Here is a 72,089-nt window from a genome sequence, read left to right on the forward strand (position 1 = left end):
CACAAAGCTGCCACGTTAACACACATCTCCACCTAAATCTTTTTTTTTTTAACTCCCCGATGCCCAGATTTTATCTCTACAATCAAATCAAACCGACTTGAATTTGGAATCTATCGTTTTTTTTGCCTCAAATGATTTTATTATGACAGTTAATTATTGACATCTGTGTGTTCGGTGCATATGCGCGCGTAGCAAAGGCCACAGCTGAAGAACAAAATACACGCCGTGTTCATTCTCAATCTACAAATTGTAGATTTAATAGAAACAAACCAGGGTCAGTTCCAGCTTTAATAAAGTTCTCTTGCATGCACCTGGCTTGTCTGCACAAAAGCAGCATAAAAAAGGGGTCATGTTTACCCAGTAAGTCTGAATAAAATCTAACTGCTGTATATAAAGCGTTGCAGAAGATTTAAACTGCGGATAATTAAAGAAGAAAAAAAAAACTGCTCTGCAAAGCGTAGCGCTCGTCCACGCTGTCCGAACAGGTGTGTGTGCGCGCTTCGGGTCACTTCTCCAACAGAAAACACGAGTCCCGCTTACGCAGCGACGCTTCCGCGGCGCGGAGATGACTTGAGCGACTGTGGCCACTGCTGCCGTGCGCGACACATGCCCGAGTGTGTGTGTGTGTGTGTGTATGTGTGAGTGTGTGTGTGTGAGTGTGTGTGAAAGCTACCACTAGTCGCCCCCAGTGCTCTTCAGTCTCCACTCTCCCTTCTCACCGCAGACTGAACGTCACGTCCGCACTTGAACTTGAGTTTTCTCCCACCGTAGAAGCCAGAGAGCCGCACAGAGCCACGCAGAGCCACGCGCGCGCGCCGGGGGGATGCGAGACTCCTCCGCGAGCACAAAGAGAAAAAGAGGGTGACAGACCGTCCTCGGACCAGTGCCGGGCTCTGACTGCAAGAGTTAAAGTCTGAGAGGCCGACGAGGAGTGCAGCACTGGAGGTGCCCACCACTTGGGGAGAAGAGAACTGGATTCCCGTTTTACCCGCGTCCACCGAAGTCCAGCCACCCGCGTCACTCCTCCACTCAGGACCGGATAGTGTCCAGTGTCCGGAGAGTGGACACAGACTCGGACAGAGCATCAGGAGGTGACCCCACCGCCTTTCCGCTCCGCTCTTTTTTTCCCCCCTCCACGCTCCTTTGAGGGGATGGTGTGATAGCGACAGAGGAAAAGAGCCCGGCTGTCCCCCCTCCCTCCACGCTCCAAGAAAGGAGGCGCGCAACCACTTTGGCACCGAGCTCTGAGCGAGCGCCCCGGCGCCCAGCGCTGCGCCACGGCCGGTGACCGCACAGCGCAGCAGCCGCTGCCCACCCAGGACAGATCCACAGCGCAGGGGCCAGTCCGCGGGCAGCACCTGGGGCTGGTGCGAAGCGGTCAGCTGGGGGTGACCAGTGAATTTTGGGGCCAGTTTGGCCGTGTGCAGGAGCGGCAGCCGCGGGGAGAGAAGGAGGAGGAGGAGGAGAGCCGACCTTTCCTGAGCAGCTCTCCGGGCGATGCCAGTGTAAATGCCAGGGCGATGTCCCGACGCAAGCAGGGGAACCCGCAGCACCTGTCCCAGAGAGAAATAACGCGTAAGTTACCCTGCATCACTTTTCACATTCTCACACTCCGAGGTTATATTTCTTTTTTATTTCTTTTTTTCTGGGGGCAAAGAGATTCTATATTTTCAGATTTTTATTGGCAGAAAGTTTTGTAAAGTGTTCCCCGATGGATTGTCCTCCCAGTTTTAATAGTTAATTGGTCAGAATCGGTCAAATTCCTTCAAGCGGTTATCTGATCCGCCAGGTGTGTGAATAACACGCTGTCACCGAGGCTACGAATTTACAGTCGGAGCTGAGAGAGAGCGAAGAAACGTGCGCAGCTGGAAGAGCCGCGCACCGAGGAGCCGTAGGTCCGTCCCGAGACGGAATCAGTGCTCCGCTCCTCGCTGGGTTTGAAGCTGCGCTCAAGTCACAAGAGAAACTTGCTATTTAGATAAAAAAGGCTGTTTAATATTCAATAGTCTTGTGTCTTTTTACACGTAAACGCGCTTTGGTATTTTTCATGTTTAACTCTTTGTTGGATGGGTTAAAGATTTAAAAATAATCTACTACCTTAACTTTATCAAAACAGCCTCTAAAAATAAAACTTAACTGAAGTGATTTAAACAAACACGCCGTTGCGTAAATTAGGATGTTGCCCATCTCTTCGTCTGTCCCGTTCAGGTTGTAAAGCTAATTTTCCACAATCTGTAGCCTGGACGCGACTTCTGTTAGTTGAGTAAATTAAAACTAAACTAACATGTGTGCCCTTATTGTGTGATAAAGAAAATCTAGAGTTCAAAAGTTAAGTTTTAAAAGAGAGAATAAAAAATATTTTTTTAAAGAAGCATCTTTTACATGTGGTCTGATGTGAAATTTGAATTCCTCAAATTTATCCTTTGTCCTAAACAACTTTCATTTCTGGGTTTTTTGATATGTTTTGTCACTTTTTTGCCCCTAGACTTCTCGGCAGCGAGATTTTTCTTGGCCTCGGATCAGTTTCCCGGCTGATGCGTCCTGACAGCAGCAGACAACACGCACTGAAGGATCTGAAGTGATTTAACGAACTTTCTGCACTCTTAATGAGGCGGTCAGGTGTTTTTTTTTTTTTTAACTCCGCAGCCTGATTGTGCACAGACTCCACTCTGCTGTAAGGCCAGACTGCATGCACGGACAAGCAGGCATTCTGGTGGATGTTTGATCTGAAACTAAGCTCTGTTTTCTGAGAGCTGTAACTTTGCGCGGCTGCTCTCCCAGAGGCCTGCGGAGAGTCGCTTGGCGCGCTCTGCAAGTTTCTCAGAGCTGAAAATGGGGATGTAGGAAGTCAGGTGGAACGAAAGATTACAGGTTAATAAATGAGCGTCCTGTTTTCACAGTTGTTCCGTGTGCAGGACGCGTCTGATTTACCCGCGTTCAGGGCTCCTGCACGGTGTCACGTTCTGTAATTTATGTAGAAGCTCCTGGATTCACTCTGCTCGACAACCGGCATGTGCATACACAGATGCATATATTTATGTGAGAGGGAAGACGTGCATGTAAATGTACACCTCCCCAAATAAAATCTACATAATTCCCTTTGAGCTGCCAGGCGCTGAAATCCATCAGATGTGGATCTGAATGCGTAGCTTTCTTACCCAAAATTTAGCAAAACACTCCAAAAAAAAAAATATTTTTTTTCAAACTTAATCCCGAATTAGTGGAGATTGTGTCTAGAGAAACTTTTTAAATAAGGTTTGGCCATAAAGTGCTCAGGTTTGTTCAGAGGCTGCTCTGCAGTGCTGATCGAGACTTTATTTCCACCTTTGAGTGTGACAGCCATTTCTTTTTTAAATCCAGTAATGAATTGGTCCTGGAACCAACTGGTGAATGAATCTGAGGAATAATTTGCATGTTTATCGTCTCCGGCAAATACAGCTCTGCACATTTTCACATCAAGCACTTAAAAGAAAATATCAAACCAGAGTGATAAATCTTCTGATCATACAGTTTGTCCCCAAGAGACAAAAAAAAAAAAAAAAAAAAAAAAAAAAAGAATGAGCTGAAATTCAGACAGTTTTGGTTTTGTCTGATTTGATCCACAGCGAATTAAAAAAAGAAAACCCGGCACTCCTCCAAGGAGGCTGATGGAGTGTGAAGAGGCGCAAACAGGACGAGTGCTTTCATTACGCACGCGCACGCGCGCGCACGTGCTCCGTGTAAATTGCAGTCGCCCACTTGAGATGCATGTTTCCCTTCGGCTTGTCAAATAGCCGTGCACCCCGCTGGGGCTGAAGTCTTTGTTAGAGGCGGAGAGGAGCCTTTAAAATGCCACAAATGAAAATGCACTCCTGCACGGCGGATTCTGATAAACGCACCGGTTCAGTTTAGGGTCACTAAAACAGCAGCTGAACGTGTGAGATGTGCGTGGCTATTAATTCAAACCAGAACATGAAGGGATATTTGTTTTTTTTTTCCCCCTCTTGATTTTTGTAAACTGGTGCAGTTTCCTATTGCTTTTGTGGTATTTAAATCCTGCATGAAAGTGCATGAATGCACTTCTGAGCTCATGGCTGCACACACGCTTTACACAGACACACTCCTGCATACCAAGGTGCTGGTGTGCTCAGCTGAGGTTTATCATCATCGGTTTGTACTTCGGCAAACCCCTCCTGTTGGTGTTCTCTCTGCTTGAGCTAGGGGGAGCTATCAGGCTGGGAACTTTGCAGCAGTGTGTGTGTGCACTGTGTGTTTATTCAGATGACATCAGTGCTGGAAGACCACATTCGCCTCTCTAACTGTCAGCAACTCGACACCTTGTACTTCTGGGTCTTATTTACAGTGAAAACGGCACACAGACTCCCTCACTGTGCATTTAGTTTGGAGATTTAAACATATTTTCTTTACTTTTTTTTTTAGTTTATAGCACCGGTCCTATACAGGTGTTACTAGAACTCGTCAATCGTTCATCTGCTGAATATAAGTCTAGTTAAATATGTTTTATTTTGCTTAGACAATACTTTAATCTGTTTTTTGTAGCCTCTCTTTTGCACCATATTCCTTCCAGGTGATGAAAAATGAAAAAAAAAAGAAAGAAAAAAAGATGTCCTCCACACATTTGTGGAGACAGCGATTAATTTGGGATAATTTTGCGCAAGGCAAAACTATTTTGCTATAGAAATGAGTCGGTTAATTGTGTCGAGGTTGTTTGGAAAGTTCCAGTTTTGAAGCTGCTAAAATGTTCTGCCATCCCGTTCCTGAGGCTTAATGTGCCTGTAGTGAGATGCCAGAGAAAGAACAGGGTTGACAAGATTTGTCTTCCTAACTGCTTATAGCGTTGAAGAGAATGGTGCTCCCCAACCTGTTGCTGTGGACTGCCACTCAGCTGGCTGAAAGAGGCTACTAGACTTTTTTTAAGCTTACGAAAACAACGCATTTTTCACTGTGCGAAAAAATATTTCCTGTCACAAAACTGAAGGCACTCATTTTGTGGGAACTAAAGCAGCGGCACCCACAGATAACGCTGTTTTTTCTTTCTTTTTGTTTTATTGTCTTCCCTTAAGTCTGTGTATCAAGTAAAGCCCCCCGCCCCATCTAAATGCCATATATTTTTGCATAATAAATAATTTAGCACATTTGGCGACGACAAAAAGAGGTAAAAGAGAAAAGAGATTAAAAAAATGTGGATTACAATTAGTTTTATTCAAAATCAGGGAAGACTTGTTCACAGGAGAGAAGACTAAAAATCATCTGATTCATGTTCTTATCCTGGAATTTCTTGTTGATTTTAAGTGTCAATACGAGTATTTTTTTTTGTGTGTGTGTGTATTTCTTGCTCTGGTTTTTGAAGGCTGACAGCAGACAGGAAACGACAGATGAGCGAGAAGATGATGGTTTGATCCTGAAACACCTGCGGACCAAAAACACACTTTTACGCCCTGCACAAACACCGTCCGACTCATCCGCAGTTGTTCTGTAAAACTAACAGGTTGCAAAGTAGAAATAGTTGTCGCACACTAAGAACAACTCGGTGTCTGCAGCGTTTCTGCATCCAGCTGCAGCCGCACGCGGCGGCTAAATGAGCTCGGAGGAAATGAACTTAAATCAGTTTTGATATCTCTGTACCATTCTGCATGAAACTATGTTTTCGTGTATGGGTGCAGCCTCACTAACATTTTATCTTGATTACAGAGCTTGCTGCACATACAAAAAAAAAAAAAAAAAACACACACACACACACATTGGCAAATTTCTTTTTCAGCTTTTCCAATTGCTCAGAATAAAAGGAAACATTTAAAGACATTTACTGATAAAAACGTCTGCAGATGGTCAACATTTGAAACTAAAATCACTGGTACGGTTGCCGGATTGGACCAAACTTGCAGACAGAAAAAAAAAAGAAATGCAACTCCCTGCATTTCATTTGAGCTCCGCAGATCTTATCTGCTATTTTTCTTTTTTCTTTTTTATTCTCCACCATTTCTATGTTTTCCTCCCTTCATCCTATTAGCACTCTCGGCTCCCTCACATAAACCTTATTAGGTAAATCATGCCACAGTGACGCTTCCTCCTTCGTGCCATCATTTGCATACAAACTGTCAGCCTTCCTGGTGTGCAAAAAAAAAAAGAAAAAAAAAGAAGAAAGAAGAAGAAAAGAAAATAAGAAACAAGTCAAAACCAAACCCATGGTTTTGTTTTCACGCCAAGTGTCTCCTCAGACAGCTACTGGCTGAATGTAACGATACACAGCGATTTATCAGGGCGACGAATAAACATCTGAGCAAATTTGATAAAACATTTTTTTTTTTGTGGTTTTAAAAGAATCGTATTCGGTTCCAGTTGATCAGCCGCAGGAAGGCAGCTGCCTATTTCACATCTGTCGGTGTTTATCACATTACTACAATAACTGACATGTCAGATGAAATCGAATCTGCGGCATGTGTGTGTGTGTGTGTGTGTGCGTGTGTGTGTGTGCGTGCGTGTTGGGTTTGTTCCAGGTCAGCTAACTGGCTTTATTCTCTCCGATGTTTATTAGGAAACACACTCCGTACTGTACACGGCTGATCATTTCAGAGGACAGATGGCTGCAGCCTGCAGGCCACAAACACAATGCATTTATGTGTGTGTGAGAGTGTGTGTGTGTGTGTGTGTGTGTGTGTGTGTGTGTGTGTGTGTGCAGCCGGCAAACATGTTATGATGCAGAACGAGCGGCGTTGTGGGCTGACGGAACTCTGATGCTATGCACCTGCTCACACACACTCACATACACACACACACACACACACACTTCCTGCAAAAACAGATAAGCGTGTGTGCATCAGTCTGCAGTCTGTCTGCTGACATTCTGAGGATCAAATCTGGAATATATTTCTAAGTGAAGGTTGATCATCTGGGTGTTTAAAAGCGGCAGGTATTCAGTGTGTAACATCCTGAATCTGCAACTGATCCTTTGTCCATCAGGGACTGAGGTGACGACAAGAAAGATAAAGATTATTATTTGTAGACTGCGTGGACACCAAGTCCATCGGCTTGTTGCTGCTTTGGTGAATCACCAATCATGTAGGTGAAATGCTTAAAAAAATCTGTTTCTCTTCTTTAGAAGGCTCTTTATGTCTTCTTCTAAATTTTTATTTTGGTTATATTTTTAAACCGTGCCCAGGTGATGATTAATCAAACATTAATTGGATTTTTGGAGAACCCAGGCTTATGTTTTGCATATATAAACATCAAATCTGCAGAGCGAACCAACCAATGGGCTGCATTTGAGAAAAAAAAAATGGGATCGGTTTCTTAGCAAACCTTTGTGATAAATACAGCCACTGATGCAGGATCAATGAAACCAGTTAGGAATCCTATTATTAGATTAGATTGTTTTTGAACTGGAAAAAAACGTTGGCTTTCAACACCAGCAATGGCCTCCTTCCCATCAGATTTCACACCCAGCTGCTGCAACTTGAGCCTTTCTGAATTCATAATAAAATCCTTCCACGTGAATTTCTCTGAACTGAGTTGGCTGAGTGCATGAATGAAGGCGATGTTGACAATTACGGAGTCGATCGTTCTCTCCACCGTTTTGATCTGTGTTGTTCGTCCAGTTCTTCCTGCTGCTGGCCATATCTGTCTCGCCATATTTCTGCCTCCATTCGGTTTAGCACAATGAAATAAGAGGTTCAAGCACCTGGTTTGCAGGTAACACTGAGATGGACTTCAGTATCAAACACATGAAGCTTCAACACCCATGACAAAAAAAGTGACTTATTTTCTAACTTTTTTTCACCAGCTCTTGGTGAGGTTAGACGGTTCTGATGTGACAGAATCCAGACTGATGTCGTCTCGCCTCGTCTGTTTTCTCCTCCTAACTCTAGCTGAGGTTGAGCATCCAGATGGCGCTCTGCTTTCCGACCCGTCACCCCCCCACCCGCTCGGCCTTCCGGGCCCTCCGCTGGACCCCGGCTTGGCCCACACGCTGCCGCCCGGCCTCCACGTCGATCACGACTTGCTGACCTGTGGCCAGTGCCAGCTCACCTTCCCGCTGGGTGACATCCTCCTCTTCATCGAGCACAAGAAGAAGCAGTGCCAAACACCGCTGCTGCCCAACGGTTGCTACGACAAGCTGAACGACCGAGGAGGAGGAGGAGGAGGAGGGGGTCTGCAAAGCCTTTATCACTACGCCCAGCGGGGGGAGCTGAGGAAGGTGGTCGAGCCGGTGGAGATCGGCATCCAGGTGACACCAGAGGAGGAGGAGGTGGTCGGAGGGAGAGGACGAGGAGAGGGAGTGGAGAGGGGCGAAAAGACGCCCACCAAAGGAATTTGCCCGAAGCAGGAGAGCACACCAGCAGGTAGGCAGCACAGATGCACTCTCTCACACTCAGGGAGCTTAGAATTTGTGCAACACGTGCGTGCACGAACCACACTTCACAAATAAAATCTGAAAAAGAAACTCCATTCGAAACTCAATTTTTATGACTTTCTGCTGAAATTGTTTCAGTTTGCTAGTGTATCTTTGCAGCATTACCACACTTCCCTCCCATCCCTCACCAAGATGAAGCTTTTCCAACTCTCAGGGTTCTGATGGCTAAATCAGTCCTTTTAAGTGAAAAGTTCCAGTTCAGTTTTTAGACCCCCTGAACAACTTCACATTTTGGCCCCCGGACGACCTCTCATTCGAATGAATGTGTTTGATTTGGATTCTATGTGATCGACCAAGCATGACGTTCAGAATGGGTCTACAGGGATTTTTACGTTTTTATTTAGAAATAAAAATTTGAAAAGTGCATCATGCGCATATATATTTAACCCCCTTTAACTTTGTTTGCTCCTAAATGAAATCCAATGCCTTAAAAAATTCACCTTGTTCACACATGTAGTTTAATCTTAGTACAAATCCAACTGTTCCGTGAAGTCCTCAGAGGTTTGTTAGAGAACAAACAGCATCACGGAGACCAAGAAACCGAGTGGATCAGGGCACAGCTTTAATTATATAAAGACATGATCATTCACCAATTCTTCAGCAAAGAAGCCAAAAGGCATACATATGCACACCCCAATTTTCAGATTTGTATGTGTTGGAATTTTTTTTAAAACCATGGATCATTTTGCTTCTACTTTACCGTTGTTATTGTGCTTTTCTGTGCAGAAGATTCTGCTGAGCGTGCAGAGAGCATGCAGTCGATTTTAGCCATCTCCGATTTGCTGCTTCTACACACACGCAGTAAAAGTAGTTTTTAAAAGCTACAGTTCTCTTAATTCACTTTGCATTTGGAAAAAGAGGCACATCAAAATCAGTTGCAGCTGAAAATGTGAATTTGTGCAAAAGAAGCTGATAACCAGAAACCAATAAAAAAAACGGGTTCAAATCATAAATCTAATATTACCACATGCTAATTACTTAATGCAATAGATCTTAATCGCAAGATCATTGAGGGTTTAACTGATCTCGAACACAGCATTTCCAGGTTCTCACCTCCAACTTGAGGGTCTGTCTGCTGCAAAGAGCATGTTTGGGTTTGTATATGTTTTAGCACACATGTTTTCAGTTTTTGCAGATCAGCTCCGTAGTGTTGCTGCTGCAGTTAGAGAGAGAGAGAGAGAGAGAGAGAGAGAGAGAGAGAGAGAGAGAGAGAGAGACAGAGAGAGAGACAGAGAGACGTTCATTTCATTAGAGAGGGAGGACAACAGAGAGAAGACAGACGCCTTCCACGCTCGGAGCTCTAAACCCCCTCAAGGACTCGGCTCGTTGAAACAAACTGTGCAAAAACATGACAGAGAGGCTCACCCCAACTCGCGTGGAGAAATCCAGCCTAAGCCATCTGCTTAAAAAGGTGAAAAGCTCATTAAAATTCAAATAAGCAAAGCCAGGAAAAGAAAGAAAGAAAGAAAGAAAAAAAAACACACAGCGGAAGGAGAAGACAGAGAGGGGGATTAGAAAGAGGCAAGTTTCTTCCATTTTCAGTTATCTCTCAAACCAGTCAATATAATTACTGCACAGAAAAAAAAAAAGGATAAATAGTCCCAGAGAAGTTTGGAGGTCAGAAATCTGCAGGAATTCACCAAAAACCTGCCTTAACAAAAAATCGCCAACAAGTCGGCGGTTTAAAAGCGAGTCGGTGCTCAGCGGATGTGTTCACCTATACCTCAGAGGTAACGTTAATCAGCTGCACCGGTGGTTTTACACAGCAGCATACTTCTTATAAGAAAAAACGTGAAAGCAACGTTTTCTAAATGTGGCTGATACACCAATGTGGTAAGATATTTTATTAAGCTCAAGAATAGTGCACTAAAGTCATGCTGTTCCGTTGGTTGAACGTTTATAGACCGATCATTGTTGCTCTCTGTTTTAACGGACAGTAAAATCAGATTTTTCCCAAGTTGAACTGATCAACAGAAATGTCTGATTCTGAACTCTGGCCAACTATTGGTGGTAAAACTACAGACTCTGTGCAGTTTGAGGTAATATGTGGTCGACATGAAACATGACCTTGTACAGATGTTGCTCTTCTAGATCAGTAGAACACGTTTCCTGTTCCGATTTTTGCTCTGGTTCAGTGAGCCGTCGCTGCTTAATCATACAATTTAGATTTTATTTTGTTCCCCTATGTCTGTCAAGCAAAATTCTAATGCAATGAGAATTAAATGGAAGCCAGAAGCTGAATCACTATTAAGAAAATACAAGACAGTTGCATTGAAGATTCATGACTTTTCACCACCCTTGGTTTGTTTGTTCCCCACAATATTAACTTGAATTAGGGGAGTTATTTAGAAGGTTTTCAATGAACAGAAAATCCACACCAGCCATGGAAAGAGTATCAAACAAAATGTCAGAAATAAGTTCACAAACTAGTGATGGAAGTAATTTTATAAACAGTAATCAATAATGGTAGAGCATTTCTGTTCGTCCACCAAAGCTGACATATTTTCTTTTTTCTAGTACAATTTGCTCCACTTGTAAAGTCTGCACGGTTAGAAATAAATCTGGTTGAAAGCCACCTGCAGGTAACACCTTTGACTATGTGGTACAGATCTCCTGCGAGCACGTCAGTCTGCGGTCCGACCTCGACTGGAAACGCTGTTTGGACCTGAACTTCATTAATATTTCACCGGGCTCGAACATCTCTGCAAGGCAGAATGTCACCGCTGTGGACACAACATAAAAAAAACAAAAAAAGAACCTCTCTAACTCCGTGCTAATTGACTTCATGTCATTAGGTTTTCATATTTATGCGCAGAAATATATTTTCCCTTTGCTTCAAATGCTCGCAATATATCCGACTGCAATCCTCCAGTGGCGTCAGCCCCACATGCTGGAAACCGTAATTGCACAATATTTCTTTATAACAGAAAGCGCAATAATAATTTTCATATTAAAAGCAAAAACATTAGCGGCTCAATTGGACGTGCACTGCGGCGGCAGCTGTAAACTATATTGCTCCAATAAGATTTTATGTTTGAAAATTACCCTCGGTATTTCACAGTTTCCACATGATGCATACGTCCAAGCTGCACCTTATTAACACGAGCACAGGACAGAGCGCTTTGGTAATCAACACAGGCTTTAATTTGCAGAAAACACATGACTCGTAGTCACTGGGGGAGGGAGGGGAGGGGGGGAGGGGACAACAAGCTGCAGAAGAAGTTTTCTTACTGACTCAGATGGAGTTTTCCTTTCACACCTTTTATTACCTGGTGTTGTAGGTGGGGACAGAGATGGAGCTGAGGGAAAACTGATCAGGTTTGTGTAATTGGCGCCCTGCAGGTCGATAGAGCAAAAGCAATTTTCTGTTATATTTCAAACTTTTAAATCAGACGAGGCCTTCCTTGCTCTGTAGCTGATACCTTGTCTTCGACCATGTATGTAAGAGTCAGACATGAGAGTCAGAAACACGGAGCATGGAGGGCAGATTGTGTGGTACAATAATGCAACAATGCATTATGGGTGAAGCTGACACCGGCTCAGAATGCACTTGATTACACACAGACACAATGAGACACGATCTTTCCACTTTTTAAAAATATAAATATGGTTACGACTGATCTTATAAAAAAGTTAAATGTCAATGAAAGACATGGAGACTTGTTGTTTTGAACAGATAAATATTTTATACAGTTAACATCCGCATCCAGTAAAAATTTAAGCTGTTGTTTTAAGAAAGATTGACACATTTTCAAAAGGTGTAATGTCACTACTTGGGGAACAATACTTCAGGATTGATTTTAAAACATAATTTAGTTTCACCTCCACAATATAGTATGTTCATGGTTTATTCACAATATGTGGAGCCTTCTTGATCTTCATTTCCTGACATCAACATATAATCAAGCATATGTTGGGGCGAATCACAGGAAATGGTTAACGAAAACTAAATTAGCTCTGTTCCTGTCATGGTGTTTAGGCAGACATCTTCCATCCCCGAGGGCAGAGATTTACATTGCTTCAAACAGCAAAGAGATACATGCAATTCAGAGGAAGAAAATATATACAAATTCTGTATACATTTTTGAAAATAGCTATACAATGAATATTAAAATATGATAAACATGTGGAAACAAACAAATAGCAGCAATATATAATGCAGGCTGTTACTTAAGGGACACATCGCTATTAGTTTATATAAAAAGTTTAGTTATTTCATATTTAAAAAATCTAACCATAGCAAGGAAAGGTAAAACATTGCCGGTGTTAAAGATTTTATTTTTGTATTGTATGGCATTTAGTGATTGTAATGATTTAAGGAATTCTTTACTTTTACATAGACTTTTGAGGTGGGAAAAAGGTCAAAAGTGTTCAGGTTTCATAATTCTAAAGGAACATTTGAAATTCTAATATATTGGTGCACAAAACTCAAAGTAAGTAACCCAAAAATAGCCTGTAAGTACTATGTTTTTCCTATAAATTCTCTCACAGGTTCCCTGTAATCAAGTACCCACCATAGGTATCCAGTATCCATATATGCCCAAAGCAACCTTTAGATTTCCCAGAAGTATACTGTTATAACCCACTAGGTGTCCTATAAGTGCCCCCTAGCTACCTTGTAAGAACCCCCTAAGTTCCTGGGAAGGTTCCCTGGTAGGCCTGCTGTAATTACTCCAGCTACCATAGCGGGTACCATGCATGTCTGTCGGTTTCCACTCTAAGTGTACCACTCATTTACCCCAAAGTTACTCTGAATCTATTTATATGTATATCACATAAAAAACACATTATGGTGTTTCACAATTACGCCAACAATCATAAAACAACATATATAATAAATTCTAAACATTGTAATAAATCTAAATAAAATATAGAATGATTAAGTATTCTAAGAACTATTTAGAATATTAAGCTTAGTCAAAGGCCAAAGAAAAGAGAGTTTTAGCAGACATTTAAATGACTCTATGCAGGGGCGGTTCTAGACAGGGTCCAACAGGGGCCAGAGCACGATTGGCTCTTTGGCTCACTTAATTTATAAGGTTTCACCCCCATCCCCGCTAAATTTGGTGTAGAACCGCCACTGACTCTATGGACACAACAAATACTGCAATGCTTCCTGGTTTAGCTTTGATGTCGGCAAATCGAGGAGAAAGTGGTCTTGAAGGCGTCTGGATGTTGAGGAGATCACATGGATGGGATGGGCCAGGACCATTTAAAACTTTAAAAATGAGCAGTAAAATTATAAAATCAACCGTAAGTAAACCCAAGTAGCCGATCTTTATGCACACCCTAGCAGTACTCCATAACAATACTGTAACAAGTCACTTTCATGCCTGTAGGTACCCTCCTGGGCATCTTGTAAGTAATCTGCAAGTACTTTCTAGTACATTGCAAGGCCCGTCCTCATGTTACAGGCTGGTCTCCATTGGTGACCTGTAAGCATCTTGTAAAGAGCACTACAAGTCCCCTTCGTAGATACCAGGAAGAACACTAAGAGAAGGATAACAGGTCACTGTTTTTTTTAGATCCCAGTCCCTATAGGCACCCTGTGTAGGTAAAAACCCTATAAGTACCTTTGTTTTTTGTTTTATTAGTTGTTGCCACCATGCTATTCTGAATATAAAAATATGTAAATATTTAAAAATGAGATTTAAAAACATAGTTGTGGTTTGTTGTGAGCAGCTTTTGTTACATGGGGGAATAAATGAGAATCAATAGCAGGGTGTAAAATACATCAATATATGAGTAAAGGAGTCTGGATGGGAATTTAACGAGGACACTTTAGTGCTTAAATGTCAAGGTTTTGTTGGTCAGGAAGCCTCCGGATCAGTTGAAACTGTAAAACAGATGCTGACTTTATTTCTTATCACCTAGACCAAACGTGAAATTCAGCACACGGTGGAGGCTGTTTGACGAAATGTAAGCAGCCAATATGCAGAAGTTTTACTGGCAACAGTCAGGCCAAACGCCTCCACAGACTCAGGTGAGCGTTAGCCCAGTTAGGAGTCAGCTCACAGTGACAGCAGATTAAAATAAAGAAACATGTCAGTTTGCCTTTAAGGCTTGCGCACAGTGTGAGCGCTTCTCACCGAGGAGTGTTTAACAACACCTGACACGATGCTGCGCGGCCCTTAAAGCCCCGTCAGCCAGGCTTTAATTCAGACGTTTAACCAAGTCCACTCACACACACACACACACACACACACACACACACACACACCGTAGAGGGGGGGAAGTTCTGACAAACTCTGATACGACGACACCTTTTTTTAATCTGACGGGTTGAGTGTACGATGCCTTCGCAGTCTCTTTCGCTTCTGTTTGCTGCACTTCATTTTTTACTCTTACACCACCAGCTGTAATTCAACTATTAAAACACAGCGATGACGAAAATGATTCATACGGTCGCACGCGTTTTTCGTGAATAGTGACAGAGTCCGGTGGCGGGCCGTGAAAATTTTCACCATATGCTTATTTGTCTTCCAAATAAAACTGCACAAGGAGCTTCAACCTAGACTGTGTGTGATATAACAGTCTGTACTTTAGAGGCATTATGGAGCCCCGCTGCTCTTGTTTTTTTTGTGTGTGTGTGTGCGTTGTTTCAATAAAGCTGGGAGGCCTCTCGGATGGAGCGATGGCCTGTTTGAAGTGGTAATTACTCTGGTTTGTATCGCTTTCTCTCTCTCTCTCTCTCTCTGCCAGTGCTGGTTCGCCTCTCTCGCCCTAGCCCGGCTGTTTGTGTCTTTGGATGGTAGGCTACAGTCGTGATGCATTTAAAAGGGTCTGAAAAGTGCATGCGCAGACTCACTTTAGGACAAGGAGTAACCACACAGTTGGCTTAAGAAATAATTCCTGTCTACTTACATAAGAGCTACCAGGAATGCCAGCCGATTCTTGCGTACAAATACATTTCTTTATTTTGTTACCCTGAAACTGTTTAGGTGTCAATACAGAGCGGCAAACCCCCGTTAACCGGAGGATTACCGATCGTAGACGCATGGAATTTCACATGCAGCTTCACGCGTCACCGCTGCCGCCATATTGATGGGGTTGTCCGAACTGTCGTATGATTACGAAAGAGAAGGAGCATTCCAGCTTTGCGTGCAGGAGCTGCTCAAGCCTTATGTTTAAAGGCTATTAAAACAAGGCTGTTTTACTTCATTTAATTAAATAATTTTTGTCTTTAATCAATACAAAAAGAATGTCAGAGCACAACTATGAATGTGTTTGTTCTTCAAGTCATAGTGATTCAAAAATGTGAATCACTATGACAATAAATCTATTTTATAATGCTCATAAATAGTTTAATGAAAAAAAACTAATCTATGCTACTCACACTTACTTTCATTTAAGCCCAGTTGTGAAAAAGACTAATATATTTGGTATCTATGGTTTAACAATCCGATTCAGAGTCACTTGAAATTACAATGCAATAATAAATCTCGAATTGTTAAAAAGAAGTGATTTATAAAATGAAAAGCAAACCTCGTTCAACTCAGACATCGCCCCTACCAACATGGCGGCCACGTTGCAGCGGACTGAGATATTGTAATGTTGCATCCAGCTGTTCTTCTGTCTCTGTGGCGGTTCTTGCATAATTGACGCCCTGTGTGAGTTCCCCCACTCTCACCCCCCATTCTGTTTCCACAACCTGAAAGTTTAACTGATTTTAATATTCCTTTAAATAAACCTTTATTCAGTGTAACAGCATTTGGTACAGATTTGACTAGTCTATATGTATGCAAGAAAAAAAAAGCTTTCTTGAAAGTTTCAAAAACCTATTATAAATATTCTCAATGTAAAAGATAAAATAAAAGTTTTGACAAATCTAAAGAGTTTAAACTTTTATAAATACAATGCAGAAGAGTCCTTAAAAACCTTTATCAATGAAAATAGTTATCAAAGCAGAGCCAATCTTCGGCATTAGGCATTAAACCACTTTTTTCTTCCGTCTGAACCCTTAAGCCGCCTCCTGAAACAGTGGCACCCAGGGCAAGGAGTCATACTGCCGGCATCAAGCACTGCTTCCGTTTGTTAAGCTGACATTTATAAAATCTTGAGTTTCCTTCTAATCAGGACCCAACGACATCATAAATGAACAAACAGCAAAGTGTTTCCCACCAGTTTTCAACTTAAATCATCCTCATAAGCACTAAAACCCAGTCCAAGTGTTTGAGATGGACAGAAGAAGCAGGAAGACATGTTGTATTAGTCTGGTGTTAAAACTTAAACATCTCCACTATAATCTGGTCTAAAATTGCTTGTTTCTAATGTAGCAAAGAAGAAAAAAATGGACTGAACGTAAAGCGCTTAAAATGCAAAGTGGAATTTAACAAAATAACTTGCAGTTTGTGGAAAATGTGCAGCATCACCACACAGCGTGCGGTAAAAATTGTCAACTTTCACAACTGAGTGTGTGTATTTATATAATAAGCTGCTTCATAGTGCCAAGAACACCGGTCTTAAAGTTTTTTTTAAAGGCTAAAACATGCCCAGAACTGAAAAAATAACTATTGTTTCCTAACTCAGTTTCTAACCTGCTTTTAGGCATTAATCTGCTGCCAACGATGCTGCCGATGTTGGACTCTCCCCATTTGGCCTGAAAAGCCTGATAGGAAAAGGACAGGGATGGTAGATAATCAGTTTAACTCTTACACGTCGGTGTTTGCTGCGTTCTCCACAGCTAAAAGAGTCATCTTGAAATTAGTAACCCAAAACCGTAAATATGTTTAATTGTTTCCATGTTCCAAGCCCTCGGTAAACCATTTTTCGTCTCATCGTTGCATCAGGTTCCTCCTAACAGGGATTGTTTTTAGCCGCTCACCAGAGAGACGCCGTTTAACCGTCGGCTCTTTCCGTATATTCCTCGTCAAGCCTTCACAGCTCTGTTAGAAACACATCACAGGATGAGATGTTGCGTGTTTGCGTGAGCATACCCCCCCCCCTCCCCTTCCCCCTTCTTGTCTTCCCTCCATCCTCCTCTTCCATCTTTCTTCTGGAAAATCCAACATCCTGGACACAAACCAGGCACCCAGAGCGAAATGAGACACGTGACGGCAGAGAAAGACGGTGACTGATTGAGACAGAGAGGAAACACAGAGGCTGGAGGTGGGTGTGGGTGGGGGGTGGGGGGGGGGAGAGAGAGACTTCACCATCAATGCAACATCTCATGTGCTTCTTTGCATTTTCCAAATCCCTTTTTGCCATTTTTGCCCTGTCCTCTCCCTCTCTGTCTCTGCAGCAGTAATCACTTTGCATGCACTCATTTAAATATTAAAATTTTCTTTAATCATCAAAGCCAGCGAGCATCATGCATATTCATATCATCTCACCCCCCAAATGCCTCCATCCCCTGCATCTCAGGTTCATTACTCTGCCACACAGCCATTAGCCACTTTCCTAATCACACAGTTTACACGCACAGACTGGCCATGTGCGCACGGACACGCACGCACGCACACACACGCACGCACACACAGCTAGCCAGCAGCAATAGCCGGTGCTAATCCACTAACTAGACTAAAACACACAGGCATCCCTCCAGTCCGAAGTGAGTGAGCAGACTTTTCATCCATCTCGATGGCTGGAGCTGCGAGTATTTGTCAAGAGGCTCGGCGAAGCCCTGATTTGCATAATGACTTTGTAGTTCTGCATTAATAAAATTTGCATATGAAGCCGTGTTAATTACTCCTGATCAGCCTTTTTTGCATTCATGCATGGTAATTTTCGGCGACTTGCAAAATTGATGTCCTGGCGTCAGTGATGAGATTGGTGGAGGAGGCAAGCGGTGTGTGTGTGTGTGTGTGTGTGTGTGTGTGTGTGCGTGTGTGTAAGGGAGGGTGATGTAGGGTGGGGAGGATGAAGGTGAGGCCTGGAGGAGGAAGAATAGGAGGAGAAAGGAATGTCGGGGCTTTATCAAAGATGGCAGATCAACTCTCTTTCTGCCCGTAACTTTCCTGAAATCTCCTTTATTTGTCGAGAGAGAATACGGGAAGCTTTTCAGTAAATTCCCATCCTAAATTTATCACACGCACAGAGTCAGGAGCTGGCTGGCAGCCATTTGCGAATCTATTGTTTACTCACAGTTCTTCATCTTCAAACAGCAACAACTTCTCAGACTGTGCCGGCTTTTGATGAACAGGAAAACATTCACAGAATTTTTAGATTTTGTTTTAACTGAAGCAGCGACTTGTGATTACATACAGAATTTTGTACTTCTGTTGAGGAAAAAAAAAACGACTATAAAAAAAGTGTAAACAGGCTAATTTTAGAAGATTCAGTTCTAATTTAATGGTTCTTCAGCAAGAACAAGCTTATTTTAGTTTTTTTTTTTTTCTTTTTGGAGGGCTGACATAGTTTTACACATTCTCTGCCTGGTTCCTCGGCTGTGGACTCACGGCGTATTTATGTGCCATTTTTATGTTGTTAGTGGAGTTTTATTTATATTCAAAGGGAATGAAGAGAAAGAAGGCAAACCATGTTATTTTGCGGTTTGATTTATTAAAACACAGCCAGAGGTTGTCGGGATCATGGAGAGTCTCAGGCTGCGGCCAATAAAACCATCAACTGGATGGGAATAAATCACAGGGCAGCCACGGATAATATTAAAGATTCCTGGTTTCATTCTTCTCCAACACTCAGAGTTCATGTTTGTGTCTTTTTGCACCGAAACAGATGGTTTGTTGTAGCGATTGTAGGTGGCCCTCTGTTAACTTATTTGGCAGAGAGTTGGTGTGAAGAACTTATTTTGTATGAGAATTACATTTGAGAAGAACCTAGATCTGCTACTTTCAGGTAAACACAAAATAGACAGTGAGATATTTGGACCATTTTCTTTGGCATCTTTTTTTTTCCATCTTTAAATCTCTCCATGTGAAGAATAATGTCGTCTTAACAAACGGTTGCCTTGTCACATTTTACTTAAAGATGTGAACGTGTGGCCCTTAATGTCTCATTAAGAAGCAGAAACGTGTGAATGAAACTTATATATGTGGAAGTTATCATCACACTCATAATAGATTAAACTTCCTGAGTTTGGACATCGTTTTTAATTTGTTTTGTTAATTTGTTTAACAGTATTTCGTAGGTGGGATTACACGGACGGAGCTTTCCACCAAAGCGGTTCCAGGGCTTAAACCAGGTCCGATGTTAAACCTGGAGAAAAATAACATGATTGTTCTGTGATAACATGAAAAACAACTTTAAGTATATTCATCAACTATAGTATAAACATATCACTGACAGTTTAACTCAAATAAGATGCCCTAATATCAGGATTTCTATATATTTACACTGTTTTCACTACTTGCCGTGTTCATGAACGCTACATAATCCCACTCAGTTGATCTCTGATATGGTCGGCACCAAGAACTCTGAAAAGGGAGATAAACACACCATTCAGATCAAGGTTCGTTAAAACACCAAAGGTGTTTTAAGAACTGAGTTGGAAATGGTGTTTGTAGATTCAGCTCAACCGCAGCTCTGAGCAGCGCATTGACCTACTAGAATCAGTGGTAGGATGTAAGACAGTGAGCTTTTCTGGTGCTAATTCAACTTTTTGTTAATGTTGAAGTGCTGTTCTTCCCTAAAGTAAGACCATCTATGGCGTTTTAAGCATTGCGCTCAGCATTTTTTATTTGCTGTTCATCACGAGTTCCCCTCCAGCTCTTTGCGAAAGCAGTTCTTTCATCTGGCCCGGCTTAAGGTTGGTCCTAATGAAGAACCAGCTTATCTGTGCCGAAGCCAGAAACACAAAGAACTGGTACTATGCAAACACTCGCACCAGTTTAGCATCGGAACCGGAGTGGAGGATAAAAAATAAAAATATTGGTTTTTGGCCTTGTAAAATTTAGTAAAGACGCAGTGAGGTTTATATAAAAAGTTAAATTTTTGGTATTATATATTCCGCTCTTCCATTACCCTTTGGCATTAGAGCATTGATTAGGTTTAGGCACCAACAAATACTCAGGGTTAGGGAAACGCTATGGATCCATTTTTTTTTACAGACACTCTAAGTTAAAGGCATACAATTATTTTCTTTCTGTTCTAAAATGAAAATAAGCTCCAATGGAAACACTGTGCAAACAGAAACCCAGTTTAGAAAGACCAATTCATGCAGGTTGAGACCATGACTTTCATATTGTGAGGCAGCAGCACCAATCAATTTACCACCTTGCAGCCTCTGAAATGATTCATATAAATAATTTAAATTTAAACTTTTTTTGCCTCATATAATTTTATTTTGCCTTTGTGTTGTCATGTTTCTTTCCACTTTTTTGAATTTTTTTTTTTACAAATTCATTTTCAGTTATTTTGAGTTTAAGTGCCTAAGATACATGCAATTGGTCAGGCATCATACATTATTTTGTCAGGTTTAGGAAAACATCATCTTGACTTAACACAGATGCTTCTTCAATACAGTTTCCTTCTCAGAAGCAAAAGAAAGATGTGCAGCAAGCACGGACCACACCTCCGACCAAAACTTTGACTAGTGCTGGGTGACCTAAAGTGAACATTAACACAAACTTACATTTGCTCTTTATTCTTTTTAAGCCATATAAACCAGCTCAGTCAACAATTTTTATGTAGAACCTCTGCAAATTAGTAACAGTTCACTGCATGTTTTGTAGAAATTATTAGTATAAACAACATTCAAGGATATCGAGCTGCTCAATCCATGCTCAATGATGTTCCTATAAGGGAAGTGAACCATTGGTATAATCTGTATTTCCTCCCAGGAATGTTGAGAGTTTCAAGATTTCCAATCAGTTGATCTTGTAACACTGTCATGTTTATTTCTAGTTTTTATTTTATTTTATTCTTTTAACATGGAGCTGTTTTCAAGCTGGCATCGTAACACGATTGTGAATAGAGACAGCTGACTGGGAAGCTTTGTGGAGGCGACAATAGCTGCATGCAAAGCCATCCTTCAGTCTGAATTCCCTCGCATTTGCTGCTGCTGATATTTAAGGATGCATATCCTGTGGGAAAGGCTGCACCGGCATTCCCTCTGAATGCCGCTCTGCTGCGCTGAGAAGGTGTGTGTGTGTGTTTTGTGTTTGCAGAAAACCCACACCCACAGGCTCCGGTTAGTAGGTGTTTAATGCGAAGACTGGGATGTGCATGAATTTACCCTGCAATTTTTCTGCATGAAACCATTGCAAATAGTGTTTATGCTGCACTGTTGTAGTGGCTGTGGACGTTTCAGTCAAAGATGGAGCTTTTATAAAAATAAAAATAAAAAGATGGACTGATCATGAGCTTCCATATGATCCAGTCCTGAAGGATTCTGAAAGTTTTCCAACAATCGTCGGCTAAGCGACAGAATGAAGGTGGGTGTTTCATGCTGACATTCCTGGCAACTGCTCATTAATTTAAAGAATGGTAAATTCAGGGCATTTCTAGTTTAATTAAAGCATGTTTTACTGATCACGTATCAAAGAAATATATAAGAAAAGTCAAAAATGATCCAAAACGCACAAGTTATTTACTTGTGCAAATATTTATGGGCAGAGTTCAACAGTAAGGGGGAATGTGGTAATAATTTCATGCCAAATGTGCATCGGAAGAGTCTGAACTTAAACTTTAAAGCCATTTCTGAACCTCTGAGCCGGTCCTCATTAAATTTGAGTGCAATAGGGTGATGGTTCCCAGCCTGATGGTCAGGACCCCCACTGGGCGCAGCAAGATCAATTTTGGGCAGCTGGCAAATGAATAACAGAAGAGGAAAACATATTGTGTGCCTCAAAAACTTGTTTAGTCACGTTTTCACTCCCCCCCCCCCCTCCTCAGTAAGTTTGCGGGTGATGTTTCAAAAAGAAAGAAAAGATTAAACAACAAAATAAATCAAAGAAAAAAATAAAGTGTTCCTGAATGAGGTGGCCGTCAGTATCTCCTTGAAGCCTAACACAGCAAATAAAATGTTCTGTTAAGAAGAATAAACAGCTGATTGGATATTTTTTAACAAAACATATTTTTTAAACACATGACACAATCACACTTGGTTTGAGGAGTGCACCAAGTTCCAAGAAAGACAAAAAACATGCAATTGAAGGAGGGAATTTTAAAAATTTAAAACAGGAAAACTAAATTCCAAAGAGGAAATGAACTCGGGAGATAAACAGGGCAGAGATGCGTGAAGCACAACCAGTCATGACCACAGTAGCAAAGTAAGGAAAATCAGGGACTATCTATGATCTACAGGAGAAAACGACTGGATCCAAAGTAGGTGTGATGGTTGGGAACGAGGATCAGGTGGGATGGGAACGCAGGTAGCAAAATCAACAAAAAAATAAATAAATCAAAACAAGGGATGTTTTTGAAATACAGAACACCCACCTAAAGCTAAAAACTGTGATAAGGACACTGATCGGGTCTCAGATCGACCAGCGAAAACAGAAAGTTTGTCAGTTTTTCTCTCCTCCCTTGTAGCTGCATCACAGCAGCTCTGATGAACTCCTGAAGTCTCTGAGCCGCTCTGTGGCAGATCTCTCCCCGCTGAGTCTCAGATAGACGCCGGGCTTTGTCTCGTCTCCTCCTGCTGCAACAGCCGGCTCTTTCTCGTCCGCTTTGATGATCTGAATCCTTGTGTCGTCTATCAACCTGACACTAGCAGCTCCAAATACATGTTTTGGTTTTCTTATAAAAGCACGAGAACTGAGAGGAATTTAGAGGCTAGACAACAGAAAACAATGCCTCAGAGAGACGCTGTACACACAGGCCTTTCGTCAAGGTTTTCTTGGACCAGACAGAGGAGGATAGAAATCTCCGCTAAAACAATTTGACAGCTTTGTTGCAGCAGTTCAGTCCGGGGCTGCACGAACAGTTTTCTCTGAGTTTTTGCGACTCACGGCTGCCCCTCTCCTCTACAATAGTCTGTTGGCATTTAGCACCGGCCAAATCACCACTTAACAAAAGCTAATTTCTCACTTGGTTAAACTGGGAGGGATTAGGGGCTCTGTGTTGGCGCAATCCATGTTTGGTGAAGAGTGAGGGATGGAGGGATGTTAGGAAAGGATTTAAACTGCAATTACAAGGGACCGAGGGCTTTTTTTGTGTGTCCGTGGTGAAGGTGGGACGCAGAGGTTTAGTGACTTCTCTGGAAATGTTTGCCGCCTCGTCGTATGCGTGTGTGCGGAGGAGTGTGTGCATGTATGTTCATGCCGCTAAGGGTGACATAGCCTGACAAATACATGTTGATCCCCTTGTTTGGGAGGGTTTAAATCTCTCAAGTTACCGTTCAGCCATACAACACAGAACCACAGCTAATGACACAACAGTAATTTAAACCAATCCTGTTAGGCTTTTCTGTGACGGGAAGTGGTTGGGTGTTGTTCTTCATAATTGTATCAGCCTGACTAAGAAATACCCAAAACTAAATCTCTAATTCAATGTTTTTTTTGGGGGTTTTTTTATAAAAAAAAAATAACCTTACATGTAAGCTAGGGGTGGACGATATAGAAAAAAAACAAACATATCAATAAAATAGAAATCACATTGATCGATATCAATAATTATCAAAAAATTAAAAACATATATTTTAAGTGCAGCCCTGGCCATTTTATGCTATTGCTTAATGATCTATTGTCAGATAAAAAACACAAACTAAATTTAATCTCAACTCTTGATTGAACCAACTTTTTTATTTTTTCCAAAACTACAAGTTTTTAAAAAAAAGAACCCATGCTCTCTGTACTCTTTGTACGGGGCGGAGCTTGGTGACGGAGCATTCCTGTGTCTACGTTTCTGATTGGTTGGGAGGATGTAATGACAGTTACCGAATTATCATCCATCCCTAATGTAAACCAGCCTACCTACTTTTATGATAAACTATCCAAGACTTATTGGAATGGGCTTGGCTCAAAAAAATAAAATTTGAAAATCTCTTCCTAAATCAGCCAAGGGTTCCCCTATAGATTCTTTCCTGTGGCAGGATGCAGGAAAATATGCTAGGACAGTTCTGTTGCAATGATGGGGTTCTAACTTCAGCACGACTTCATCAGTGCTTTAGATTCTAATGACCAAGCCAAACCTCCTGGCTTGGCTGCCACTGCTACCATGTTGCGACGGTTTTATGGACGCTGAAAAAGAAGACAAGAATAGTTCCCGTAGTGCAAACTGCTGCTGGATTGGTCGATCTAGTCCAAGTTCTTTTATCCACATTTTTTCCCCTCCAGTGAAACACTTTTTATTTTGTAAACAAATGACCAACTTTTCTTTGCCATTGTCTCTTGTCTTGTCTTGTTGTTGTCTGACTCTTCCGTTTGCATTTGTATGTTTGAGGGACATTTGTGCCTGTGCATCTAAACTGCCAGGGGTGTGACTTTGATTGACAGATATGATGAATTAATCTGATTGGATGAAGAATGATGCAAAAAGCGCTGATTGGCCACTGGCACGGAGATCTGCACCCCAAGGAGAATCATTAAGTTGCCAATTAGAGACCACCATGGAGTCACATGGAAGCCAAAAGTTTAAGAACATTACACTCCTCTGGACAGCAACCAGTAACCACCGGGGAGTGGAGGCTTAGGGGTTAGAGCAGTGCACTAGTGATCTGAGAAGGCTGCAAGTACCCTCTTCGACCTGCATAGACCGCCACTATGGGTCCCTGAGCAAGACCCTCAACCCAAGATTGCTCCCTGAGCGCTGTAAAAGCACACTGCTTCCTGTAGGATGGTTAAATGCACATAATTAAGGTTTCTTGTTCTTTGCCATTGAAACATCAAAATTAGGAGGACAGCACAGTAACACCTAATAAACCCAAAATGAAATGGGAAAGCTGAAAACTCAAAAGACACATTTTAGAAAAGACAGGATGAAATTATTATTTCTTTACTTTGTGATTTATATTTACCTTGTTTCCATTTTTTTTTCCAGCAATGTGGATGGAGATGCCCTAGTGCCCCCTATTAACAACCAGCCACTGTTTGTTTGATACCTAAATAACCAAAAAAATATATAAAAGCACTGTGTTCGTGGAGTCTATTAATCTGTTCCTGATCTCTGCTGAAGCAACAGCCAATCAGGTTTATTGTGACATTGCCAGTCAGAGCCATAAACAGGGATGTCAAAAAGGCTGAAAAAGCTGCACTGCTTCCTAAGGATTTCCATAAATGCAACAATAACATGACCATTAAAAATTAGTTTTGACTCTGTAGTCAGTTTGGGTCCAGCCATGCAATACTGAGGACTAAATCTGGCCTGCAGCCTATCATCAAGTAATTTGATTTATTGACCGACTAGAGGAATGTTTTTGCAATTTAGGTTTTTGTACCTTATGTATTTTACATCTTGCTGTTTTTGATTTTGCAGAACTTATTTTCACTTTAACCCAAAAATGCTTAAAATCTAACAGATCTGTTGTCCTTGTAACAAGAAAAGAAATGTCTCTCTCTCTCTCTGTCTCTCTGTCTCTGTCTTTCTTTATCACTGTTAATTTTTTTTTAATATAATTACCTTGCACATTTTTAATACTGAGATTCCTCATGAGCACCACTAAACAGTGTCCAAGTATCAACAGTGGTATTGGCACCATAGTTTGAGAGCTATGGTTGTAAAATTCATATATATTGCATCCAGTTGTAATTAGCTGAACCGCTGATGAACATCAGAAGTCTTTGCAAACATCAAATTACTTCAGCGTCAATGTATTGTATTTTAGGCTTTATAGATTTGTTAAATGCCAGCTCAGTTTCAGGTTATTCAGCCTTACTTTTGGTATATTCTTTCCACCTCACTCAACTCCTGTAGAAACTCTGAAGTCTTCAAATTAAAAGCATTTACTCTTAGTTCTCCCAATGCTGTTTGTCACGCTTTCCCCTAATCTTTCCTTCCTCTGTGGTTCAGTTTTATACCAGGGAGGTTGTTGTTGAAGCTGCAGGACCAAAGCAGGAGCTTTTGCAGCATCTCCTTAAGACTTTTCGGGGAAGAAAAGCGGGATAAAAAAAAGGGAGATAGATCCCCCCTGAACACAAAACTCTTTGGTTTGAATCAAAGCTTTGCTTCGCCCCTGCTGACACCCCTGAATTATTCACTTAGAGGAAAAGATAAACAAAGCTCGCCAGCTACAGTTGTTCTATTGATTTCTCTGGGCAACATCACAGATAACAAAAAGAGGGCTGGAGGAGAGTAGCTGGGATGCTGCCGTCTGGTTTTCTTTTTTTTTTTCCAAATCTTTAAATGAATCGATAACATGTGTAGTTTTTCTCCGGAGAAAGCAGCCTGTGTCCTGTTTCCCAGTACAACAAGTAATGAATTTATATGATAGTTTTTATTTGATGTTGTTTAGGCTGTGAGAGCTGCTCGCGAATTGAGGGCCCTCCCATGTGGGAACGGTTTGTTTTCTACCTGTTGGAGGGGCTGAAATTGCCCCCGTTGCAGGATAATTTACAATGCAGAGCGAGGCTGGGGGCTGGCCAAGTAAACAATGCTGGCTGAGGGCCAAAAACTGCCAGCAGCCGTCTGATTAAAGACAGGCCTACCCCTCCCCGTTCTTTCTTCTCCTTCTCGCCTTTATTCGCCCAGAATTCTGGACGGAGACTCGGCGGATAAAAAGGCCCGCTTCGGAACGAGGCTAGTGATAATTTCAGACGTAGTTTACAGGTTTGACCATGAGGTTGTTATCTGATGTGTAAAGATGCTGTCTGCATGTGTGTTTTTTTTTTTCTGTGCCTGTGCCGGACCCCCTAACTCGCCCTGTGGCACCGTTTCTTGGCCCGCGAATAAAAGACAGACCTGCATGGAGAAAATTGCAGGTTGCACACCCGCAGAATTTTCTCACTCGCTGTGGCTGCTCGATCACCGCGGGGTTTCAGCGCCGTTTCCTCTCCCTGCCCCTCGCTGGATTGTTGGGTCATCAACTCGTCGGTACATTGCAGTGGATTACAACCGCCCGTGCAGCCACTTACAGCGGCCGCGGGATCCCTAGCGGTTATTTTGGTCCAACTGCGATTGGTCAGTGGATAAAGCGCGACCGACCGCCGGCAGGTCTCAGCCCTGTGAGGTCTTCCTCTCGTGGTTTGTTTGAGCCTTGTGGTGCCATCTGCCCGGCCGCGGTGAGGGGAAATGAGATCAGTGCATCCTGCGTGATGGCTGGATGAAGCGGTCACATGGAGAGAAAGCAGCTCCAGCAGGAAATGTTCTGACCTAAATGGTCAGTTCTTGGAGCAAATCAGCGTCCGGCCGACCCACACTCTGCGGGTTAATGCGAGGGGACTCAGCTCTATCATGTGTGAAGAAGCAGCTACTGTCTGACATGAGCTGCAGAATCACAAAATGGATGAAGGTTCCTTGGCGTGAATTACAGGCAGAATCCCTTAACTCCTTGAGAATAAGATTTCAAAAATAATCATTTCTCAGTCTTTGTTGCTTTGGTTCTTGATTTTTTATTATGTTCAGATTGGTTGCGCCAAAGCACCATTAGCATTTCTGCTTTAAAAAAAAACCATGAAGACTATTGTTTGTTTGGGTGTGCTCATGTGCGTTGGAGTACTGCTGTGTCTAGTCTTTCCACCACGTCCATTTATTTGACTAGTTTGCATGAAAAAAAAAGTCTTGCAGCAATTTACAAAATGTACCCGGCATCCTTAACTTTTAATTGCCACTCCTTAAGTTGCCATGTTACTTGCACCACCCCGTCATGGTGGTGGGGTATGAGTGTCCCAATCATCTCTCCAATGGTAAGTTAAATCATGGTGCAATTTACTACCTCTGAGGATGATTTCAAGATTGAGGGACCTAGTTATATGTCCCAGAGAAGGAGTACTTGAGCTTTATCCTGGAGCCAGGCGTGGGAGGAGAGTCCTTGGCGAGTTGTACCCTCCAGTGTCTGGTTAGGTGCAGCTCAAATAGGTTTTATGGAGCCGCCCTCGTGTCACCCCACTGACTGCAGGAAGAGATTCAAGCTTCCGGTACATTGTTGATTGGAAAACCGTCACAGATGAATATAATGGCGGTCAAATGACTGTTAGCTGTAAATGACATTGTTTAGCCCTCTTTGAGTCCTGGGGTAATGCAACTGCAAGGCCTTGTGGGTAATCGGCGTGGTTAGCAAGAATTATTTAAATGTTTGCTGCTATGATTTTTGTAGATTTTAGACAAGCCATCAAGCTTATAGCAAACCTTTCTTTTTTAAAAATAACATTGAACTCAGTGATATACAAGTAAAGTGGAAAATTTAATTGTGCTCCCTTTTTTATTTAAGTGCATTTGAATTATGTGCTGTGTATAAGGGGCTTTTAAAGTAGAAGAAATGGAGGATAAATGAGAGCAAAGGTATAATCAGTACAAAGGATTCTTTAGATTAGCTTTAATTTAACTCTTGACATTTATGCAGTCCACTTTGAAGCTGCGTGAGTCAGTCAGTGTGACTGCTGTTGGTTTGGTTCACTATATATACCATTACTGTGACTCTGTTAACATCACTGTACTCATCCAGACCTTATAAGGTCCTGCAGCACAGACCTGTCCCCTCATCCCTCTCGCATCCCACCATCCACACCCTCCCCTCGTGATTTCTGGTCTGGATTTCCTCCACCCACCCTTCCCCTCCCTGCTCCCTCGTCTCGGTGTTATTTCTGGATAAACAAGTCAACTCAGACCCCACAGTTTAGCCCCTCATTGTCTCCCTCTCCTCCCACCTAAAGCTGAATCTGCATCACAGATCTTCCTACTTACATCCATGATAACAGCAAAAATATATACATATATTTTTTAAAGGGTACGATCTCTGCTTGCCCTGTTAGTTGAAAAGGTGAAGCTGATCAGAGGGCGTACTGTTTGAATTCATAAACCTGTCTGCTCCAGTAAGGAAGAGCAGGCGAGCAGTGAAGAACCAGCGCAGACAAAGGGAGATTTTCCTTCTGATGCCGCTGTTAGACAAAGCTGTAATATGTCTTATTCAGACAGGAAAGGCACTGCTACATCACAGTCTTGGACGGTTCTCCGGCTTGCGCGTGTTCCAGGAGACTCCCACTTGGCCGAGCTCAGCTTGGACGAGCCTTCCGCTGGGGGAGGAAGGGGTTGCAATTTGGACGGGACGGGAGACGGGAAGACGAGCGAGGGATCCAAAAATGTGCTGGACCGCTGTCCCTGTCACATCAAGCTCATGGCAGAGTTTCTCTATTGTGGCGACGCCAGCTCTCCACCTGACAACATGTCAATGACTTAACCTGTACAGACAATAACACAGGTTTCACCATAGAGATGTCTCTGGAAACGGAGCATATACTTCCAATTCAAATGTAAACAGCTATAAATATGCCGATAAAATTCAAGCACCAGAACAACACAGTCTACAAAAAGAGTTCCACATCTTTTCCGTGACAGAGATTCAACCTTGTGCTTCAGTTAAGTTTGTAATACAAAGTGGGATTCTCTTGGTATTTTATTAAATCTCCCGCTGGTCAAATCTGGTATCTTCTCTTTGGATTCATTTTAAGACAGGATATATTGATGTCATACAAATTTATATGAAGTACATTTAAAAAAAAGAAAAAAAAAAAAAAAAAAAAAAAGAAAATTAAGTTTTAATATAACTGGCACATATTTGTTGGTTTTATGCCTTTTTTGTTATTTCCACCCACTTTCGCTTAGAGAACTAAGTAAAAAACAAAGAAACTGGAATTATAACACAACAATAAACTCTACTTGAACATAAATCTGTCCACGTTCCCTTTTTCACAGCTGGATTTTTAAAGTCTGGTTGGTCCGGTCCAAATTCCTTTAGCCACTTTTTTTCCCCCTCCAGCTAAAGGCTTATGAAACTATCATTTTGTGCATTTCTTTCCCTGCGCTATTCTTTTCTGTTTTCCTGTTGTTGTCTGACTCTTACCTTTGTGTCACGTGTGAGTGTCTGTGTGAGCTGCCAGGGGTGTTACTTTGATCGACAGGTATGATGAATTGATCTGATTGGATGAAGAATGGCACAAAAAGCACCAATTGGCCACGGACGCAGCGAGCTGCACCCCAAGGAGAATCATTAGGTAGCCAATTAGAGACCAGCATTAAGTCACACGGAAGACAAAAGTTTAGGAGAGTACTATAAAAACACACTCAAAGGTCAGCGGCCCTAGCCAATGAAACATTAAAAACTAGGAGGCCTATACAAAAAAATAACCCCAAATCAACCCCAAATGGAATGGAAATTCTGAATATATATGATTGAGAAAAGATATTGTACATAATTTCCGTTTACCGTCTACATTTCTTCCTGCCGTTTTGATGTGTTGTGCCCCAGCGGCCCCTGTTGACAAGCCGCCACTGATATAGATGTTGAACACTGAATGAAGACAGACAGAGTGAGAGATCCAAAGTTTACCGTGGATTTGTAAAAAAAACGCAGCGACTATGCCAGCTACTTTGGAAGTCACCTGAGGGGCGATGAAGCGCAACAAATCTGTCACATCGTCGTCTTACATCAGCGTACGCTCTCGGAGTGACATGCATCAGGTGTAGCGGGCTCGTGTGTGCATTGCGCAGGATTATAAAGGCGGCTGTAGAGGCTCTTACCGCGCCTCGCCGTTCGTTTCTCGCAGCCTCCCCAGGTGCAGTGGTGCAGGCCAGTGTGTAGGATTAGCTGGTATGCTCTGGCACTCTCCTCTCCTAATCCCTCTAATTTGTTAACAGGGCACCGAGACAGCGACACACACAAACACACACAGCTGTTTGTTTTGGATTGGCCTTGTTCTGACTGCAGGACTCGTCCCGTGGCGTGGGAGACCGAGGAGCTTCCTCTCTGCCTTCCTCCTCGGCTAATGAGCTAAATTCAATCTAATTTGGTTCTGATCTGTTCAGCTTTCCTTTCAGAGCCACACCAATAAGACCCTTCTTTTCTTGCCAGGAGTGCGTACACACCTTGTTCAGTGATAATCCTTTGTTGGTGGGATAACATGACAAGAAGATGGGCTGAAGCTAAAGTTCAACACTCACTAGGGGCGAGAGGGGGAGAAGGACAGAGAAAAATGAGTGAGGTACAGGAAGAAGAGAAATACAAACAAATAGAGTTTATTATCTTAAATATGAGTTAATTATGGTTGTATCATCATGTCCAGTTGGACGCAAACACTCCTTAGTTCCCACCACCTGCACTGTTCAGTCTATCAAAGACATTTCCAAAGTACTGGTTGAACTCAAATTAATATTATTGACTGAGCGGTCCAATAACGTCTGGATAAAAACGACTAACATCGCCTCCAAATTACTTTTTCTTTCGCTCTCATATCAACAGCAAACCCAATCGACGCAAACAAAGGAATGCAGTACCGCCAAATTCTTTATCTTTTATGAAATATTCACCCATGTTTTTTTTTTTTTTTTTGTCAATAGAAGCCCTTTCAGAAGAAAAGCTGCAGAAACAATATTTTTTTTAGGACATTATCACATGAGATGACATTTATAACGTGTTCAGACAGCTATACCCCAGCTGCAAGAGTCATTCTGACCCAAGTATTTATTTTATATTGTTGGATTTCCTTTGGGTGGGACCTAACTGTTTTGAAGGGATGAGTGAGGGTGTTTATATCCAGTCAGGCTGTCATGGAAATATCTTCAGACACAGTTTACTTAAGACAAAAAAAAATAAAATAAAAAAAAAACACTTTTCTTCAAAGGACCTTGCAGCTCAAATCCATTTATCCTTTTCAATTTAAACTCATTGCATTTTGAATACCTTGGATTGATTTTTTATTTTTTTTGTTAACAAAAGAGAAGATCTGTTGGATGGCAGCTCGGCTTGTGGCTTGCAGTCTGACAGCAAGAGCCTAAAAAAACCAGAAGGACTTTGGGGTTTGCCTCTTGGTTTTTGTCCAGCAGCATCTGCGGCGATCTGAGCTCGGAGATGACTCACATTTCCCACCGGAGCTCCGACACGACTTGTGGCTGGCCGGCGCGTCGCGCGGCAGCTACATTTTCGCCTGTTGGAGCAAGAGATCTTGATGAGATTTAATTAAAGCTGCTGCCGCTACCGTATGTGGTCTCGTAATGATTCTAGTTGTGAGCCATTAAAACCAATTTAAAGCGTGTGCTGGGCTGCACTCGAACCACTTCATTCAGAGCTAACAGACTATTTAAAGAATACTGGCAACGCGGCGCCGGGTGAGCTCCGCTTGTGGAAGGATCTCGGAGACACATGAAATAAACACCTCCTAATTCCCCACAAGCGACAGCTAGCTCCGGTGGCGCTGGGATGCGCGCTACTTGACACGACTGTGGAAAACACGCCGGTACCGATGGGCAGTCGTGCAGGTTGAGGAGCTAAACGAGGTTTAGCAGCTAAACACAAGGAAAGGAGGGAGACTCTGACCAGAACACACGTGGATGCATCTCTCTTAGCTTATATTTTCCTCATTTTGTAGTAGGGTTTAATGTTTAAACTACAACGACCAAAGTGTAAGACAATAAACCGCGTTAGATAAAAGCGATACATCAGCTGGCTGCAGGAATCTGCCTAATAACTGGACGCAATAATCCCACAGCGCTCCGCCGACACTCGCCGCCTTAATCGCGCACTTTCCAGCGATGCACACCCTCGCTGTAATTGTACATATTTAACTCCCTCTCTCCCGCTCTTCTTCCCTCCTTCATCTGTAATAGCTGTGATTTAATTTAGCTATTTAACCTGTAATTCCAGCAATATTTATTGAGGGCCGAGGGGGAGAAAATTGGACCATTAGCTGCCCCAGATGAATACACTGTGATGAAAATGAACGCCGCTAACTGCCAGTTGACCTCTGCACCTTTGCTTTTCTACTCTCTCTTCTTCCTTTTTTATTAGCAGCGGCGGCAGTAATTACAGCAAATTGAATCATAGTGAAAACTGGAATCAGTGTGTAATGAGAGTTTTAGTCTGTAGTGGGGGGAAGAAAGAAAAAAATAAAAAGGGTAGGAGGCGTTTCACCTGAAGGAGGGATGGCAAGATGAGGCATGCAGAAATGGATATGAGAAAATATTATGGTTTCACACTTTTACAGTGAGGGTAAAAAGAAAGTTATTCTCCTTAGTTCAGATCAAGGGTTTATGGCATCCCGATACAATAAACACGATTTGGTCCTAAACAGGATTTATGAACTGTTATAAATCAACCTCAAATGTACGAAACAAGTCAGATTACAGTCTGAACAAAGACGAAGCCAGAATGGAAATGTAATGAGAAATAAACTAACTATACTCTATGATTCAGCAGCTTGTGGGAGCACCTTTAGCAGCCATAAATCATGACTTTTTCCCCCCTAACGTGGCGTCATATGACTCGGTTTGGACCAAGATTCAGCTGTCGAACAGATAACCACACGTTTAAACCGGCAAACAAAGGACTTCATGGCTGCCCAGATCATAAACCCTCCACCACCATGTTTGACACTTGGTGTGAGATGTTCCTGCTGGTATGCTGTTTGGTTTCTCTTGTGTTGTGCAATAGTCCCGAACATCGTTTTTCTCATTCTCGTTCGTCCGAAGGACTTAGATCCAGGGGTCTTTTCATTCAATCTGAGTTTTGCAAACCTTAGAGAGAAGAGACTTTCTCCTTCAAACCCTCTAAACAAGCCCTATGCGTTCAGTCTTTTTCTAATCGTGCTATCAAGGACTTCATCATTCAACGTTCTTACTGAAGCCTGTAGCGTTTGATTGCTTTTTTTTTTTTTTCCTGTTTAAGCATTGCTCAGTCTGAACTTGCTGGGAAGTTCACTCCAGAAAAATTGGCAGTTGGACGCTTCTGAACAGCAAACCATCAAAACTCCCTCTTTTAGAAAGAGGATTCTTACAGTCAGTTATTTAATTGATTTGAGCAGCACCTGGCTGCTAATCTAGTCCATTTTTTAATGTTATGGATGCAGCAAGTGTGCACATTGTTTATCTTTTTTGTCACACTTTTTTTCCATTCTGGCCCCTGTCTTTATGACAGTGTAGAATCTGCAGAGTACTTTTGTACCCTTGAGGTTAGATTCAAATGATTTTACACCCTGTGATAAAAAAATAATATCATTTTCAATAACCTTATAACTTTAATATTATTATTTTTTTACCGTGACTATATTTTTTAATAGTCACAATATAAATGAATATAGATACATGTACGTGCACTTTTGTACTTTTTCAACATTTGAAACATTTTATTTATGCCATTGCAGCGGTGACAAGCAAAGATCCTTCAGTCCCAGGTACAGTCTGCTTAGAAAGTATTGAAGCTTTTTCTCCACTTTTTTTTTTTTTTTTACATTCTCTGTCAAACATTTGTCTGTTACAAAGTGTTTGAACTCCACTAATTCGTGACAATTACAAGTCATATTTAAAGTATCATGTATGCTGCCTGTTATTGGTTGCTCTGTCTTATCGTACAGCGAATTTAATTGATAATTGAGCGCATCAGTCGAACGTTTGTCTGGTCTCTAGTGAATCATAGTCAGCTGAAAGCACAGACAGAATTAAAGAGGGGCGCTGCCAGTGTGAATAACTTTCAGGAGTTCCATTATTAAGCATGTGTGTATGCACAGAGAAACATTTACATCTATTTCTTTTGCTAAATATCCATTTGTAAAGTAATGCCTAAGTGCGTTTTCTTCATTGGTGAACAGCACAAATAGGATTTCCCCACAGTGTTAGCCATATAGATGTACGCACTCCTCCTTAGCTTAAGCAGTTTGGAGACAAAGTCTGAAAGGCAAAGCTCAGATGGTTTAAACATTGACAGAGGAGTCATGGGGAATATACTGGATGCCATATGTTGAATATGGAGATGCCAGAAAGAAGGAAACAAGCAGGGAAAGTTTGTGGCTGTAGCAAAAGATGATATTCAAATGGTTGGTGGTAAGAGGAGGATGCTGGAGTTATAAAAGCAGATGATCCACTGGAAGACCGCTGAACGGACCAGAAACAAGATGCAGCGCCCCCCCCCCCCCCCACCCCTTTATAAACCATCAGCACACGGAAACAGCAACATCGAGATAAAAAGAGAGAGAAACTGTAAAGAATAAGTCAAATTTCCATGAATGTGAAACTGAGACTCTCATCAGTGAAGCAGTGAAAAATAAATCAGATTTATTTAGTGTCTCGGTTCTGAAATTGAACAAAAACAGAAGAGATGAACTGTGAGAGCTCAGAGCAAAGATCTCTGTAGGAGAATGATAAGATTACAAACCAAAAAGCTGCAGTGACCTGAAGCCAGAAAAAATATGGAGCTGCATCTTCGTTTTTCCTTTTTTATTCTGCTTCTGTAATGGGCCGACTTGTCTGAAAATAATGATATCTGGTTTAGATCACTGAAAGAATATTTGAATTCATTATATGAAAATTATATAAAGTGTACACATTCTAACTAAGTATTCACCTTCAGGATCGCCTGCTTTGTGTTGCAGAGGAAGGTGCATAAGTGCATGGGACCTCGGTTGTTAATGGTTGTCTGTTTGACATCATTTTTATTAGGTTTCATCAAACAGGTACTGGATTAAATTGTGGTTCAGAGGTTTTTCTTTTTGTCCTGGGAAACATTACTCAATGTTTATTATGGATATCATCTGTATACTGCTATTTGATGTTTTTGTATCAGACAAAACTTGACAGATTTTTTGAATGACCAGCTGATCAGATTAGATCGATGCAGCTGAACATTTATAGGAGACTGATAGTACATGTTGGATTCATTGGAGACTCATTTCATTCATTGGAGTTGTCCATAAGTTTGATTGCATGATCTATACCCCCCCCCCAAAAAAAAAGGATTTGATCGATCAGGTACAAAAAAGGGATGGAAGGAAGGAAAGCATTTCACATTTCAGAGTCAACAAAACCAAGAGGTTCTCTTATTTCAAGAAATGGCAAGTGCAGAACAATCTACTGAGGCATACAGAGGTATATATATATATATATATATATATATATATATATATATATATATATATATATATATATATATATACCTCTATATATATATATACAGAGGTATATATATATATATATATATATATATATATATATATATATATATATATACCTCTGTATATAATATATATATATTTTTTATTATTATTATTTTTTTCTAAATTGAAGTTACTCTGCAGAACTTGGGCCAATATTTTTTAAGAAATCCAGGTTGGAAACCCGACGAAACGGTTTCATATCTTTTTTGTTTGCTCATCTTTTATTGCTGCCGTGCTGTCAGTGGAACCTCATCAAACTTAAATAAGCTGTAAAAATACGCTGCTGTCTTACTGAATGTGAGTTTTCTTTATATTCAAAAACGATGTAACATTTTTTCGTTTATGTCCAGACTATTAAGCTGTTTTATTTCTTTATCAGCGCGTTCTTTATTGATTCATTTAGTATTGTTCTGTGCGTTAAAGTTAATTACAATAATCAATTTAATATTTAATGATTTCCCTTTTTTTTGCTTTAGCAAGAAGGCATGGCTACGACTTTGAGAAATCTAGTTGAATTTATATTTTTAAAACGCAAAGGAAATGATCAGGAATTTACCTACAGGCCCAAATACTGGTGTATATTTTTTCTAATTTATTTTCACATCATGAAAATATATATTTATTTGATGGAACTTGACTGAAATACAGGTTTTCAACTTTCTGTTTTTTTGTGTAAACAATATCTTTAAAAATGCAAACTTCTAAATTTCTCAAAAAGGTTGGCCATCTTTTTTATTCCTAAATAAAAAAGGCTTACTTGTAACTTTTCGCTTTAGTACTATTTATTAAAGCTGTTTCCTGTGTTCAATATTACTTTATTCCAAAGAAAAATCCCAACAGAGTTTTGGGAGTTACAAGCCTGAATATTTGACGTCACCCTTTTTTTTCTGGGATGAAAATAAACCTGTCTGGGTAGAGTTATTATCACTTCCCTGACTGTTTGCAGAACATCAGAGTCTGATCTGCTGTTTGTCACTGAAATCAGATGCATGGTAAAACTTGGAATAAAATGTTTCGACTGCCAGGAGGCTGCAAACATAAGATGGTTTATCTCTCAGCGAAAGTTCAGCCTGCAAGCGTTAAAGCCTTCTATGAAAAAGATGTCAGTGAACTTCCGTAACCTTTACAGACACACTCAGTGTAAATACTCATACAGGAGATCATAATTCAAAGAGTCGCCGCGCATGTGTGTACTGTAACACTCAAAGACGATGGAAGTAGCCGTGCGGTGTTTTCTCCTTCCCTCCATAAAGCACGGCGCTCAGCGTTCAACCAAATAAAGTGATGAGCAGCTCTTTCGCTCTCCCTGCTTTTTCATATGGAAATAGAAAATAATGGGGTGATTAAATAGAGTCGTATATTAAAGTACAGCTGACATTAGAATTAGCATAATGTGCTCTCGCCTCAGGCTGCATACTTTATTTGCCATCTGCGTTAGACTCCCATCCCCTGGGAGGGCTCTCTCTCTCTCTCTCTCTCTCTCTCTCTCTCTCTCTCTCTCTCTCTCTCTCTCTCTCTCTCTCTCTCTCTCTCTCTCTCTCTTTCTCACACACACACTTCTCCCATACAAAAACCCTGACCCACTGCTACCACTGTGACCAGAGACAAAAAGCGTCTTGGTGTATTATTTCACTCTCTAAAACACACACACACACACACACACACACACACACTCCTACATGACTTCAATGACCAAGTGAGAAGTTTCCAGAAAGATGGAGGCAGGAATAGAGGGAGTGACTGTTTCTTTCTTTGGAGTGTTAAGATTTGACACTAAAACAGCTTGTGAGAAAGCATGCAGACAAAAGCTGAGACATGGGGAGCTGTTATTTTCACTGTACGAGTGAGAGTGTGTGAGTGTGTGTGAACGTCCTGTCTGCTATAATTAAGTCAAAAGGCCTTACAGGACTGTGGAGGAGAACAGCTGTTCCACCTCCACGCTGCTCCTCCTTAATGCAAACACTCTTACAGAGCAAGACAAATTCATGAATAATTCAGATTTTATTTAGTATTATCAATACTCATACTAATTACTAATAATAATATAATATTTAATAATATTTTTTTACGATTAAGGTTATAGTTTGTTGGACTATATATATATATATATATATATATATATATATATATATATATATATATATATATATATATATATATATATATATATATATTAATTCAAACCTCTAAAATTTTAATAATTGGACATTGGCCACAATAATGCAATGAAATTGATTTTTCAGCGAGGCAACACACACACACGCACGCACACACAGACACACACACACAGATTCCCAAATAAGGGGAACAATTAGAGCAGCATGTTTCCTCGCTATCTAAAATTAGTGCAGTAGGTCAAGAAAACAAGCTTTCATTGAATAAATACACAAGAAAAAAAAAACAGTACAATTAGCATTACCTCTCAGTGTTGTTGGGTGTTTGTGTGTGTGTGTGGTGTCCTTAAGTCATACATAAACACAACTAGATATCTGTTAGGGAATATAAGCCTCCACTGAATATTACTTAATTGCTGTTAATTTTGTGCATCTCTGTGTGGCTGCGATTTATTCAGTGAAATCTGTCTCGTTCCCCAAAAGGTTGAAGGCAGTTGTAAAGTTAGGTTTATAGCACATCTCTCTGTGATGCATAATGCTGTTTTAAACTGATTTAATAAGATAAAACTGAAGTGAAAGGAAATATATGTCCCTCAGTGAGAGATGAAGCACCTCTTAAAACACATATCCACTGCAGGCCGATCCGGTTTGACTGTGAGAATCCACTTGTCAGAAGCGTAATAAGTATGTCGCATTTCTGTGACAGCATAATGAAAAAAAGCTCTTCCCAGCTAGTGATAGTATTACAAATTATACAACATGTTTTTTATCACATCTCATTACCTCAGCTGAAAGGTTTACACACTGCAAATGAGCTGTTATTAAACATATATATATATATATATATATATATATATATATATATATATATATATATATATATATATATATATATATATTATTAATGTTTCATACAAGGATAAAGTTGCATATAGTGTTAATATCTTTCAGAATATTAACTGTACATTTTTTTTATTCTGTTGTGTCCACAGGTGGCAGAGATGAGCCCTCCAACTACATATGTACCACCTGTAAGCAGCCTTTTCCCAGCGCCTGGTTCCTGCTGCAGCATGCCCAGAACACTCACGGCATCCGCATCTATCTGGAATCCAACCCCTCCAGCACAGCCCTCACCCCTCGGCTCACCATGCCGCCGCCCATGCCCAACGACTCCATCCCACAGTCCCCACTCACCAGCTTCCTAGGTGAAAATAATCCCTTCCACCTGCTGAGGATGACAGGGCCTTTACTCAGAGAACCACCCCCAGGCTTTGTGGAAAACCGTCTCCCCAACACCCCGCCGTTTGTCAGCCCACCTCCCCGCCATCACCTGGACCCCCATCGGCTGGAACGCCTTAGCGCCGAGGAAATGGGCCTCATCTCACAGCACCCCAGTGCCTTTGAGAGGGTGATGCGGCTTACGCCAATGGCCATGGAGTCCCAGTCCATGGATTTCTCCAGGCGATTGCGGGAACTGGCAGGGAACACTAACAGCACTACGCCACCACTGTCTCCCAGCAGGCCCAACCCTATGCATCGATTGCTAAACCCCAACCCCTTTCAACAAGGGCCTAAATCGCCCTTTCTGAGCACCCCTCCCCTGCCACCGATGCCCCCCAACAGCACCACCCCTCCCCAGACGCAAAACAAGGTCAAGTCCTGTGAGTTTTGTGGTAAGACGTTCAAGTTCCAGAGCAACTTGGTGGTGCACCGGCGCAGCCATACTGGAGAAAAACCATACAAGTGCCAGCTGTGCGACCATGCCTGCTCTCAGGCAAGCAAGCTGAAGCGCCACATGAAAACGCACATGCACAAGGCCGGCTCCATGACCGGGCGCTCGGACGATGGGCTTTCCACCACAAGCTCCCCAGAGCCAGGCACCAGTGATATCACCGGTGAGGGCATTAAAAATCGTGATGGGGATTTTCAGGGGGAGGGGAATGAGGAGGAGGAGGAAGAGGAGGAAGAAGAGGAACTTGAGAATGAGAGTCGACCAGAATCGAACTTCAGTATGGAGTCAGAGTTCTACAGGAACAGGGAAAACGGTTCTAAGCCCCCTTTGGAAGAAAAGACATCCCTCTCCCTCGAGAAGATGGTAGACGGCGGGCCTCTCAACTCCATTCAGCAGTATAACAATTTGATAGTTGACAATCGTAAAAGGATGCCCTTCTCCAAAAGGGCTTCTGATGGCCAGCGGGACGCTGGAGATGAGGATTCTGTGGTCGGGGAGATGGATCACCACCAGCAGGAAGAGCGGACAACCATTAATGGCCGGAACTGTGGCTCCGGTGACTCTTTCTCAGGCTTGTTCCCTCGAAAGCCCACCCCCATCACCAGCCCCGCTCTCTCCAACTCCTCAAACAAGAGGATCAAGATAGAGAAGGACTTGGACATCCCCCAGGCACCACATATCCCTTCTGAGAACGTGTACTCCCAGTGGTTGGTGGGCTACGCTGCCTCTCGCCACTTTATCAAAGACCCTTTCTTAGGCTTCACTGACTCCAGACAATCGCCCTTCGCCACCTCCTCTGAGCACTCCTCGGAAAACGGCAGCCTGCGCTTCTCAACCCCTCCAGGAGACCTGCTGGACGGCGGCCTATCTGGCCGCAGCGGCACCGCCAGCGGAGGCAGCACGCCTCATTTAGGTGGGCCCGGTCCGGGTCGACCGAGTTCGAAGGACGGGAGGAGGTGCGACACCTGTGAATACTGTGGCAAGGTGTTCAAGAACTGCAGCAACCTGACGGTGCACCGGCGGAGCCACACGGGAGAACGGCCCTACAAGTGTGAGCTGTGCAACTATGCATGCGCCCAGAGCTCCAAGCTCACCCGCCACATGAAGACGCACGGCCAGCTCGGTAAAGAGGTCTACCGCTGTGACATTTGCCAAATGCCCTTCAGTGTGTACAGCACTCTGGAGAAACACATGAAAAAGTGGCATGGAGAACATTTGATGACCAGTGAGGTCAAAATTGAACAAGCAGAGAGAGCCTAAGGCTCGCGTTCTTGCTCTGCACCATCCTTCTTGGACTCTTAAAAAGACAACTAATTAAGGGGGTAGCTGGATACTTTTATATTGATTTTAGTTTAACTTTGTGTTTTTGATTAAAAAAACTGCCAACTGAGAAAAACAAAAAAACCCGAGATCTTAACAACAACTGAAGCTGTCTAAACTGCCTCCTTTGGCATTCATTTTTAAACAATCAGTCTGAGTTTTAAATATGTGGAGCCTTTAACTGTGCAATAATTTCTGTATTTATTGGATTTTGTATTTTGGCATGTGCAGGTAATTTTTTTTTTTTTTACAGTTCAGTTTGAGTTTGCCTCTTTTTAAACCCACATGACATCCTGAGAGTTCTTCAGCAAACCTAACAGAAATACATTTTAGGTTGTTTATATTTGTTTTTGGTTTTTTTGTGGGGGCGGGGGGGACACGGCTTGTAGGAAATTGTATATTAAGATAATTGTTTAGTGTCTTGAAAAGATGCCGAGTTCAATCTTCGATTTGAGAGTTAACTGCGAATGCTAGAGTTAATTTATTTTGCGTGACGATGATATGCGGACAACAATCCTTTTTGGCATTGTAGCATGAAATGACTCTAAAACATTTCGATATAATTGGGTATGTAGCACTGAGTGTCATAACAAACAGTAAATGTCATGAGAAAAAGGATCCCAAGACTCATAAACCCTGAACATCCTAACCAGCCTGAGGAAACAGGTTCACAACAAGACAGCTGCTGCCTGCAACAGCTCCATGACAGCTTACTAGGTTCCACTCTAACCTCCTCGTACTACATTATACACCTGTGCATTATATTTTTCATCAAGCCTCATGATCTTTAGGTGTTATTATTAATCAGTAGTGGAGCATGAAGCCATGACGAGTATGCACAGTGAGATAGTTAGGACAGAGAAACAGAAAGAGCACCTGAATGTCTCAGGGTAAAATGTAACTGCTCAAATCTTAGTTTTTACCCAGTTGTTCTTATTCTACCTTGCGATGCATTTCAGCTAAAGTATACTATAGGCCACAAGGACATATTTTGACATCTAAAAATAGACATCTGTCGCTAAAATAATCATAAATTACATTTATTTCAATAGGGGCTTAAGTTTGTAAGGAAAATTTACCAGATATCGACTTAGAAAGGTGATAAAATGTTATCATATTAGCAGTTTTCAGGTTCATTAAAATTATTAGCATGAACATTTAAGTGATTAAAATGACTTAAATGTTCTCTACCACATTGGGATCTTTGCCCAGCTTACATTAAGCCATTCCAACTTCATGGTTGCACTTCTTTAAAAAAAAAAAAAAAAAAAAAAATCACATTTATTTCAAACGCTGACCATTCTCAGAAACAAACCGGCACTTTATAATTTATCCATCCAATGCACTCAGACAACACAGCTAAGTGGGAAAGAAGGGTGGGGAGCTTGGGATCTCCTGATGCTGGAGTGCCACTATTGTTAGGCTTAGCTTTCCCAAAGCTGGCACTATAAAAATTGAATAAGCGAATAATGGGAGTAAAAATTATATTAATTTATTCTGGACATTTTGAGTACTGCCATTCAATTTGACTTGAGTGTGCCTTGAATTGTGATACTCCTATTTATGGTTTGAGACAAATGCAACGCTTTCCCAAAAAGCATCAAATTGAACAAAAGCAAGTTCACTTTAACATAGAATCTGACACTCAAACAGAAAAAAAAAATGAGCAAAATGATGAGTTTAGGTTTAGCATTAGCAGATTACCCAGCACAATAATAATGTGTCTGTGTGTATATATGTATGCATATGTACATATAAATGCACAACCTATATGAATATATATAGATCTATATCAAATTCCACGCTGACAAGGACACAAGTTTGTCCCACAACCGGATCGTCGGGGAGCAGACAAAAACCTCTCAAAAACTGGAGAAAAAATCAGGAAAAACAGAAACTAGAGCAGAATTTAGTGCACTCTGTCTTGAAGAAGTTTACAGTATTGATACAAGGGATACAAATCCATTTGTGTGAGTGTGTAAAACGTTTTTTTTTTTTTTTTGCAGGTTTGCTTTGAAACTTTTAATTCTTTGTTTTTTCATTGCTTCTCATTTTTTGTGACGGGTTTTGGTATATATATGAATATATATAAATATATATGACATTTTTTCTGGTTTACTGTAAAAGTATAACAGTATTTGTAATATTGGAGAATGCTGGGGCATTTTAAAGAACTATAAAAAATACTGTTTTTTTTTTTTTTTTAAAGAATCATTTATTTTACAGTCCAATTTAAATTGTGGGTCTCTGAAACTGTTTTTTTGTCAATGTAACTGTAAAAGTCCTGAGTTTTAGTAGCTTTTATTCTGGCTTGGGTGTAAAGAAATAAAAAAAATAAAAAAATAAAAAAGAAACAAGTGGAAAGCAAGCCTGAGCTTGAACGAACTCGGTGATGGAAGTTTTGGGGAACGTTGGTTCTGGTTTTCAGGAAGAATCACGGAGAATCCTGACCTGTATCTATTTTTCTTCTTCTGGAATGGATTATTCTTCATGGATGGTTTGAATTACATGTGTAGGGGCTTGCTGTCGTTCCTAAAGAGCTTGTCTTTTTTTTAACCTGTAGGCTGTGTGCATCCTTTGTGAATGAATAGGGGTGACTTTCTGACCAATCCGACTCACGGGCTGCCACGATCTGTTTGTCCAAACAGAACCTGATCAATTTGTACTGTTGTACTGAATCATGTTGTACAGAATGGGATCAAATAAAGGTTGTTAAACAGCCTTTTAGTGACAAAAACACACCTTGATGTTTTGGTTGTACATAGTTTTTTCTATGACTACTCTGTTTTTCTTTGGTTTGTCCTTTCTGTTTGTGATTTCTGACCGGCACTGGCGGTGGCCTGGATGTGGAAGGCTGGGGGTTCTCCATGTCAGTTTCCAGGCCTCAGCATGAGAACAGAGCACAAATACAAGATGTTACAAACGTCCATCTTGCTTGTCTGACTCATTTTTTTTAAAATCCCTCAAGATGATTTGACAAAAAAAAAGAACAACCTTAATGTTAAAATTTAATGAGACAATCACTTGTGAACTTGTTGAAAGGAAACTTTTACTGCTGACCAAACTGGGAACACAGACACCACAGCAGCATTAACACCTGCCAGTGGAGGTGGATTAGATTAAAAACATCTCTCTACAGGAATTACTTCATGCATACATTTAAAATACACTCCCAATATCTCTTTTAAGCAATTTGTACCAAAATGACCTGAGGTCTAAATTTAGGGTTATCAACAACCTGCCTTTTTAATTTACACGCACAGACAAAAGTTATAAAGCAGTGTTATGATCAAAGGTTTTCCAAAGCAACAATTCTAATCATTGTTTCTAAAACCTGCTTGTAGACACGCTATAATTTCTAGAAACGTCTTCATCCACGTGGAAACATCCAAAATAACTTGCTTTAATGCTTTAGAAATGACAGGGTTCCTCCTTTGTTTCATGTAACAGCTACAGACGTCTTGGTACATGGATCTGAAATATGAAATGCACACATTCATAATGAGTTTTGTGAAGATGTACGTACAGTGGGTGGGAACATGCAGATGGTACTGGCAAAAATCAGAAACTACCAAACGACAGATACGAGGAAGAAATGACGGAAGAAACTGAGCTAAGCCCCAAAGAAGGAATAAAAAAACTGAAATAAGGAGAAAAGAAAGAAAAGTAAATGACATAAGCAAAGAAGGATAGAAGGAGCTAGAAAATGAAGGACAGATGGAGGGATGAGAGGATGAAGAGAAGGGGGCATAGAAAAGTGATGACAATAGGAAGGACACAAAGAAGAAAGACACAAGGAAGGGCATGGAGAGGGGGAGGAAAGAAAGAAGGATGGACGGAGGTATACGACAAAGGAAGGAAGGACTCTACATTTAGACCACAGAATATAGAATAAAGTTTGAAAATAATTTTTTTTTCCCCACAATCTTACTTTCTTTTTTGTACTTATCCAGACCTGTGAGACACTGAAATCCAATTCCCCGCGTTTCCACACTGCGTAGGAACCCTGTAGCTATGCCAGGCCTGTGTGTGGCACCCTAACTCCAAAAACTGAGAACCAGGCATGAAACATGGGCATAAACTTCCATGGTGGGATCACGACACTGTCTTTTTCCAAAAGCAGAGCACAGGTTATCAAAACAAAAACATAAAAAGGCATTCCACTTTTTTCCCTTTCAAACCTGTTTCCAAAAAAAAAAAAAAAAAAAAACATTATTTTACAGTTACCATGTAAATGCAAAGCCTGAACGCTAAAGAAAAAACTGCATCGTAATATTTCAACATTACAATGATGCCAGCCCCTTTGATTGCAGGTTCCATATGACGTCACCTCAGGTACTGCCACTTGATTGGCTGGTTACAGAAAACTCTCGATTGTCACTCCTTTTTTTATTCTTATCGAGTGTGCAAACACAAAAAAGTCAAACAAGAGAAAATATGGTGTACTCATTTTTTTTTTTTTTTTTTAACAAGGGACTCAAAATGTGTAATGCTTTTGTCTTTGCAAGCTGTGTTATACTTCTGCTTTAACTGTCATGAAAGAAAAAAAAAACCTGCACACCCAGAAGTAGTAGATTCCAGATAGTATCTTGCTGTAGGATTTAGTCCTGGAGAAGATGGAACAAGGTAGATTTTGTGCAAATAAACCATGTATGTGTTATTTCTCCAAATGCTTGAGATCCCCATCTTGTTGAAGAACCCAGCGAAAAAGCAATTTTCCAGTTTACTTGCAGATTTTTATTTAAAATGTCCCTGTTTTTTTAAGGAATCCAAGAAGCCACACAACAGATGCATTCCATGACCTTGGGATGAGAAACAGGTCCACAGCAGCACACATTCTCCACCATACATCTTGGACATCAAGGTCTTTCCCCCCACATATTCATTCTTTGTAGAGATCACGAGGAAAGTGACTGAACCTAGCTTGTTTCTGCTCTTACTCTGATTTAGCTGAGAACAGTTGGTGAGATGTCTGGATAAATATGCAGAGAACTGTTAAAGGAGAAATTAAAGCTCTAGATTTCACAGCATTTTATCACGCTGCTTTTAAAATAGGAACTTATGAACATGAGGTGCTGTTCAGAAACATTAAAGTTCAAAAAGGCTCCATTACTCTAAAGAAAATGTATCACATTTATTGTACATCAGGACGTGCAACTGTCTCTCAGCTAATAAAAAGTTTCACAAAACTGGATGTTAGAGAACAAATTTTTACTAATTTTGTGTCAATCTTGTACTGCAGCAAAAAAAGATTGTTCTACAAGAAATACAACTGCATTGATATGCAGCTAAAATACTTTCAATGTTTGCGTTCAGATTTGTTGTATGATGCTAAAGGCTTACTAAATTGATTAAACAAAATGACAAAACAAAGCATTTGGCTCCTTGGAAAAGTCCAGCAAATAGTCTTCAAAATGAAGTGGAGTACGCTGAGTGGCTTTCCACTAAAGCTGTAAATAAGGTAAATATTGTGTGACTCACTAACGTGCTTAAAACATCCAATTGTTTATTTCTTGTTGTTTTATCTGCAAACGTCAGTAACGACGACATAGTAGCTGAGAAATAATGAAGTATAAATAAAAACACTGAGGATATAGGATATATTCATGTAGGCATGAGTACACACAAAACAGTTAATGAGGTGACATGAGCTCACCAACTGCAGTCGTGTTGAAAACATTTACTATAAGGAGCACTTTGAATGCTGCAAGCAGGGAGCTACATTACCCCATAGCACCCCAACCCTGAACAGTAAAATGTGCACGTAAATTATTCTGACCTTTTAATGAGGTTGTTGAATAAAGACAAAATCATCTGCGTTTATCTTTCAAATTACTTTGAGCCATCAAGAATTACTTCAAAACCCTGAATCAAAACATTTTAAATTAATTTAGCACTGAGATTTCTGCCTGTTTGAAGACAGTTCAAGAAAAAAAAAAAAAAAAAAACTCTTCTCTATGTTGCGATTCTGCCTCAGCGGGTTTTAAAGTGACCTTGGTAGAATACACATAAATGTAAAACATACATTTTACAAGCTGCAGTTAACACATCAGGTCTTACTGTGATTGCCCTTCCACAATACACACTTTCACACATACACTTAAGTTTTACTGTCTTAGGGAGAACACAGTCTATCTAAAAATAGTTACTAGTAGATTTGCACTGCAAGATAATCCCCTGTCTTTCATTTATCATTGGTTTGCTGACAGAAACAAACGCTTTATCCTGAAATTATTCCACCCTGAACACAGTCAGCATCCACAAAAACATCTTTTTTTCCCGTCCTTTGCTCTGATTGACTTCACTTGTCAAAGAGTGTGTGCGGCACAAGAGGTGGCAGTGCTGCTTTTCAAGAAATTGAACCTTGCCGTCACTCAGTGAAATAAAAAAAAAAAAACAAAAAAAAAAAAAACACAATGAAGGTTCTGATCCAAGGAAGCGGCAGCATTACTTTTCTAATAAAAGTAAAGCAAACTGGAAGAGATAAATGATCTTTTTTTTTTATCCCATGAAGATTTGCAGCGGCGTCACTTTGAATGACAGCAGTAGAAAACATGAACATCTACATAATGCCTGTACAGTATCCAAAATAATGATTCCCCTTGAAATAAGGTCGTTATTACTTTTATCACCTGCTTAAAGATTTTCGCATTTCTTTGGTTTTTCTTTTTTCATTTTCTGATTTAATTTCATCGTCCCATTTCCACAGCAGAGAGAGAGAGAGAGAGAGAGAGAGAGAGAGAGAGAGAGAGAGAGAGAAGAGGGGGGTTCTGAAGCACAATTAGTCGAGGGAGGCAAGAGTGCGGAGTCGGACAGACCCGGGCGAGTTGTGATTTGGCTTGAGTTTCAAGGCAAATGGGTAATTAAGGCTTTTCCCTGGCCGGCCCGCACTTTGAAGTCCCCTACAGGGGGGATTATCCCAGCCAAGAGAAAGACAGTGGAAGGGAAGTAATGAGACCCAGGAAGAGGGGGAGGAACGGAGCGAAGCAGGGAGTGAAGCCTCGATGAAGACGCAGATTAAAAAAATCAAATCACTTTTTTCCTGAAATGGCAAATTTGCGTTACTAAGAGAAGGAGATGGCAAACAGGCTGGGCGTAAAACATGTACGGTAAAGATGGTTAAATAAGGACTACCTGGTTAGTCAATAAAAAATAACTGATTAAACATCAGCAACATAAATATGGGTTAGTTATTTTTTGTTTGTTTTAAAACGTTTATATAGATAAAACTGAATTTTCTTCACTAAATCATGTAATGATTATCTGTAAGGCTTATGTCAGGGCAAAACGTAATTTGATTTTTAAACTGAGGACCACTTAATATTTAAAACTCACTGTTTTCCACACGTTTGTTTTTATTAGATTAACTTTTCAGGGCACTTTACTGTCCCTGTAGAAACAAAAAAAACACCTAAATGTTGTTAAGAACTTAGAGAAGCTGGAGTCTCTGAGAGAAACCACACCCTATGAAATGTTTAAGGCTCTAAACTACAAATCAATGTTGCACAGTGCTGCCGATCAAACGCATGAATTATCCAAGCAGAGGTTTGGGCCCTTTGCAGCTTTAAGGCACACACAGAGCGCCATGTTGGTGACTCTGGCCTTAGAGAAGCAACTGTTGCTCCCCACCAATCTCAGGATGGTTACGGGGATATACCCAAACTATTTAAAGTCTGTAACTCTGCAGATAGAAAACATTTAGAAGTAGTAGACATCCCAGCAGGTTCACCACAAGGTCAGAGCGTGTAGCGTTCATAAAAATGACCAAAAAAAACCAAAACTCAGTGTGTTCACTGTTTAGCTTCATGACAGGACAGTAAGGAACAGGTATAAACCTCATATCTCGAAAAAGAATATTGCAGCATAACTTTCAGCACAACTTTTGTTCTGGAATCGACATTTGAACGAACCACGACACTTTTGGAACAATTCTCCTTGTTTCAAAGAAGATATGTTTGGCCACAATTCAAAGCACAATGCTTGGAGAAAACTAAGAATGGTGTAAAAAGTTGATACCTGTCCAGCACGGCGGTAAAAGGTTGATGATCGGGGATGATTATGCACACGAGCCCTAACTGTTATGAACTTGACTAAATTAACTGCAACAAACATTCCTTACCAAACAGTTGGTTTAAGATAAGATAAGATAAGATAAAATAAGATAAGATAAGATAAGATAAGATAAGATAAGATAGGCTTTATTGATCTCACATTGGAGAAATTCACTTGTCACATCTGCTCAGTAATCACTAATCAGAAGGTGCCAAAAGTAGGACATGGTGCATCAGTTATATACAGTGTGTCCTCGTTTATACAGTGGACTTTTGTACTATTTTGTGAAACAAAAGAGATACCATCCAGTCTGTTAATACTTCAAATCTTTGTTCTGAGCTGTGCTTTATGTGTGCAGTTAAAATAACATCTTTTAAACTGTAACCCCTGTTGTGCATGTGTCGTGAATCGGTGCTATATAAATAAAATTGAATTGCATTGACTTGAACTGAAGTGTAATAGATAGTTATTGTTGCACCAGTGAAGTCATTGTGTCTTCCACGGCAAGTTTTGGAAGAACCCAGAATTTTACTTTGGCTGTTTTTTATTGACTTTAATCAGTGGATAGAACTGAGCTGGACTTCAGGCTTGCCTCTCTGCCACTATCAGCCCTGAAACATGCTTTTTATAACCAAAGTGTGTGTGTGTGTGTGTGTGTGTGTGTGTGTGTGTGTGTGTGTGTGTTGGGGGATTAACTCAGACAGACACCTCTGGTTATTCAGAGGGATGGAATTATTTCAAGACCCTGACTGGCTGTCAGCGCTCGCTGTGCCTCCTTCCCTACTCGTTTAAAAAAAAAAAAAAAAAAAAGAAGAAAAAAAAAACTTCAAATGACTTAAGCTGCTGGTCGTCAGCGCCAAAGCCACACTGTTGACAGGTACAGTAAGGTCTTAAGCCTTCCAGATCAACTCCACTATTCTCCCTGACAAAATCCACCCCTGGGGCTCCTTCACCAGCAGAATCAAGTAGAAGGATTTGGAAGGAGAAGCGTTAGACTAGGAGGTACCGACCGTTTCGCTCCCAGCCAATCAAGAAGAGGTCCATTGGCAATGCTTCTAATTATTTCCGTTATTATTCACCAGTCTGGACCCAGTCCAATTGATTAACGTGGCTTTTTTTTTAATGGCTCCTTCTAAAACCGAAATGGGAAAAATAAATTCTCCTCACCCATCTCCACAGTCTCCAGCAAATAAAGGAATAAAAACTAACTGGTTGTTAGTGAAATGCTCCAGACATGAAGTGACTCCACTCGGTCCTTTGTTTCACATTCAATCTGCATATTGTTCCAACACAAAACCTCACATTGCTCATTTTGAGATGAATACCTCTCAGTGACAAAACAGAAGCTATCGATTGATTCCAAATCATAATTACACAAACGCGGTTCGTCGCTATCGAAAGTAAATCAAAGGCTCGCATGCGAAGCTTAATGCGAGAAGGATTTCTCGAGTCTGAGGCGTCTCGCTTGTTTTTTTTAAAAAATGTTTTATTCCCTGCTCTGAATGCAGGCGAGGTGACAAAGCAGGGCGAGTTCTTTAAAAGAGGCAGAGGAAGGAGGAGACAGAAGTGTGTTAGCGCTGGAAGTCCTGAAGGCGCCGCATAAGAGGTGTGCAGCATCTTTTTTTGATATTCAGATTCGCCTGCCTACACACGGCATTATGACACATTTGGATGATCGCATTGTAGGATTAACGGGCCTGCCTTGTCATTTCCAACAACAATGCCACGATTTAGGGATGCTATTTCTCACAAGGCGCTCCGCATTAACGCCGGCCCAAAGATTTACATAAATCTTTGTCTTAAGATGAAAGCGGAGAGGGGCTTGAGACAATGAAGTTAAGCTTTGGAAATGAGAGGAGGAGAGAAGGGAGAGCCGTCACCGGGCGTTGGTGGTGCAGGGATGAAGGGATGGGAGGGAGAGGAAGAAAGTTTTCGGATAAATCAACCGGTAGTCATGCTGATTCGAGGAATGCAGCCTCCTCCCTTTTTCCCCCTCAGCTACCATGTGGTAGAAATAATTTAAAGTTAAAGGGAAATGAATACAAGAATTTGCATTTCTGTAGTTTCGAGCAGCCTAGAAGGTTAGACAAATGGAAAGAAAGGCGATGATGACTGCATCGCTGAATGAAAGAGCTTTTCTCAACCGCAGAAAGTGTGGCTTTCTAACCTCCATCACACTCCGTCCTCTAATCTCTGGGCCTCCAGCAGTCATTGGGAAAAGTGCCCTAGTTTGTCGCGCCTCCCCCTTCACCCTGATTGGATTCATCCTGGCTGATTGAGAATCTGCTTACATTAAAGCCAGCGAGAGGAGATAAGATCCGACAGATCTGACCACTGACGGTATTTCTTTTTTTTTTTGGCTTTGAAACAGAGAGGTGAAAAAAACTGAGATGATAGGCCAGGAGAGACAGCGCGCGTGAGAGAGAGAGAGAGAGAGAGGTGAAGCATGATTGACACTATCAGCATCATTATCACTTGGCTCCAGCCTTGTTTCATAGCCTTTATTTCACACACTGGCCATGATTACAAAGAGGAAGCCTTTAAAGAGAGGGAAAAAAAAAAACAATCCTGGCGACAGCCAGCAGGTTGGATGGAAGCTCAGTGAGTTTTAATATTTCACTGAAGCAACAAATATATGTATCAGAAAATGAGCTGAACCTGAACAGAACATTGAAACAAGCAGCAAACTCATGCAACAAACTGCAAAATGTTTATTCATCTTGGATTTGACTCTGTCAGGACGAGAGCTTAAATGAAGAACCCAACCCAACGGAAAAAAAGAACAGGTTTGTCTCATATCCAGGTCTTGATATGTCGTCTAATTAGAGGTTAGACAGCCTGAAAGTGGGCTGACGATAACATAAGATTTCTTCAAAAAAGCCTAAACTGAACTCTCCATGACCAATACTACAGATGCCAGATGAGGAACAGCTCAGAGTTTAAACGTAATACTTGTCTACTACTGAAACCTTGTAACGTCTTGTCATATTAAAATACATTAACTTCAAATGAAAAACCAAAAAATAAAAATAAAATTGTGCAGTAATAGGAAATACAAATACAGTAGTTCTCTACAACCATCCTTCGTTGCATTTACAACTTCATGTCTTTTGAGGTATGTCTCTTCCAGCTTTTGACGTCTCAAGACTTTTTTTTCAACCCCATTGTTTTTCAATAAATAGCTCAAATTCAATCAGATCAGCCACCGATTCTCAGATGGAATTACGTGTGGACTTTGACTAGGCCACTATATCACATTCTGAGCCATTCTAGCAGATAAATGTGCTTTAATTTAACACATTGTATGTTCAGGGTCAATGTCCTGCTGAAAGGTGTATCCAAAACCCAGTTTCAATCCTTTCCAGCCACTACAAGGTATTCTTCTAAGATCAATGCTGTAGCACTTCAGGGCAAGCTTAAGGCACATTTTAGCTCCATGCAGTTTATGAAACAAGCACTATGGTGAGGAGGGTAGAAGTCATCCCACCTCTGTTACATTCCTGACTCGCCCAGAAAGGTCGTCACAGCTCCACATCTGCTGACTTGCACAGCCATAAGATGGCTTCACTGTCTAGTTTTTATTACGTTGCTGAAGAAATTCTTGAGAAAAGATTTTACAAGAAACAAAAGAGCAACTTTGGTGTCCATGGTAATGCTATAGTTCACTAAGCACGGTTGTTATTAACCAGAAAATAGCGTAGATTCGCTGATCCTTCTTCGTTACATACTTTTTTTCTTTGGTCCTTTGGTTGTGGGGAGGTTGTCTTCATAGCCCTCACACTCCTGTGGATGCAGCTTGGTGTTAGACACTGACTACTATATTGTTCACACTTTATGGTTTATGGAAGTTTCCCATGTGACTGGGATGAAAAAAAAATAGGCTATCCTCACTTTTCTTTTTTTTTTTCATGATGCAGAAAGTTGGACACTCCTGTGTGCAAATCACAACAGTTTTGTGCTGTGGTCCAACACTGGAGTTCGGTTGTGCACCCTTGATCTGAGGGTGATTGGCAGCAATCTAATTAATCTTAGGTACAAAGATGGGAAAAAAACATGTTACAACATAGGATTCACCCCTCTAACAGAGGGCAGGTTGACTGGGTGATTTTTGGTTAAACAAAGTGTGAGTAACTGTGTTAAGAAAAGACAAAGTCAAGAAATAATACGTTGGAATTGAATAAGCCTCAATGAATAGAACCACTAACTATCCCAAGCAGCTCCTCTCATCCAATGTAGTTCGCCTTTACAAAACTTGACTTGCTGCTGGAAAGCTAAGTGTAATATGTATAAAAAAAAAACTCCACTCTTCTGATGTTCTCAAGACTCATTCAGTAACTCAGCAATGTGTGGTGAAATATAATTTCTATATGAATGAATAACAAAACTTAAGATTATCTTTCTCCTATAACAACTTACTTTAAAACATTTTTAAAATCATTGATGTTGAAGCTGGCATGGGTATCAATTATAGAAGTTACCTGTAATAACATTGAGGTAGTTGAGCTGTTCTGCTAATGTTATTTCTGGGATTCCAGACATGGAGGAGGTATTGAAAGTCTCATTCTCAGTAAAGTTGTACTGCTTCCTCCCTCTTTGGCGTATTGTTCTTGTTTTTTGCCACACATGCCTTCCAGGTGGCACTTTTCTGAGCGCTGGTTATCATCAGCTAATCCCCAAAACTGCATCTTTTTACTGCTGCTCTTGCAAAACATTCTCAGCTTGATCCAATCTGTTAAAAATGTTTTACTGTTCACTTTGTTTCCAGACCTAATCATTAGTGGTAGGTGGTTCATGGCATTCTTCGCAGTTGATAGTAAAACACCACGTTTGAATAACATTGTGGTTTTCTACACCATTATAGCCCTCATGTCCGCAGAGAAGAATAGGCAATATCAGAGGGAGGAAGATGCTTGCCTTGGTCCTTAGGACAACACAAATTGTGCTTCCATCAATATTTTTAATGTGCTTTTTGAAGTATTGCATTAGAGAAGGTTGAGGGAAATGGCAAAATTCGAATCAGCTTACTAAATTCCTAACTGAGGTCGTTTTTTACTTTTTCAAAAAAAAGAGTAAATGCGCTAAAGAGGAGATGGAAACATCTCCTCTCCTTGATGAATAAGTTCTGACATAGTAAACATTTACCTCACAAGACTGTTTTTGCGTCTTCCTGAATGTTCCCATAATGCTAGAAAACAGAGCTGGAATCAATAACAGATATGTGTGGACCGACGAAGAGACTCGAGCATTTCATCAGTGAAAAGAAAACAGCAACAAATTCAATAAAACCTCTCTCCATTAGTGATCTGTGGTCCGTGCTCATTTGCAACGTCTACTTCCTCTTTATTACAGCTTAATGTTAATGTATGATGACATTACAGTTTGCGACAATGGTGATTTTCGTGGCGCAAGATGTATGGCAGCTTAGCTTCTGTCAGTCTGCTTCAGGGCAGCTGTGGCTACAAACATAGCTCACCACCGTGAGGGTGTAAATATGTGCATGAATGGGTGGATGTCTGAGTAAGTCAAGTCAAGTTTATTTGTATAGTACATTTCAGCAGCAAGGCGGTTCAAAGTGCTTTAAATCATCAAAACATCAAAACATCAGAAACACATTGAAACAGTCTGATTATGAGACCAGTAACAAACATTTAATTGTATCAGGTAAAAAAAAAACAGTACTCGTCAAATATGCTGATCAGGGTTCCTGTTATTATGGCTGAAAGCACCTCTAAACATGTGGGACTTCAGTCTTGATTTAAAGGAACTCAGTGTTTTGGCTGATTTGCACTTTTCAGGTAGTTTGTTCTAGATCCGTGCAGCATAGGAACTAAATCCTGCATCTCCATGTCTGCTTCTGGTTCTGGGTATACAGAGTGGACCAGAACCAAAAGACCTGAGTGGTCTGGAGGATTGACACAGCAACAACAGGTCTTTAAAGTATTCTCGTGCTCAGCCATTCAGTGATTTATAGACTAGCATAAGTATTTAAAGTCTATTCTCTGAGCTACATGGAGCCAGAGTAAGGACTTTAGAACCGGGCTGATGTGCTCTATCTTCCTGGTTTTAGTGAAAATGCGAGAAGCAGCATTCTGGATCAGCTGCAGTTGTCTTGATAGATTTTTGGACAGACCTGTGAGGACACCATTGCAGTAATCAATGCGACTAAAGATAAACGCAAGCATGAGTTTCTCTAGATCTCGCTGGGACATCAGTCCTTTAATCCTGGAAAGGTTTTTCAGGTGATAGAAGGCTGACTTTGTAACTGTCTTTATGTGTCCTTGAAGGTTCAGGTCTGAGTCCATCACTACGCCCAGATTTCAGGCCTGATCACAAGTTTGTAGCTGTAATAACTGAAGCTGCGTGCTGACTCTAGTTCGTTCGTCTTTAGGTCCAAATATAACAACTTCAATTTTGTTTCTGTTCAGCTGTATTGTAAAACGCTTAGTAGTCGTCATACTTGATAAAGCGCTATACAAGTGCAAGCCATTTACCATTTACGTTTTGCGTCGCCTGGTTAATTCGATGGGTGGATGGATAGATGGAAACACGTCTGATTCGCATTTTCTTTTTTGCAACATTTTAAAAGTTCGCTCGAAGTTTGCATGAGAGTTGGATGGAAACACGGCTACTGTGCTTCTACTAGATACATGATTGTAGCAACTTAGACCCAAATCCACAGAGGACCTTTGTTGATGAAGCATTTTTCTTCTCAAGTTATTAAATAACTAGATCTACATACAAGCCATGAAACATATATCAAATCAGGGTCTTAGAAGTTGACTATTACTTAATGATGATCGCGCAGACTAAGAGAAACAGTGAAAAGACAGAGAAAACATTCACTTTCATATATGAACACTGGGTTATGCATACATTTGTAAAAATAGCAGCATGAAGAATGTTATTCTGTGTTCACAGTAAATAAAATAGAATCCATATCTTGTTCATATTTTCAAGCGACAAAGCGTCTTCGTGTGAAGCTCAGGTGCAAGAGCAAAAAACACCTCACGTCAACTGCCACCTCCTCTTTTGTTTTTTTTCAAGCCCGTCTGTCTCCTGTAGATTGCTTCTTTCCATCGTTCTGCATTATTTCTTGCTCCCTGTTCTTCTGTCTCTCCTAATCTCTCTCGCCCATCTCCCTCCTTACCACCTCAGTCTCTGTGCAAGACACACCTCCCTTTTTTTCCTTCAAACAAATGCTCGAACTCAAGCCTTTCTGTGGTAATAAAATAAACTAATGGAGTTGAAGTGACGTCCCACCTTGAACCAGCAGGGAGGTTATTTACATCAGGTAGGGGAGGTGGATGAGGAGGGGAGGGATTGGGGCGTGGGGGTGGTGGGGCTGGAGCAATGACTGGCTGCCTCAATCAGTCAGCCATGACAGGCTGAGCAAGACTCATCAGATAACGGAGAGCAAAAGAGGAAGCTCAGTAACAGGGAAGAGATGATGTTTACGAGTCTTTTCTTGTTGCAGTTCGGCCTAATCGCTCATTTTTTCTCTTTCCTTTAATGCCACATTCTCTTACATGGTTTGCCACTATAACCTCAAAATTACTTCTTTTTTTTGTATTGTATGTTTTGTCAGTGCTACTCCTCGACATGGCATAGGACTTGTAACTATAGATCCACCGTTAGGATAATTTCAGTTTAATAATGTTTTTTAAAAAGGCTAGAAATCACGCATACAGTGCCCTGAATGGGATTGTGTAAGATTATTTTGGAATATAATAGGTCTAAGGTAAGATACTCTTCAAAACAAAATAGGACATTCGAAAAAAGGAACAATGTCATCATTGGCAGCAACATTAAAATTGCAGAAATTTAAGACTATTTCACGAAACAAAACAACTAAATGTTTTTAACCACATCAACAAATCAGAAATACCAAAACAAGCTATTCTACCGTTAATTTTAGGCTCATGCCAGCCTGTTGAACCACCACACTGGTTTAGTCTCAGTCTAAGCCATAAACATCCATGCATTATTTGTCTACTGTGGATTAGGCTGCAGGGATACCGAGTCCAATTGGGAAACCCAGACATCCCTCTTCTGAGCAACACTCTGCAGCTTATCAATGGGGATTACAAGGTATTTCCAGGCAATCAAATTTATTGTCCCTCTAAAATATTCTGGGTCTGTCCAGGGTGCTCCTCCAAGTGAGGTCTGACTAAAAAACATCCGGCTAGCAATCCTAGCTGACCTTCTTTGTTGTCTATGAGTAGAGACTTCATCCTTCGTTCCTGCAGACAATAGAGCTCCTCGCCTTATGTCTAAAGCGTTTCAAGCATCTTTACAGAAGAAACTCATTCAAGAAACAATGATTCAGACTTCATTTTTTTCAGTTATGATCTACATCTATGGCCATAGGTGAGGGTTGGAATGTGCCAAGAAATCCAGACTAGAGTAACACCCTCTTTACTTGAAGGAATCCATAGTTCCTCTACCAATCTTCCTCCATTCCTGTTATCATAGTGAAACAAGGCGTTGATATACTTCAAGATGCTCAATTGGGCCAGAACCCACAAAAAAGGTGTAGACGTAGTACAGGCAGCTTCCAGTACACACTGAATGTCACGGTGTGAAGACTCCAAGAGAACACTATCACCCGAGGCCCAGACAGCCCCCCTTCCACAACTATACTTTGAGATTCTGTCCATTAACAAGAAAAACACAATTAACGACAAGGACCAACCCCGGTGGAGCCAGTGTTATATTATCCCAAAATTAGTTTATGCATATTAATGGGCCAGAGCAATAAATAAAAAGTAGATTGTAAGGGCTAAAACAGAGCGTGTCACTTGGACTTTGTGTCACATCAGTAGTTATCTGATTGGTTCTAACCTGTTTCCCGTTGACCCTGTAAGTCCCAACCTGGTCCCACTGGCCAGGCTAGTGTTTACATGGACATAAGTAATCGGAATAAAGGGCTGACTGGAATAGAAATGCATCATGTAAACATGACAATCGGAATACTGTGATTGAATTAAGCTCAATCGGAATAAAATTGTACTCCGAAACAGATGGATGGTATACGCCGATCCTTAATCTGAACAGCATCCATATAAACACTTGTTCTGGTCATCTCATTATGATTGTAACTGACTTCCCTGATACCCCGTCAGTGGCTAGATGCAATATCGAGGAAGTAAGATTCTAATTTCTCCCGCTCGCTCATCCTGTAATGCAGGAAGACCAGCAGCATGGGTTGCTAAGCCTTTAGCTAAATAGGGCATTCATCAAAAGACATCAAATTACTAAATTTAGATGCAAGTGTCACGGCAATGCTTGAATAGTTTACTTGTTTGAGTCAAATGGTAAACAGATCTGTCTTGAACTGGTTGGTATCTGCTGGAGTGACTAGCGATATGGTGATCATGATCATATGAAGAGAGTTTTTCTTTAATTTATTTTCCAAAATCCCAGAGGATAGCAGAGAAATGTCAGTGTTGCATACGGGCTCGTAACTGGGAGGACTTGACAGTGGAATCTGACCAAAGACACCTAAATGTGGTCTCTACATTTCCTCGGTTGTAAGGAGCCAATTGAACGTCCAGACCTGAAACCAGCGACTGCAGCATCTGGGCAGGTAGGCCACATTTATTTGTCTTTTTCTCAATGCCTTTAAAACTTTATACAATCCATAAGGGGTGTTCATGTGAATGTTGCATTTAGTCTGCTCTATATCAGCGACCTTGGGCTTGTTTTTCTCAAAAGTCACTTGTAACTTTTGTGAGTGGGCAATTGCAGTTTCTTGGGATTGTTTGCATGCAGTCGCTCTTTTGGACTCCTTTTTCTGGTTATCGCTCCACGCAGCAAGAGAGCCCCCCCCCCCCCCCCCCCCCCTCCTGCAACAACTACTTTAGGAGTTGTTGCAGGAGGAGTTAAAATATATGCATTTGTTATGATTAGAAGCGACGTGTGGTGGTTTTCTTGCTGGACTTCCACTTCTTTTCAGGATCATGCACGGGATTATAAAGCCCACTATCTGTTTTTGAGAAAATGTAAGGATTTTAAGTGTGCCTTGTAGTCCGAAAAAAAGGTGTATGTTTTTTCTTAGTATTAGCTGCATTTCTACGTAGATTCAGCGGGTTTCTGAGTTTGATCTGTTGTGTGAGAGGAGAGGAGAGCCTCTAGTAAATTCTACTGATACTGCTTTGTTTCCACTCATTTTGAGCCCTCTATATTTCAACCAACGCTTCAGCTGTTCTATGCCGGGTTTCTCGATTGAAGCAGGTTGAAATGAAGCCGGGCAGTCTTGGGAAAAATGCAACATCATTTGAGAACAGTCCCATTAGCGAGTGCAGTAATGTCTCTACCGTTCTTAGAAACTGCCGCAGGTCCATTATTGGTGCTCAGAAGACATAGAACTGATGCACTCCTTAGTTGTTGTTTTTTTTCAGCTCAAATGGACATACAACTTCTTCTTCTGTGGCTTTTAGTGGAATTTGACATGTAAAGTTCCATTATGATTGGATTACATGATTTTGTGCACATATAAACAATGTATTTGGATTATTTTTTTCTCTTTCAATCCGAGCACATTTCAGTACAGTAAAGGAATCTTGCGCTTGTAGACATAGCTCCATATAGAGTCCATTACAACAAAACCTACATGGTCCTTCCTAGCTGGATACAAAATTGTGGGTTGTAAACATGAAAGAATAAAACAAGAAGAAATTCAGAAGAAATACATTGTTTCTTACTGGTTCTAGACAAGACACCCTGAAAACACAGACATTTAAAAAAATACCATGGATATACATTGTCAAAGTTCATTCAATGTGTCTGTGTATGATTTGCATGTGTAAAGATGATACCTGAAAAACAATATACTGATATGTGCATTTTTGCTCAGCAATTTAATGTTGAGCAGATTAGGAATTGCTGGTCTAGGAAGCTATATTATATATATAATTAAATATTTTGTAGAGTTTTATATAAATAATGCTAAAAAAAAAAGATAATAGACCTTCTGAAACAGATGTGAATCTGGTGACTTGAAAATACTCTCAAACTGATTGACCCAACGAGGGCGCTCTGATTAAATGTCAATGTTTTTAAGGGAAATGATCCCAGGCAGCAATCGTAAAAGAAAAAAACCCACAAAAAAAACAAGAGCTGATGGTATATTATGCTGATGCACTCTGACGTGTTGCAGATTTCCACTGATTGGCCTGGCAGGAGGTGTCTGAGCTAAAGGTCAAAAATTTCAAACCCGAGGCCACAAACGTTAAGCCACCAGTCCAACATGAAGACACAAAACTTTGAAGATGTATCCTGTCACTGATTGGCCTGCAGGGTGTCCACATCATCAAGCATAATGAGGCTGCTTAATTCACAAATGTGATGAGTGGTTTTGAAGATATATGGACTCCAAAGAAACATGAGCTTTTCTCTTTGAACAACATATTTTTTGTGTTCAGTGTAAGTAAAGACATGGTAAAGAGAACAAGGAGGTTAAATGTGCTCTTTCATAAAAATTATGTGTTGACCTACAAGACAATAAAATTTTGGATTAAGCCTTCTACTCGTAATCCATTTTACCTGCTCAACTACAAAAACACAAAGAGACATTCACCGTCACTGGCTAATCCCTGTCAGCGGATAATTTACACCAGACCTCAACTTCCCTTTGGCAGCAGAACGGTTTTCAGATTCAGCAAATGGCAACACAAAGCAGCCTGATACTTTGAACACCCTTACTCTGTGTAATCTGATCAAATGGACTGCTGAGGGAAAGTAATCTTCTCAGTCATTTAAACTTAACTGATATGCAAACAAAGTGCAAGAGTTCATAACTACGGATGTGACACAAACTCCAAGCCACATGATCTGTTTCAGCACTTAGAGCAGCCAGTTGTTGAGTTTTTAATGCTATATCCAGCTCATTCAGGACATAAATAAAATTTAAAACCTTGCTCTATTGAGGCCGCCATCTTGACTGCTATGGTTACAGAAAAGTACTTCTTGTACTTTAACACAACCCTTTTCTTTCTTCTTCAACACTTTTTTTTCAGTTGTGATAAACTATTAGTCAACATCAAAAGTTAATTAAGTATTCCCTTTCTGTTTTCTGTTTTTTGTAAATGAGATTTATCGTTGGACGCTCACCCACTTGATACCAGCCTGGGATCAGACATTACGTGTGATCGGGGTGGTTGACCAGTAAGCTCTGTTTAATTCACAGTGTTTAATTTAACATGGTTAAAGTTAGCAGCTACAGTCACAGCTACCACTGGATTGTTGTTCATCAGGCTACTCATAAAACTGTATAGTTGCATTAGCATTAGCTTTAGGCTGGATGTATGTTGCAATAATAATCACAGAGCTGAACTTTCTAGCTAGTTTAAAAGGTCTGCAATTATAGCTAGAAATTTCAGATCAAGGGAGCAGAAGTTGTCCATCTTACGTGAGATGATCCTCAGCCAAATCTCCTCCATTTTATTGCAGTGGGATCTAACATTGCCTAGGAGAGGACTGGGCAGGACTTGCCTGTGTGGATTAGCCTTTAGCCTGGTTCAAAGGCCACCACGGGAGCCACGTCTTCTTCAACTTTTTCTCCTGAGCTTAGACCTTAGAACAGAGGCTCTGTTGTGCACTGTATTTTGGGCAGAATAAAGTCTAACTATAAGCATTAACTTACATTTTATGCTCGTTTTTGTTTATTAGTTCATGATCTATATCCCAAGACCTCAACATAATGTTCGATTGACAATAATTTAAGGCCTGCTTAAAAACAAAGAACCAATGAAATGCCGTCAATTCCAAAGACAATTACATGATATATTAACCAATTCATCCTGCCATCACTCATGATTAATACACTAAGGTAATACTTAAAGTTTCTCATCTGAGGAAGTGATTGTTAACAAGTTTTCTTAAACAAAAAAGTTGTAGCTGTACCAATCCTCTGTAGCTCTTTATTAGACATACTATAATTTATTGATCTCTTTTTCATCTGCAGTTTTTCTGTAAGATGACAAACAGGTTTTAATTAGTTGCTAATTTACAGCCAAACGGATCTGCATCCAAGAGGTTAATGCTGCCTGATTCCACAGGAAATAACTGGCCTGACTCCAAATAGAAACGTTGGCCGAGACGTCACATCTTCCCTCCCCAAGGAAGAGGCGGTAACACTGGTAATTACTTCCCAGACTACAAGGGCAGATATCTGTCCACCTCTGGATGAAGTCCACAAATTGAGGTCAGTCAGACAGGGAGAAACGCGACAAGGTGCACGCCACCAGTGGAGGGAGTTTTATTGATGAAAATGCAGATGCTCCCAGTTAATGTCCTCAATTAAGATATTGCATTTCAATCTCGTCCCTTCTCTGTTATAATCTTGGATAAATTTGTGGTGGAACTGCAGCAATTATGGAGAGGAGGCCTGAGGGTTGAAGCTGTGTAGCAGGATCACTTGGAGAGTGGGAAAGGTACAGCAAGAACATTAAGAAACCAACACTATGAAAAGGTGGACTCAGTGGTTTGCTCCTGCAAAGACACCAAACAGATGACTAAAATATAGATTTGAATTACATCATCTTCATCAAAATACAAAGATATCAAGATAAAAAACAAATAATAGAATACAACATGTGCATTAGAAGATGTGAAAAAGAACTGAAAACCAAACAAGCAATTTATTTCTTCAAGCCAACAGGGTATGTTGAGGCTGTATGAAACCACACAATTGCGACTCTTCTTGAAGACGAATTGTACTCATACATTACCTGTCACTTTCTGTCATGATATGTGGTTATGGACCAAGACCCAAGTGCACACAAAAATAAATGAAGAAGCTAAACACAAGGCTATTAAGACCTGTTGGAACATCTGCTAGAGGTGACCGTAGAATAGGGGAGTGTGAGGCCTCGGAATGAGGGCAAGAATAAGAAAAAAAAAGACCAAAAAACAAAAATTTATGTGGAGGGTTAGGGTTGGTATTAGGGTTAGGAAGCCCACAGGAGGTTGGGAAGCAGAAAATGGTGAAAAGGTTGGTCTGGAGTCTGGCAAGTGTAAAGGAGTTCTGGAGGCAGACCAGGGCACTGTTAGAACCCACAGGAAACCATGTCTGGAGATAGACCAGGTTACTGTGAGAATCTAAAAAAAAAACTTGTCTGGAGGCCAACCAGGAGGCATGGAGAACCCATGGAGAAGCTTGTCAGGAGGCCAGACAGGGGACAGTTAGAAGCCACATAGAACCTTATCTGGAGGCTGACTAGGGGCTGGGAAACCCCAAATAGAGGCTTGTCAGTAGGCCAGTCGATAGATGTGTAGGACCCTTGGAGAATCCCGGTAAGCCACTGGCTGTGATGCGTTGCGGTCCCCAGGAGAACATTGTAAACAGTTTTACCAGGAGACTGGTCCATGTGGTGTTAGAACCCAAGAAGGAGCTTAGGAGACTGGCCTTTAGAACACTGGAACTCACGGAGGACCTCAAAAGACTGGTCATCAGGAAGCCCAAACCCATATTGCAGCTCAGCAGAGCAGTGCTGGGGGCGCTAGGTTCGGACCACTTGAACTCTTTGAGTAGCACTGGAGAGTTTGTTGGGGTTGCTAGAAACCTTGGTGGAGTTCAGGTGAATGGCATGAATTCCAGGGGAACCCTCGGTGGAGCTTGGGAGAGCGACATGGATGCCAGGAGAACCTTTGGATAGGTTTGGATAGGCTTTGGATAGGTGAGTAGAAGATTACTCAGATGAGCTCAGAAGAGAGGTTTGGACATCAGGGGAGCCCTTGATGGAAATGAAGGGAGCGGAAAACCCCTCTTCAGACCTTTGGAGAGCACTGTGGCAGACATAAGATCCCTTATCTGCTGCTGCTTTAAGGAGACTAGGACTGAACTCTACTGCTGCTCTGAGGATCAGAATCAACTTCATTTGCCAAGTTTGGGTATGATCAAAAAATGTGACTTCTTACTACAAGTAACATCAAGCAGAACAGTAAATTACAATCTACAGCTGAAAAAGAAAAATTCAGGGAAAAGGTAAAACAGGGGCAGTATGTACAGAATAATATTTTTTTCCATACGTGTCTGTAAGTATGTGTATATATGTTTTTGCTCCCTCAGCAGAGTAGCTGGATACTCTGGCTGTAAGGTTTTCATTAAAGACACAGCCTGGGGATAGCAACTGTCTCTGTGTTGGCTCATTTTAGCCATCGCTGCTCTGTAGCGCAACCTGAGGGTAAAAGTCTGAATAACCTGTGACCAGGATCAACTGGGTCGAGAGCTATTTTAGTTGCCCTTTTACTGGCCCTGGACCTGTGCAGGTAATTAATAGATGGAAGGTCAGTCCTGTTGATCCTCTCCGCTGCTCTAATTGTTCATTGCAATTTGGACCTGTCTAGTTTAACAGATGAGCTGAACCACACAGAGATGAATGAGCACAAGACAGACTGAATGATGGCAGTGAAAAAGATGATCAGGAGCTCCGAAGGAAGGTTGTACTTCTTAAGTTGCTGCCTGAATACAGTCTCTGCTGGGGGTTCTAATGAATAGTGTCAATGTGTGTGTGTGTGTGTGTGTGTGTGTGTGGGGAGGGGGGGGGTTCTCTTAAAGTCCACTATCATCTCCACTGTCCTTAACAGGTTTGGCTCCAGTTATTTCTGGGTGCACCAGTTGCAGACTCCCCGTCCTATAACAGACCAATGATAGTGGTGTTGTCTGCAAACTTCAGAAGCTCCACAGACAGTTCTGCCTACAGTAATTAGTGTACAGAGAGAAGATAAGAGGGGAAAGAACAAACCCCTTGGTGGCGTCGGTGTTGATTGTTGTTGGATTGGGGAGAAGATGCTTCCCAGGCACATCTGCTGAGGTGATATGAAATTGGCTCAGCTGCTGCTCTGAGAGTACAAGGATGGGACACTGCTGAAAGTTGCACAAAAAATCTATGGTGCAGACCACAGGAAGGTGCTAAAGAAGCAGCAGAAGATGCTGGAAAAGTGTGGGCAGGGAAAACACTGAGGAGGAGTGACCTGTAACAAGAAGCTGGCTTGGGACCTGAAAGAATCAGACATGGTTTTGTGGGGCAGAATTAAAGGTGTTGACCAGACCCTTGGGAGCAGAAGTCAAGACCTTCTCTCCGATCCTCAGAAATCAGCCACAATGATCAGTTTTAGTGCTTATTTCGACATGCATGTACTGCAATATTAAACTAAACATTATTTTAGTTTCTAAACTCTCAAATTATTTTGTTGGGGACAGATTAAGGCTGCAAGCAGCCAACTTCAGTGATGTGCTCTCCTCTGTAATGTGGTTGGAATTTGTTCACAATTGTTGTATAATTGTCTTAATAAAAATGGATGTATTGAGAAAGATCTGGTCTTGAATGCAGGCGTATGTTCTCTAAATATCTGTGCTTGACTTTTCTACAATAATGCTCCTAACCATGGGCTGCACAGTGGCGCAGTGGGTAGCGCTGTTGCCTTGCAGCAAGAAGGTCCTGGGTTCGAGTACACCCCTGGGCCTTTCTGCATGGAGTTTGCATGTTCTCCCTGTGCATGCGTGGGTTCTCTCTGGGTACTCCGGCTTCCTCCCACAGACCAAAAACATGACTGTTAGGTTAATTGGCTTCTCCAAATTGTCCTTAGGTGTGAATGGTTGTTTGTCCTGTTTGTCTCTGTGTTGTCCTGCAACAGACTGGCGACCTGTCCAGGGTGTACCCCGCCTCTCGCCCAGTGAACGCTGGAGATAGGCACCAGCACCCCCCGCGACCCCATGAGGGATAAAGCGGTTCGGAAAATGGATGGATGCTCCTAACCACAGCAGTGGAAATAAGCTTTGCCAAGTGTCCTGATGGAAACACAGACCTTTTCAAACCCTCAGTTGTTGGTTTTTTTACGTTTTGCTGGCAACAGGCTGGATGCTCCTCTTTGCTTCATCTCTACCAAAACAGATCTGTAATGCTAATACGTCTGAACACAATCCACATTTCCACTGTGTGACTATCCATTCAAGATGCCTTCAAGCATAGAGAGATGGAAGCCACAGCTTCTGTTGCTCTCTGAAATTTCTTCAGATTCAGCAAAGGTAGTGAAAGATAGATTAATGTTACATCGAGAGGCTTTCTTGAATAGCTAAAAATACTTAATAAAAATTTTAAGGGGCATCTTTACAACCTCGCTAACCTTAGAAAAGGTCCACAAAGGTATGAAAGCGAACAGGGAAGAAATAAAGTGGAGCTTCATGCAGAGTGAACAAACAGTTCTGCATACAGCTGTCATTATTTTAAATTTCAAAGGATCCTTCAGATCATTATTCAAACTCTGTCCGGCTCCCAGTTTGGCCTCATATTCTTCTCTCTGGTGTAGGCAGGGTTAAGATCTTGTGTCTCATATTGAAATCTGAGAAGGTCGCCCTGCAGTGGTCCATCTTATCTGAGAGCTGCTCTATTCAAAAGAGGCCACAGAGATGAGAGAGGCCAGAGCAACACAGATATTGGAAAAGAGGTTTACTCACACCCACCATTAGTCTCTCTAATAAAATGCTTCCCCCTTCTCTCATCTTTCTATTAATATTCAGTGTGACTGGCTGGAGTCTTTTCCCTGACTCAGACCATCCTGCTCTGCGCTGGGCCCTCTGATCTGTCTCTCATAATTACACTGATAAATAGGCCTTCTCTTCTACTCATCTTTTTCCTTTCCCTCCTGTTCCCACTCCTTCGGTTCCCATTCTTTTCTCATGCATTCATTTACAAAAGGTTTCATCCGAAGACATGTGGATCTGTTCTATGAACCCAAGTGTGTCAGGTGACTGTTGCTGTTCATTCATCAGGGTAATTCACTCAGTTTAGTTTATTAACTTTGGTTCTGCAGTGGATCACCGCAGGAACTGAGGCTTATAAACACAAAATGTGTAAATATTTGATAAAAGATAAAATAAAAAGATAAAAACATTAATATCAATTTTCTAAAATAATGTTTAATAAAAAATATATATATATGTTGTGGTTTAGCTGCACTGTTTAACCAAATGATAGAATTGATGCCTTGCTATTCAAGATTTGTTTTCAACATTACAGAATAAGAACTCTAATAAAAGACTCCAAATAAAATAATTTATATTGTCAAGTAATTGTCTGGTACAGATGTAATTTGTTCAAAATGCAAACCAGTGATGGCGATGTTAAACAGCTGTCTTACAAGGCCTCATGGTATCTGGAACGCCTCATGGTATCTGGCCAAGATGGAGTGACAGTGGAATAAAAATAAAAAAATAAAACTTTGACTGATGCTTTCAGTCTCAAGATTCGAAACTTGACTCGGACACAGAGTTGCGATTTGAGTTCCATAAACTCAGGGGCGAAAGAAAGCTGGAAACTGTTGGTTGAAATTTCAAATCAAAGTGATTGATTAATGTTAGCCTCTTTAAGCTACCGTAGAGTAAACAAATGACTGGTCGGCATAGGAACATTATTCACAGCAAGTGTGTTCTCTGTAATAGTTTTCGACAGCATGTTCCTACAAAAAGTGTTAATGTACGCTTCCAGGTTAGTAGGTTTTTTTTATGGTAATTGGGTTCCTGGTCTGCTTTTCCTAATTGGCTACTGGGTTCCTAGCTGAAATGTCATTTTGCAAGCAACACAAGCCACTAGAATTCCTCCTCGGAAACTTTAGCAGAGGACTTCACACTTTAATTTGTTAATTTGGGGCTCCTCGCTGACTGAAGGGCCTTTGCTGCTGCCGCTTAAATTGTTTTTGCCCCAGGCGTTCGGGCTCTTCCACTGTTTTTACAAGATTATGTGATAGAATGTGATAGAATGCGGTTTCCATCTAGCACAAACTGGTTTGATCAGAGCTCCAAATCTCTAACGCCATATTGTTAGAGCAAAATGTGTGTAATGAAGGGGTGGGGAATGAAAGGAAATCTTTGGTTCATGCCATGGTGTCATAAATGTAGATAAAGGGATGTGATCGGTAAAATCCACATCTCTTCCAAGAATGAGCTGCATTATATTGATTTAAAGTCAGAGAAAGCAGCGCTTCAGAGCGCATTTTCAGCAGCTTGTGCACAGTGCTACCTGCCCTCTTGATGGTTTCTCTTTACGCTCCGCTCCAGTAAACCCAGTTTGGGAAGCCCGCTTTCTCTGCTGCAGATCTGATAACTGCAAAACTGGATAACATCTAACCACTCCAATCTCTAAGAAGTCCTTCTCCAGGGGACGTGTGCCAGTGCCGATCTCAGCATTAAACTAAACTTTCAATGGTCATTATTAAGATAAGCATCTTTATCAGCTGGCAAAAGATTAGCATGATAGCGTCAAAGCCTATAGTACAACTGTCCTTTTCGAGGGAGTCTCAAAAAGGACAGTAAAGATCTCAGTCTTAGCCAATCATATGGCTTGTTAACGGGGTCAACTGTGCTCCCCCGTAAAAAAATCTCAGACATAAAGTAGTCTTAGTTTTTTGTTCTAATCTCTCAATGTGTATTTTTTTAAAACATGCAATATTTATTCATACATTTTGATTGACAATGCACCTCTCTTCATTGTTAGTTTTTAAACTGGGCAGTCAACTACATATTATCTTTCCCTGAATGAATGGAAAAAACTAATGCCTAGTAATTCATTTACAGATTTTTTTTAACCATTAGAACTAATCTTTTATGACATATACTGCTAAACAGCAGTCATTGTACTGTGGATTTTGCAGGGTTATGTACATGCATACAATTCATACGATTTTATTATCTAACTGCACAAGATTTCCAATGATCAGGGTTAAGTGTTGAGGGTCTTTGAATTATGACATACTCAGTTGGGGAATCTAATTAAATTATGAAGCGTAACTGCAGTCCTTGTGTGGAGGATGATTTCCCACCAAGGACCCTCTTGAAACTGAGGAATACCTTCTTTAAATGGCCTGTATTCTTCATGGTGTTGTTTCATGGATGACCTAAATCATGTGCTGAAAGATATTGACTTTATCATCAGTGATCTAATGGATTAGGATGTGATAAGCATAGAGTTCTCTCAAGTCCAATAAAGACATGGCCTTGTTGATGAAACTACTAGCATTTCCCAAATCTCCCCATTGTGGGACAATAAAGGAATTTCTTATCTTATATGTTTTGATTCTGTAACAATGATATGGCGTACTGTGAAAGTGTGTTCTGGTCAATCAAAAAAAAAAAAAAAAAAAAAAAACATGGGGCAACAGATCCACATTTGTAAGTTGTTTTGCTTGACAAAAAAATCCAACAGAAACTGGAGAACCAATCAGAAATTTTGGAATGTACCCCATTCTTGCTTTCCGAACCAAACACAGACAAATTCTGGTCTATCAAGAAGGTGTATAGTCCTAGTACTGGTGCCAAAATAATAATGTCGCATCTTACTTCTGCTGAGATTTCACCATCTCAATTATTCCCATCCTTGATGATCCAGAGATGAATGTATAATGCCTTTTAAAAAAGGATGATTACCTTATGATGATAAGTGGTGAAATTATCTAAATCATTCAGAAAGTAGGTCAGAGTAGGTATTTTCAAGCCAGTATAAACTTTGCTCTTGTTGAGCTGAAAAGAAAATCTTTATCAGTGCAAACAGAGCATCTGCATATTGTAGCATGAGATTAATTTTAGCTGTCATCGTGTCATCACTCCGATACTTGAGCAATACTTGCATCAGTTCTTTAGCAGTTGCATATATGTTCTGTAATATAAATCATGATAATCATGCCATGGATGTTTTTTTTTTTAACATTTTCATGGCAGCTTATTTTAGCTGGTATGAAGACTATGTATCTTACTGAGCAAATGTGTAGTAAGACAATACTGGAGTGTTTTTGTACCCAGAACAATGTATTTTCCATTTCCCTTAAAATACAAGGTATATACACAATATCTGGAACCATAAATAACCACCAACTATTTTTTCATACTGTCATAATCTTTGCAGGGTTTCAGGGGGCCGTAGCCTATCACAAGGGCTCAATGAACAACAAACAAGGTGTTACCTGAACAAGTCAACAGTCTTTCACATGACCAACACAAGACAAACATACATACACCAAACAGAAAAGGGGATATGTAAAATGTCCAATAAATCTAATGTGCAGGTTTTTGGGTGGTCATAAAAAAGCCAGTTAGAGAATCCATGTATACTTGGGCTAAGCATTCAAATTTCCTACAGGAAGAAACTGGCTGGTTCTCAAAACCAAATCCTTCTTGTTGTAATACAACAACATAAAAACATGTTCCACTGTGCAGTATCTGATCATGACTTGGTTTTTCTCAGATTGTTCCAGGTACAGTAGCATTTTAAATTTGCTTAACCAAGGTTCTATTCAATAGCTGAGTAAGTTATCAAATTATTTTCCTCTCAGGTTTGTAGAGTTGTTTAGCCCAAATAAAATCTAGGTCCTGAGCACACTGGATGGATACCACAATAAATAAAGAAATATGAATAAATAAATAAATCTGCCAGTTCTCAATCTGCCTCAGAGGCCTCAGAGGTAGATTAAGAACTCTTTATGTATGAAATTGTACTTTTTTAAATCACTGCATTCTAGAAACATTTCACTTACATACTCTACCCATGCAAAGTTTGGGTTCACTTAGAAATGTCCACTTATTTCTAATGAAAAACTAATTTTCTTCAATTAAAAAAAACATTAAATGAATCATAACTACAGTCTAGAAATTGTCAATGTGCTATTCTGTCTATAATGGAGTGGCCAGCACAGTCACCAGATCTCAACCTTATGGAGCTGCTGTAGGAGCAGCTTGACCATCTGGTGTGTAAGAAGTGCCCATCAAGCCAGTCCAAATTGTGGGAGGTGCTTCAGGAAGCATGGGGTGAATTTTCCTCAGAGTACCTCAACAAACAGACAGCTAGAATCCCAAAGGTCCGCAGGTTTTTAATTGCTGCAAATAAAGGATTGTTTGATGAAAGTGAAGTTTGAAGGACAAAATTTGTTAGATGACCCCAAACTTTTGAGAGGTAGTTTAAATGAGTCATAGTGTTCTTTATTTAGAGGACACATGTTTTGTTTATCTGGTATGTGTACTAAGCGTAGTGATCCTCCCCCACCCCCTCAAAAAAATTCCCCATTAAATTCCTTATTCAAAAGCCCCAGTTCAGCGGTATCACTGATGTAGCATCCATAGTGTTTTGATGGATGATAAAAAGACATGAAGGGATTCATGTAAACTCAAATCTTGCGTAGCCAGGTTTTAAGCATTGTATCAGGGTGCCATGTGAACCATAGTGCTGTGAGGTGACGTGTTGGCATCATGGCCATGACTTAGGGCCTGTGTGCTGTGGTGTCTTGATTGTAGAGAATCTGAAGCAGGATTGGTCACGCTCTCCTAATACTTTGAGTGTGGCTCCATCATGCCCACTATGCACTGGCGGGGAAGGCACACTGTGATCTTCCAGTCTGTTGCTTAATCCTTACACAGTCCAATGTAGCTCAGTACAGTTTATTATAAACTTAGGAATGTCATATCGAAAGAGTCTTGGCAGGTTTTTGTGCGATTGTGGTTTGTGATAGGATCACCGTGGGAAGGTGCTGCCTAAGAGGGCAGGAGAGGATCTCTCGAAAGTGGAAAA

General features: G+C 40.9%; 1 protein-coding gene across 1 annotated transcript; it reads left to right on the forward strand.

The window, feature by feature from the left end:
• The first annotated feature begins 513 nt into the window (after positions 1 to 513).
• Positions 514 to 44,411, forward strand: bcl11ba (BAF chromatin remodeling complex subunit BCL11B a). The gene is made up of 3 exons (XM_012852831.3): positions 514 to 1,575; positions 7,866 to 8,339; positions 39,425 to 44,411. Exons 1-3 carry the CDS (start codon positions 1,521 to 1,523, stop codon positions 41,422 to 41,424), a joined length of 2,529 nt encoding a protein of 842 aa, XP_012708285.2. The 5' UTR covers positions 514 to 1,520; the 3' UTR covers positions 41,425 to 44,411.
• Positions 44,412 to 72,089: the final 27,678 nt, after the last annotated feature.

Source organism: Fundulus heteroclitus, unplaced genomic scaffold (genome assembly GCF_011125445.2).
Source record: "Fundulus heteroclitus isolate FHET01 unplaced genomic scaffold, MU-UCD_Fhet_4.1 scaffold_110, whole genome shotgun sequence".
In the NCBI taxonomy this organism is placed as follows: domain Eukaryota; kingdom Metazoa; phylum Chordata; class Actinopteri; order Cyprinodontiformes; family Fundulidae; genus Fundulus; species Fundulus heteroclitus.

Bases quoted from the DNA above. Each gene is read 5' to 3' on its own strand.
- bcl11ba (XM_012852831.3), top strand. From the start codon at position 1,521: ATGTCCCGACGCAAGCAGGGGAACCCGCAGCACCTGTCCCAGAGAGAA. The intron at 1,576-7,865 runs GTAAGTTACCCT...TCCTAACTCTAG, and splicing joins GTCCCAGAGAGAAATAACGC to CTGAGGTTGAGCATCCAGAT. The intron at 8,340-39,424 runs GTAGGCAGCACA...TTGTGTCCACAG, and splicing joins GCAGGAGAGCACACCAGCAG to GTGGCAGAGATGAGCCCTCC.